Raw genomic sequence first — 72089 nt, forward strand, 5'->3', positions numbered from 1 at the left:
CTCGCCACAAGGTGACTGGGAGGATATGCCTTGAAGACACTGAAGTTTCTTTCTTGATGTGCTGATTTTCTTTGTGCCTAACATTCTTGTGTCCTTTCACCCACTAACCCCATTTACCGTTACGTATTTATTTCCTCTGAATTTTAATTTAGGCGAGAATTTCTTTATTTGCGGCATTTTTTTGAAAACACGCGGAACCAAAAAAAATACAAATCAACACGTATTTCACTCACAACAAAAATCACTAAGTACAACCATTATCGCTCGAAAACAATAACAAACACGATCGGAAAAACGAGTATCGATGGTAGATATCACAATCTAACATAACAGTCGCGACACTCACTGCTGTAAAAGTTGTTACCGTTCGACAGATGGAGCGACACTAGCGCTCCAAGCGGCGAGTAAGGTGAACATCAGAGGCGTCGTAAGGATAATGCCTGTTTTGCATCCACTTCCTACGTAATTTACGAAATATTTGAGTTATTTTCTTGCCTCCAAGGGTTTGTGTAGTATCAGAAGGCATATATGTGTCTAAAAATGATTCTAAAATAAGCACAAGTAGTGACAAAAACCATGAATCGAGTGGCAAGCTACAACACATTCGTGAAGAAACACTTGTGACGTTGGAGAGAATTGCAGCTTACCTCGTTGATATAAAAAGAATATAAACACACAGATTCACACGTAAGAAGCACAGACATGTACCTCTACATGCAAAAGCGATCAACAGTTCATTTATCATTCTGTAGGCCTACTGTGTTTGTCATGGTCGCCTGTTGCCACAAGTACGACCGTCATCTTTATATTATTCTAAGTGGGACAAGCAACTGCCAAATAGTGGGTGAAATATGTTGAAAACATTATGATCTGATTACATTACATTTCATGCAAAACCAAATATTTGAATAATTTTCAAAAAATCTGTTGGTGAACAAGGTCCTAACAAAAAAATGTCATCACACGAAGGAAGCAAGGAAAATAAGTGACTAACAACAGAAGTGAATGAAATACATACCAAACATTACGCTTTTGTAAGACACGAATAACTGCATTTAATAGCCACTTCATCGTCAAAGCAGGCCTGTGTTGACGATTCACATGAATCTGGCACTGATACATCGAGAGCTGAACTGGCAGCTTCTGTCATAGGACTGTTTCACAGCTTTAGATGGATTGTCGAATCTTTGTGGCAGTTTCCTCTTCGTCTGTTGAGGTGGCTTATTTGGGATGTCAAACAGTGTGGGTACTGCATTCCACACGAGTTCATTATTGTCTGCGTTCATGAACTGGTTTTGTTCGAAATGTAGCGAACAAAACCTAATATTATTATACAGTTAAACAGGGTCTTTTGTCATAAGGTCTTCTCGTCTGCTATTAACTAGCCATTTTCTGCTCCTAAAACGAAACATTAATCATTAATATACATATAGTTTGCAAGTGAATCCTGACAGTACAGTTTAGTAACATGATGTTATATACCTCTCAGGATCCTTAGGAAACCTAAAAAAACACAGCTGTGGTGTCTTCTTCCTGTTGTTGCCGCATTTCATTGCGCTACAAACACTCCCGCTTGTAAAAACCATTGTAGAAATCAAAATAAACTGCCGCTATTCGCTTTCACGATCTCGCCGAACTCACAGTTTAAGTTACTGGCCGCTTGGGGCGCTGCTGGCGCGGTAGGCAACAAAATCGAGGCGAAGTGTCGCGACTGTTATGTTAGACTGTTGTAGATATAGGGTAGGAAACATTGAAGCGATAAAACAATAAAAGCATGAAATAATATACAAAGAGTAAAAGAATGCTGTGCATTATACCTGTATGGAGCAAAAACGAGGGCGTGGCATTTAAATGCCAGATTGCAGAAAGCGTCATGAAAACCATCATATCTCACGAAAAAGTTGTCGTATTTATATAAAACAAAAACTGTTTCACGCAGGAAAGACCTGGCATTTCAAATATGCTAAAATTTAAAAATCGAATTTTTGAAGCCCACTTGCCTTCCGACTCCCCTTAATGTGACAAGAAGTTTTTCCTTTGCTTCTTTCACTTGTCCTAGCAGTTCATCAAACGAAGTTTCCGACATTCGAAAATACTGAAAAAAACTGCTTCTCATCTTGTCTCAGGTCGACATAAAGAGTAGAAAACAATCCTTTCTCCAGCAAATCACGTAGCAGTGGATGTACGTGTAATGAATGGTTGTCTTCACTCTCCTCCTCCTCCTCCTCCTCCTCCTCCTCCTCCTGCTTACAAGTATTGGCTCTGAGCACTATGCGACTTAACTTCTGAGGTCATCAGTCCCCTAGAACTTAGAACTAATTAAACCTAACCAACCTAAGGACATCACACACATCCATGCCCGAGGCACAATTCGAACCTGCGGCCGTAGCAGTCGCTCGGCTCCAGACTGTAGCGCCTAAAACCGCACGTTACAAGTGTTAACAAAAGTTCCTCCCTGCTCGAGTCCATTTCACTAACTAATCAGCTGGCAATATCTGCAGTGTCCAACACCGGTGATCCAGGAGTGTTCACCACAATTACCAGTGACCGTCACCAGTGTGTGAAACAGACCTTACTCAGCTGTTTGCCACAAAGCGCACTGGGAACAGTCAAGTCAGAACTTGCGCCTACGTGATGACACAGAGGTGCGGGGAGACAGGCTATTGTCAGTGATGGCAACTCACTCTTGCTGAACTAGTGAACTGTGAACTCATTGCGCCATACCGATCAGCCTGATTTCGTTCGCAGCTACGTTTTCCGATCGCTAATTGTCAGTAAGCTTCACTGCATATTTAGTTACAATTTCCTTACGTAATTGGTGAACAGCCCATGTTGGAGTCAGTTTATATTGAACAAGGTGATAAAACGTGTATTTAACTCAGCTATTACTGTGTCTAGTACATTTTTCAAAATAGTAACATTAAATTGTAGACTGGCAATGGCAAGGAAAGCGTTTCTGAAGAAGAGAAATTTGTTAACATCGAGTATAGATTTGTCAGGAAGTCGTTTCTGAAAGTATTTGTACAGAATGTAGCCATGTATGGAAGTGAAACATGGACGATAAATAGTTTGGACAAGAAGAGAATAGAAGCTTTCGAAATGTGGTGCTACGGAAGAAAACTGAAGATTAGATGGGTAGATCACATAATTAATGAGGAGGTATTGAATAGAATTGGGGAGAAGAGGAGTTCAGGGCACAACTTGACAAGAAGAAGGGACCGGTTGGTAGGACATGTTCTGAGGCATCAAGGGATCACAAATTTAGCATTGGAGGGCAGCGTGGAGGGTAAAAATCGTAGAGGGAGACCAAGAGATGAATACACTAAGCAGATTCAGAAGGATGTAGGTTGCAGTAAGTACTGGGAGATGAAGAAGCTTGCACAGGATAGAGTAGCACGGAGAGCTGCATCAAACCAGTCTCAGAACTGAAGACGACGACGACGACGACGACGACAACGACTGCAACAACAACAACAACAACAACAACAACATTAAATATTTCTTTCCTGTTTCGAAATGGGTGGTCGGAAGCTAGTTTATCAAAATGTTTTTTTTTTTAATTTCTCTTCCCGTTTTTGATGAAAACTGGGATCTATGTCATATGTTTTTGCAGTTTCACTGGCTTTGCACTTGAATGATTCGAAATCATTTCTATAAAACATCAATTTTTCCAAACTTCTGCTGAAGCTCTGCTTCCTTTGTCCAAATCGATATAACGATTTGTAAAATTTTTGATGCATAACTGATGTCATTCAATAGCATGAATTCGCAAAGGAATACGAACTCGAAATTTTGCATTTCTGTTTTAATACATTCTCCTTCTTTACAATCATCTTTACTGAAACTCTTCAGTACTTTTTCTGATAACGCATTTCTTTTATCAAAGGATGTTTTATTGTACATGTCATATTAACTTCACTAGACCATGTAATTGGATTAAATTTTTTTAGAGTGGCTTCTCATTCGCCAGTGAACTTCGACAGTAGATCCCAGCGCTTAATGTTATTCTCGAAAAAATTACACAAGATTCACATTGTTGCGAAAAAAATTCGTACTTCCACACAAATGCTAATGACATCATTTATCACTAAATTCAAATTATGACTGGCGCAATGTACATACTTCGCATTTGGTCTGTATCCTGGTTATTTCCTTGGTCTCAACTTCTATTTCTTGCTAGGCACTGCGAAACTGGTCCGCGCCGCATCGATTGCTTTGTTCGCAGTGCACGCACGCCAGGCCCGACTACCATGGACCCCTCTGGTCACTGGTGTTCCGACCGCTGTCCGCGCAGGACTTGGACGTCCTCTAGGGTAGTAGTTGTCATATCGGGAGTGTCAGAACAAATCTGTAGTGTCTGGTGCTCTGTCTCGTGGCTGTTTTATCGGACCCACGCCTGTTTCTTGTGAAATCTCGCTGTTTTGCATTGAGCTTTCAGAAGTTCAAGACTCAAATCCCAGGCCATGCTGAGCTGGTATCCAGTGTCACAGGCGACGAGAGTCTCCGTTATCTTGCTCTTGATGGACTCTTTTATGACATTGTCCCAATATCTAGGGGTCAGTGTGACAATCTTGGTGTCATTGTAGTTCATTGAGTGAAGAAGCTCTAGATAGTGTTCTGCTATGGTTAATTTGGTTGCCTGTCTGAGTCTGCTCTTCCTGTGGTGTTCTTTATACCTGATGTCCACAGTCCTGGTGGTCTGTCCGATGTATGACATCCCACACTCGCATGGTATGTTGTAAATGCCTGGCTTCCATTACCCCATCCTATACATCCCCCAATATTGTCCCAATCTCAGTGGGTGGACAAAATACGCTCTTGAAGTAATGTTTCATGAGAATTCTGTTGATCTTAGCAGAGATCAGTCCGGCATATGGCAAGTATGCCACCCTCATCGCATCTTCTGGTTCTTCTACTAGATTCTGTGGTTGAGTAGAAGGTCAAAGTGCCTTCTGGATGTCTCTAGATGAGAATCCATTCTTACTGAACACGAACTGTAAGTGGTCTATTTTCATCGGCAAATTGTTGGGGTCTGACAGAGTACGTGCTCTGTGGACTAGAGTTTTGAGCACTCTGTTCTTCAGTGCCGGATGGTGGCAGCTGTTGGCTTGCAGGTATAAGCCAGTGTGTGTCTGTTTGCGCTACACATTGTGCCCAAATGTGCCATCAGCCTTCCTCTTGACTAATACCTCCAGGAATGGGAGTTGTCCATCCTTCTCTAGTTCCATTGTGAATGTTATATTTGGGTGGCGTGAATTTTGATGTTCCTGAAAAGCATTTAGTTTCTCTCTGCCATGGGTCCAAATGACAAAGGTATCATCTACATTTCTAAAACAGCACGTGGGTTGATATGTTACCAATGTAAGTGCCTCCTCTTCAAATCTTTCCATGAATAGGTTGGCAATCACTGGTGATAGAGGCGGCCCATTGCCACTCCTTCCGTTTGCTAATAAAATTGACCACCATATAGGAAGTGTGTCGAGGTTAATATACGCCTGAATAAGTCGATGAGAGCTCCATTGAACTCCTCTCCAATAAGATCGAGTGAGTCATTCAGTGGTGCATGGGTGAAGTGAGACACCACATCAAAACTGACCATTATGTCAGAGTACACAATGTGTAGTTGCGTCAGAGTAGGATAGGTGGCAGCGTCGATATTGTTGACAATAGCTCGAAGAGGAACCCCATTCTTGTGAACTTTTGGGATTCCATAAAGCCTAGGTGGTACCGGCGCTTTGGAACGCAGCAGTTTGATGACTTGTTCAGGCAGGCCTGTCTACTTCTGCAGAGGCCTGGTCTTTTTGTCCACTTTGTCCATGGGCTGACTTCCTATTGGCTTGTATGTAGGATCCTCCAGAAGTTGTTGCACTTTTCTGTCATAATCTGTCTTCTTTAGCATGAGTGTGGAGTTCCCCTTGTGTGCTGTCATCACCACAATGCTGTCATCCTCACAGAGCTGCCTGAGTGACAACCTTTCATCGCTTGAGATGTTGTGGCTTGGTGTTGGTGAGCGCCCTGTACATCTCTCTACATATCTCTTCAGCCATACTGGATGGTGGTGTGTTGTTCGCTTGCCCAACTGCACTGATGAAAGCTGTGACAGGCACGTTCCTGGGTGTCACTGCAAAGTTGAGACCTTTTCTGAGTACTTTTAAGGTTGCCTCGTCGAGCTGCTTGTCACTCATGTTGATCACCATACACATGTCCTCATTCTGATGCTCCTTGTAGTTGAGGTGCTCAAACTTGGCTGGTTGGCACGCCGTTGACTTCTTCCTGATGCATTCTGCTTGAGACCAGGAGGCGCCATCAACCTGGTCCCATTCTTGTTTGGTCAGGGAAGCTGCTGTGGAAACATGGATATACAGCAACTCCCCGGGCGTCACATCTAGTCGATGGTGCGTTTCATGCACTCTCTTCCTTACCAGCGCGAGTCTAGCTCATTGTTTGATCTTGTTCGCCATTCTGGAATTGACATGGTGTTTGATCCTCGAAAATACTGGAACTAACTCTCCCTCTCGGCAACTCAGCAGAAAACTGAAAGAACTCAGTATTCTCCCTTTCCTTTGATGAAGCATGGCCAGTGTCTTGATGTTGCGGTACATCTCTTCCCCATAGAGTCTTCTGATGTAATTCTTCAAGCTTTCCCAGCGATCTGTTGACATTCTGAAAACCAGGACTTCTGCCAGATGTTCGCGTCAATCTCACACGAAATTTCCGTGGTGCAAACTACTGTCTTCTTCAGGTGCTACCCGAGAAGGGTTCTTGGGAGGATCGAGTCTGGTACTGTAAGGTGCTGGGCGCTCCCTAGTCGGTCTGCGTCGCATCGGGTGTTCGCTCCGATGTCCGCGCCCGCCAGACGCGGCTCCCATGGTCCTCTCTGGTTGCTAGTGTTCCCTCTGCCGTTCGCGCCCTCGTCCGCACTCTGGTGTCGCAGTCGTCATCTGTAGTGTCTGGTGCTCTGTATCCTGGCTATCCCCTTGGTCTCCACTTCTATTTCTTGCTGGTCTGCGACGTGTCAGTGTCCCGTTCGCGGTCCACACGAGCCAGGCCCAGCTTCCATGGTCCCATGTGGTCGCTGCTGTTCCGACTGCCATCCGCACCCGACTCGGTCGTCCTCTAGGTTCGTGGTCGTCATCTCGGGAGTGTCAGGATAAATCTGTAGTGTCTGGTGCTCTGTCTTCTGGCTGCTTTCAAGGTCCCCACTCCTGTTTCTTGTGAAATTTCAATGTGTTTTGCGTTGAGCTTTCAGAAGTTCATGAGCCAGATCCCAGGCCGTACTGAGCTGGTATCCAGCGTCATGGTTTATGAGATTCTCCATGATCTTCATCTTGATGGACTCTTTAATGTCACTGTCCCAATATCTAGGGTCTGTGTGACAATCTTGGTGCCATTGTAGTTCATCAAGTGACCAAGCTTAGACAGTGTTCTGCTATCTTTGGTTTCTTATCTGAGTCTGTGTGCCTCTGGTATTCTTTACACCTGATGTCCACAGTCCTAGTGGTCTGGCCAACGTATGACACCCCACAAAGCGCCAGTACCACCTACGTTGTATTGACTCCCGAAAGTTCACAAGAATGGGATTCCTCTTCGACCTTATGTCAACAATATCGACACTGCCACCTATCCTATTGCCAAATACTTAAAGAAGATGCTGACATCACATGTGGGGCAAATGTGTGCACCACATTCAGAATTCGGAGGACTTCCTACAATGGCTGAGGCAACTACACATTGTGGACTCTGACATAGTAGTCTGTTTCTATGTGGTGTCTCACTTCACCCATGTACCACTGAATGACACTCGATCTTATTGGAGAGAAGTTCAATGGAGCTCTCTTCGACTTATTCAGGCATATATTAACCTTGACATACTTGCTATATGGCGGTCAATTTTATGAGCAAAAGGAAGGAGTGGCAATGGGCAGCCCCTATCACCAGTGATTGCCAACCTATTCATGGAAAGATTTGAAGAGGAGGCACTTACATTGGCAACATATCAACCCACGTGCTTTTTTGATATGTGAATGATACCTTTGTCATTTGGACCCATGGCAGAGAGAAACTAAATGCTTTTCAGGAACATCAAAATTCACGCCACCCAAATATAACATTCACAATGGAACTAGAGAAGGATGGACAACTCCCATTCCTTGAGGTATTAGTCAAGAGGAAGGCTGATGGCACATTTGGGCACAATGTGTAGCGCAGACACACACACACACTGGCTTATACCTGCAAGCCAACAGTTGCCACCATCCGGCACTGAAGAACAGAGTGCTCAAAACTCTAGTCCACAGAGCACGTACTCTGTCAGACCCCAACAGTTTGGCGATGAAAATAGGTTGATGGACATATGCCACACCTCGTTGCGTCAGTGGATCAGTGCATCAGTGAATCGTTTGCTGGCAGGTATGCTTCTGATGACAGGATTCCCAGCTCGTTTTGTTTTGGTATTGGGAAGAGGTAATCCTCTTTGGTGTCGGCTGGCATCTTTGTGTTTCTGACATGTACGGTAACTTGCTGGGAGACTGCCTCCACAGAGTAGCTCCTTCTTTGGGTTGAGGATATTGGTGACTGTCATGTGGTCCTCCACACTTCACACACAAAAATGGCATAGTGCAGAGGCGGGTCACATGATTAAATCCTTGGCAGCAGAAACATTGAGCCACGCCTCTTGATTTCTGAAGCTTCTCGACAGAAACAGCCAATGCAAAGATTCTGCTAATTTTTAAAGATGTCTCGATTCTCAGGTGGGTCTGGTAAGACCACCACACGAAGTCCTGATTTTTGCTGCATGCCAGGCATTCGATGAAAAGTCCACAACAGTTGCAGCAAATCCAAGTGACTGCAGTTCACTCTTCAGGGTGTTGTTCAGTAAAGAGTCGACGACGCCTTAAATTACCACTTCAGAGATGGTGGTTGAACGATGGGAAACGTGTAACAAGGTATGTCCCCTGCTCCCATCATGTCCATAACCTTCACGTAATCGTCAGTAGCCATCACAGTTAGTTTCAGCTTATCTCCTCAAGCCTGTTTAAAGCACTGATTTAAATTTTTTGTCAGCCAATCGTATAGCTTTCGATAAGTGACTGGGTATTGCATCACTATTGGTGGAATCTTGTGCTGCTGTTGCTGCTGTTGTGCTGCTGTGGTGCCGCAGTATCCGTTTGCGCCGCCCCACCATCTTGTATGACGTCATAGCGGTTGCTGACAGGCATGACCGGTGCTTCAACCTTGGCCTGCTTCTTCGCCTACTTCTTCTTCAGCAGATGAATGAAACTTTCATCGGTGGCCGCCACATTGTGTTGTCCAGGCCCAGGGTCGCTTCGTTCCGTCGAAATTGTGCTGTTGACACAGTTGATTGGTGAGCAGCGTCGTCTTAGACCAACGCGTCTGTATAATAATCCATTGCCATGTCCGCGTCCCTTGCCGTTGTCATCAACAGATCGTTTTCCTTCCACCTTTGCCGAGTCGTCATCGGTGGAGCAACTGACAGGGCCAGCATGTTCGCACGCTGTGACATACCACACTCGAATGCGTCTGCCATGCGCAGACCGACTAGGGAACGCCCAGCACCTTACAGGCATAAATACCAGACTCGATTCAGCCAAGGACCTCAGGGAAGTAAGGGGTAAAGCGCCTAGTAGACTGTGCTTACTATATACCCCTTACTCAACCCAGCGACGACCCTGCCCCCACACTGCGGCATTACTCTGTACCTGACACTAATCAGGCAAGTGTTAGAGTACACTGCTGTGATGTGGGTCAACACGGCCGACTCGTCAATTGCAAAGCTGCAGACGGTCCATAACAAGGAGCTTAGTTTAGCGCTTCACCTGCCACGAGACTTCAGCACCGGAAAACTCCACAAAATGGCAGGAATCCCGCTGCTAAAACACCGATTCCGGCAAGCAGCGCAACGTTTTTACGCGGCCGCGTGGACGTGGGAGAACGCCCTCATCTGCGACTTGGGCAACCAACTGCACTGGCGCCAGACCACAAGATGGCCAGACCAGTTGCTGGTATAACGGAACGCCGCAACGCGAGCAAAGAAGACCTCTGAGCAGCCATGCAAATAAGATGAAGATCCCAAATGAGAGACCACATAAAACACCCCCAGGGAGAAGTACGAAGAAAGGCGTGATCCGCCCATCCTACAACGTACCAGAGCATGAAGTTTCGCGAATTTGCCATGCGAGGCCCAAGGACCATTCTCGGGTAGCACCTGAAGAAGACAGCGAGTTACACTCTCGAAATATCGCGAAAGAACGACTCGAACATCCGGCAGAAGTTCAGTTTTTCAAAATATTCTCAATCTGTTTTTGTACACAATTATAAACATCACTCTTCATACTGGCTCCATCATAACCTTGCCCACAGCCTTTTTTAAATCATTAATTTTGTCAATAAAAAATAATTTAGTCATCTGCTTGATTAAAACTGCTGCACCATGTTTGATGACTGCATTAAAACCTAGAAATAATTATTTTACATCTATATCGATTGGTTCTCCATTTTCTGATCTGGTTATTACTGCATATCTCAGAACAATGCTTAGCTGATCTACCTTCGATATATCCTGTATTATGTTCATTATGATAGCGAAAAACAGTGATGCTCTAATTTGTTCTAGCAGCTTATTTTCAAGTTTGTTTAATAAGCACACAGTCATTTCATTTTGAATTTTTGGACTCACATACCTTACAGATTCTAAAAACAAAAAGGTGTGATTTTGAAAATGTTTTCAAATGCAACAAGTCGAAAAAATAAACAAAAATCATTTTTTAAAATAATTCTTTGAAGTGAAAACGATGAACTTTGGGCATAGCCAAAATTTGCCGCAAAATGTGATCACGCCGGGAGACAAGCACTGCAACGGACAGAAAATTGCGTAGTATCCTTCCTTCTGACTTAAGTTCTCTCGATGTCATCTCAAAGCCGATGAACTTTTTGATAGAGTAAGTATGATATCGAATAACCTTGTAAGAACCATTTTCCAAAGTAACTCTTCTTTACGAATATCATTTTCTACTTTCTTGTCAACAGTGTCATTTTTTTTCCCAAACTTCGTACACAGCACATGCTTCCATATGGCCACTCAAGAACCTGTGTTCTTTAGTTCTTTCTGAAAAGTGCTTCCAGTCCCAGTTACCCATACACCGTACATTATTCCTTTTCTAAGAAAACAGCACCAAGAATTTTGAAATAACACAACAAAAACCATTAACTGATCCATACATAGAAAATGAAACATAATACGACGTTGAAAAACACCTGTTGTTCTGGTGGGGATCTTTGGGAAGTAGTCGCGAGAGCTGTAACGGCACCATATCAAGAATTAGACGTTTTTCTTTATCACTCAGTGTCTGGTTTGCGAAGTTTCCCATGTCATACGAAGTTTTATTTACCTTCTCGAAGATCGTGTAGGTTGACATTTCTTTCCCTGTTTCGTATGCCATGCAGATGTCGTAGACATGATCGGTGGCGTCGTCGTGGCCGGTGTTTCTAACTGCAGTTATTGTCGGATCGTTTTCAGTGGGCTTCTCAACAGATACCACACTGAGTTACAGTCAACACAAATGTTTGCGCCAAAAGCACTTGTAAAAGTTTGAGTAAAACATTTGTCAAGTTTTGTTTACTCACTTCTTTTTCGTGACGTTGCTTTCCCTTAAACCACCACTGAGTCGACTTTTTTTATGCATGATTTTAGTTCACTTCAACGGAAACCCTGCAAACCAAACAAACAGTCCTAATGCTTGGTTACACGTATGTGCTCGAATCGAATACTTACTGCACTGCGTTGCCTTTATACGTTATAAACCCGAAGAAAACATTGCACATGTATACTTGCGCGTTTGCTGGTACCTCAATGGCCCGTTGTTTTACCTTGAGCTTAAAGAACACGCCCGCTAGAGTACACTAAAGTAATATGATATTAAGAAAAATTGTGCTGTAATGTCACTGATAAGACCGAAATATCTCACAACCGCTCAAATACTACCAGCACATTGCACTGGCTGGCCATATCAAGAATCATTAGATCGGTTACTGCTATAAAATTGCAGGTTATCAAGATTTCTGTGAGTTTGAACGTGGTGTTAATAGTCGGCACATCAGCAATGGGACACAGCATCTCCGAGGTAGCGATAAAGTGGGTATTTTGCCGTACAACCATATCACAAGTGTACCGTAAATATCAGGAATCAGGTAAAGCATAAAATCTCCAACATCGCTGTGGCTGGAGAAAGATCCTGCAAGAATGGGACCATCAACAACTGAAAAGAATCATTCAACGTTCCAGAAGTGCAACCCTTCCGCAAATTGCTGCAGATTTCAATGCTGGGCCATCAACAAATATCAACCATTCAACAAAACATAAAATATCAGTATGGGCTTTCAGTACCAAAGATACACTAGTGTATGCTTCATGACTGTACAACACAAAGCTTTTCCCCCGAATTGACCTGTCAACACCAGCATTGGACTGTTGATGACTGGAAATGTGTTGCCTGTTCGGACGAGTCTCCTTTTAAATTGAATCGAGTGGATGGATGTGTACAGGTATGGAGGCAATGTAATGAATCTGTGGACCCAGCGTGTCAACGAAAGACTACTCAGGCTGCTGGAGGCTCTGTAATGGTTTGTGGCATGTGCAGCTGGAGTGATGTGGGACCCCTGATACCTCTAGATATGATTCTGATAGATGATATGTACATAAGCATCCTGCCTGATCACCTGCATCCATCCATGTCCATTGTGCATTCCGATTGACTTGGGCAATTCTAGCAGGGCAATGTGACATCGCAAACGCCCAGAATTGCTACAGAATGGCTCCAGGAACACTTTTCTGAGTTTAAACACTTCCAATGGCCACCAAACTCCCCAGACTTGAACATTACTGAGCATATCTGGGATACCTTGCAACATGCTGTTCAGAAGAGATCTCCATGCCTTCGTACTCTTATGGATTTATGGACAGCTCTGCAGGATTCATGGTATCAGTTCCCTCCACCACTACTTCAGACATTAGTTGAGTCCATGCCATGTCGTGTTGCAGCACTTCTACATGTTCGTGGGGGACGTACACGATATTAGGCAGGTGTACCAGTTTCTTTAGCATGTCAGCATCTATTCATAGTGGCTCATTTTTCTGCTAAATGTAATGTTTTCATATTGCTTTCATTGTTATCACTGAATGGTTTTCCTCTGCAATGTGGGCTGCAAATGTAGATTTATTCACGTTTCCAAGCCTTAAGGCATCAAGGTGCTCTTTGTACCTATGCTGCAAACTTCTGCCTGTCTGACCAATGTAGAATTTTCTGCATGAATCACATTGGAGCTTGTATATTCTTGATTTACTGTAGGAATCCTTGGAAAGATTTACAGAATGGATCACTTTTTCCAGTAATTTATTGTTAGTAGAGAAGCTAATATTAATATTCTCCTTTTTAAATAAGTTTGCAATTTGGTATGCTATTGGGTCTGTGAATAGTATAACAGTATATTTAGGTTCAGCTTCTACAGAAGGCTGATTTGTTTTTGATTGAATGCTGTGTGAACTGCTGTTCTCTGGAGCTGTGGCATTTGTTTTTATTTTGTTGTGGAGTTTGTATATTATTATGTGGTCATAGATATTATTGTGGGCAACTGTTTTAATTACACTGATTTCATTCTGTTGATCTGTGTGATTCATAGAAACTTTCTGCATTTGGATATCATGGCTCTGAAGTATGCCATTTTGTGTTGGCTGGGATGACATGAGGAGTTGCCAAAGGTGACGTCTGTGATGGTGGATTCCCTGTAGATGATAAACTGATTGATGTTTATGGTCAACATTACAGTTTTTTAGATCAAGAAAATTTATGCTCTTATTTGTTTCAAGCTCAAATGTGAATTTAATATTTTTATGCATTTTGCTGAGGTCTGTTGCCAATGTATCAGTTTCAATGTTTGTACCATCGAAAATCAGGATTGTATCATCAATATGCCTTTTGTAGTATATTATTTTGTTTGTGATTAGTTGAGAAGTATTTTTGTTCTACATGGTTGATGTAAATGTCTGCTAATATACCAGCTAAGCCAATGTGTAATATGTATTGATGAAAGCATGAAAATCCCATCTGATGATGTATTGTAAAAAATTTGAAATCATTAATGGCACTTTTGAATAAAGTAACCTGAAACCAGTATGTGGCTGGTTACTGTACACTATCAACAATTTATTTATATAATAGCCATATGACAAAATTGCACATGTTGAATGGCTTCATATTACCTTTTGTGGGGATACATTAAAAAGAATGGTATCAGATGCTGGTGATACATAAGGAATGTCAAACGTATGGTGCACATCTTGAAGTTTATTCTTTCATTTATCACAAACTGCAAATTTATAAAATAAATATTGATAATTCTACAAAGACTTAATCCCACACCTGTACATTAGGACCTTATCATATTTATATATGCTCCAAATGATGTGTTTGTGTGAGGTGTCACCTGACCCATGTGCTGCAGTGATAGTACCACCACACTGCTCTTGTTCCACTTCATGCCATACACAAGGGAGAATACTGCTAGTGGACATTAGTAAAAAAACAAGGTGGACATCTTCTTTACTGGCCCTCTGTCCTCAATGATTAAATATATCTTTTAATATTAGGTGCAGTGCCAAAAAAAGTTTATTTTATTTTAAAAAATTTGCAGTACCTGCATTTCCTATACTGTAGAGTTAACTTAGTCAGATCACACTGCAGTAACTAAAACTATTGTTACAGAAAAAAGCCATGCAAATATCATGCACACAGTGCATGCTTGAATTACTAAATGGGGGAAATGCAGTTGGCGAATTTACTCTCCATCCTCAAGCATGATACAGTATGGATAGCTTTCCAAAAGCAAGTTGTGTACCTGCTCCCACAGCAACAGCAACCACATCACATTACTTTCGCATCAACACATAGTTTTCTATGACAAAATCTTTCCATAGCAGATCACAAAGGCTCAGAATGGCATTGCTGACAGTCATGCACCTGCTTGAATTGAATATCATAGGTGCTGTGGCACTCATGTATGGTACCTTGCCAGGACTGCTGTATGACTGTCTCTCAGAGGCAAGGCAGCAGTTTGCATATGTCTAAATTCCTACACAGGAAAGACACATGACATTAACTATACATACAATTACACTATTTCACATGACTGCTTCTCTTACAATGGAGTGACCATTTTCTTCTCTTCAGGAACAGCATAGGTGAATCCACTTCCTTATACTATTCCATATGTGATGCAGATGGATTCACTCTCAAACCAAATGTGGTTGAATCCATCTAGATATAGTATTGTGGATGTGAAGTTGGTGGATTCCCATCCACAACAAATGTAAGTGAATCCAAATCTGCATGATATACTGGATGTAATATTTATGGATTCGCTTCAGAACCCTAACTCTGATGTTGGGTGTCCCCCACAGGTAAAGTAGACACATGGAATAGCATAACTGTATATATGATTATGTGCTATGTGTTTTTTGTAGTTACATACTTGGACATCTGCAGCCTTCTTCCCAGGCTCTGTCACATGTGCTCACACAGCAGCTTTGGTGGGGTACCACATGTGCCAGAGTGCCTATGATATTTATTTATAGTCAATTATAACATCACTTTTAATGTTTCAAATAGATCATCGTAGTAACATGCCCATATTATGTCATTATAATAAAGTTACCCACTGAAATTCATTTACCATAAATAAATCATACCCATAGAAACTATGCCATAAAATTATAAACATAACTACAAATGAAATTACCACAATAGATAGAACAGAGTCACTTTACTCATTCCCCAAACCCACATACAGTATTCTGTCACAAAAGCGCATAAACAAAATATGTTTATGTAGTCCTCAGTTAACTTTATGAACATTACCAATGTACTTCAAGTATAAAAGTTAAAAAAAAGGACGATCATTCCACTTGGGACCTGTGGAAGGTACATTAGCTTATTTGTTTTAGTTGTAAATATCTGTCACGTATTATTGTTTTTCTGACATGTTCTACATCCTGGAGGACCTCCTCACTATAGATCAATTGGAATGAAAGTTAATCTAATCTAATAGTGACTTAAGCTTCAAATGTCTCACAGTATTCACATAGCTTTTAATTTCCATAATTTGTTTACTCTTATGGTCTAACAAGCCTCTTTCTCTACTAGACTTTCCTCCCACCATAACACAAGGTTAGAAACAAAGTTGTAAAAATTTGCTAAAAATTTAACACCTCCATTTCCCATAGCTATCAAATTGTCTCACTAGTACTTCAGATCTTATCACAATACCCATATTTACCAGCTGTTTGCAATCACAATTAAAAAAAACAGTAAAATTTTAAATTTGACTTCACATCTTGTGAAAACCAAATTTCTTCTGAAAATTGCACAGAAGTCCTCCAACAGCAGTTAAAATTCATAACCATTTACTTTTACATGTTTCAAGATAACCTAAATATAATGTACCTCAGTTTTGTCTAAATAAACCAGACCAAATGTAAGTTTCGTTTGAAAGGAGTATAAAAATTTTCAACAAACAATGAAGTTTTCTTCACATAAACTTCATGAAATTCAAAATGCAATAAATGGTATTTCATATCGAAAAAGTTTTGAACGTAGGCAGTAACAGACAATATTTATTTCAAAACCTCAGAATTTTTTTTCCACTTCAGTCACAAATATTTTTTTTCGCTTCTGACAATTGTGAGATTAACAACACATTATCTCTGCACTTTTACTGAATCATTTCTTACCTACTAAAGAGAGGGTGGCAGACTGATAGTGCAAGATGATTTGAAAGCTTAAATAGATGAGTTGAAGAAATCATGTGCCACGGCAAAAAGAAATTTCAGAATTAATACTGATTGAGCATCGAGGCCCTGGGTTCACCATATCCAGATCACAAACAGAACTCATATCCCTCTGGGGATATCTTTATTAGTGTCCCTATCTTTGTCATTTGATTGGACCTCATGTGGTTCACACACTATCCTGGCTATATGTTTTAACACTTTCCCGTTCAGTACCTTCACCACATATTTCCAAGAAAGACATATACTTTTCTTTAACTAGACCTACTGTGAATCTGCAAATGACCACATTATTAGCAACACTGTCTTTGCACATACTTTTAAATCTTGTACTTTTTCAATTTAGTCAAATCATTATTAAAGTCAAAATTCTCACAAAAATCTACTGCAGGCAAAGTCTTATTATTGTGAGTCTCATTCCTGATAAACATACTATTATCATTTGTCCTACATACAGTTTCAATATACAGTTCTGCTTTGACTACTATTGCTTTGTAATATTTCTGTATGTGTAATCTGAAGTTTTGCTATTTTGAACAATAGATAGGTTTATGGTTGGTGAAGTTATGTCAACATAAGCACTGTTCAGTTCTAGTGTCACTTAAAAATTTAAGCTCCATTCGAACAGGCCTTGGAAATCCCAATGGTACCATTTGACCACTGTGTCATCATCAGCCAAAAGGCACCACTGATGAAGAGGGGCATGTAGTCAGCACATTGTATGCTCTGGCTGTTGTCAGTTTACATGACCAGAGCTCCTGCTCCTCAGTCAAGCAGCTCTTCCACCGGTCTCACAAGGGCTGAGTGCACGCCACTTGCCTACAGAACTTGGCAGACTGATTGGTCACCCATCCAAGTGCAAGCCAAGCCCAACAACACTTAACTTCAGTGATCTGATGGAAACCTGTGTTATCACTGCAGCAAGGCCATGTAGTGTCACACTATGGTTTATATCCTTATATTGTAGAAGAATATAATAGGTTACCTCAATTTAATGCTTTTCTTCAACAAAAAGACTATGTTCAATATCATTCACATTTATTCTAGTCTTCAAATAGGTTTTCGTTTCTGTAATGTGATTAGTGCCAATGGCCTTGACGCAGTGGTAACACCGGTTTCCATCAGATCACCGAAGTTAAGCGCTGTCGGGCTAGGCTAGCGCTTGGATGGGTGACTATCCAGTCTGCCAAGCACTTTTGGCAAGCAGGGTGCACTCAGCGCTTTTGAGGCAAATTGAGGAGCTACTTGATTGAGAACCAGCAGCTTCGGTGTCGGAAACTGACATACGGCAGGGAGAGTGGTGTGCTGACCACATGCCCCTCCATATACGAATCCGGTGACACCTATGGGGTGAAGACGACACAATGGCCAGTCTGTACCTTTGGGCCTTCATGGCCTGTGCGCGAAGAGTTTAGTTTAATGTGATTAGTATTGGCCCATATTTTACCTTTAATTATTTTCAGTTGTTTCCCATTTCCCTCTAACTGTTTTCTGATGTTATCTTTAAGTACTTGTAGGTGCTTGTTAGCATTTGACACTAATCTGGTGTCTAGTTGTTGATGGAACTCCCATTTGTTCACTTATTAGGAATGAAAATGTTTTTATCCCCAGCCCTCACTCCACCCCCACCCCCTGGTTGATTTCGTGTTTTTCCAGACTCCCCAATTTTCTTGCAAAACAGTTCAAGCAAAATTACCAAATTCTGATATTTCAATGATATTTATCATGATACTTCTTCTGAAACTCAACTTTACTGTCTTCTGTTGGTTTTTAACTTACTTTAAGTGCCAGTGATTACTCTCAATACACACTTAAACCATACTGTAATCCCCCATGTTATTTCCAAGTTACTTCCAGTCCATTCGTTCTCTGCAGCCAATTTTCACATAAATTTTAAAACATGTATATTTTTTCCTTTATTCATTTTAAAAAGAGTGTTCTACTAGCTTCTTAAGATATTTTTAACTGACCCTGACTGAGCATTCATGTATGATGTTCCACTTTCCTTCTTCTTTTACAAAATAATTGCTCTTGTAGTTATGAATCTGAAATATGAACTCTTCTAGCATCAGACAGTACATGTTAAATTATAGGAAAGGATGACATTAACTGAAGTTTATAAAAGAATTAGAACTTGAGTAATTTTTTTTACTCATCTGTATAGTAGTTTCAAATATGAGATCCATTGTCTTCTTTGTTGAGAGATAAAATAGAAATCCTGGGTTTTATACTTCACACTAAAAAAACTTTTTTACAATGACACAGCACAATGGTTTTTTGACTTTTCCGTTTCTTGTTAGAACATCAAACTTTCACAGTAAAGAGTCTTGTTATACCAAAGAGAGCTTCTCTGCAAGTGCAAATTTTGCATGATAAACATGTTTTACACAGTACACATATCAACACAATTTGCACATACATGTTGCCAACTACTGACTGAGACAAAGAACAAGTGCTTCATGGACAAGTTACATGCTAGATGTCCACTCAAAAATAACTGTAAACCAACTGACTCAATTGGCACAGATTGTATTTCTATATATTAGAACATGATCTTTTGGAAAGTTCTAGAAGCAGTAATGGTTCAGATTAATATTTGTATTGCTTTTCTGTTTTTCAATAGTGAATCATTTAATCAAAGTTACATCTTATGAAGTTTGCAAATATCTAAGGATAAAATTAGTAACATAGATTGTTTTACATAATTATGACATACATTCTTTGAAATTTTCAAGTCGGTTTTGTATGTAAGACAATAAATACTTCACTTTTTCTACCATGTGGATATATTTATGAAAACTTAGATATGATTTTGAAACATAACAGTTATTTCTGTTTATTGAATAAATAAATTTTGGGAACAATTATGTGAATAACATTCTGGCAAATGTATGAAACACATGGTGTTTTTGATAACTCATGTAAATTGAAATCTATAGGATAACTAATTTTTGTAGTGCAACATTAATACACAGAAATATGCAAAGTTATTATTATGTTGTGTGCAAATTTCTGACGGTAAACGGTTCAGAAAATGCACCAGTATATATCGTAAACGTTTGGGAAGCAAGAACCTCATAATCTGTACCTGAAAATCAGGTAACTGTTACTGGAAAGGTGTTGCAGTGAATCTTGGTTCATTGTAACAGAGAGATGATAGATGAGGAGATGGACAGATAGAGGGAGTGGGAAGAGGAGATGGATACAAAGAGGGTGGCATGTGGAGGAGATGGACATAAATATAGGGGGCAGGAGGAGATGTAAATGGCAGGAGGCCATTGACAGAGAGAGAGAGGAGAGAAGGCAAAGATGCACATAGAGAGAGGGAAGAGGAGGAGATGCACATAAAGAGATGGGGAGGAAGAAATGAACATAGAAAGACAGATAGGAGGAGGACATGGACAGAGGGAGAGGGGAAAGAAGAGAGGGGGAGAAGGAACAGATAAACAGGAGATGGACAGTGAAAGGGAGGGAAGGAATGGGAGATGGACAGAGAGTATAATAAATTTCCTTGAGAGGTGGAAGCTTCTGTCCACAAATCAGCATGGTTTTAGAAAGCATCACTTGCGTGACACTCAGCTTGTGCTTTTCTTACATGATATCCTGCAAACTATGGATGGAGGGCTAACAGGTAGATTTCATATTTCTAGATTTCTAAACAGTGTTTCAAACAGTATTCTACTGCAGACTGTTAACAAAGTATAAGCCTATGGAATAGTTTTCCAGATGTGTGAGTGGCTCAATGACTTCTTAAGTAACAGGACCCAGTATGTTGTCCTCAATGGCAAGCGTTGATCACAGACAAGGTCATTGTCAAGAATGATCAGGAGAATTGTGTCCCCCAGTATTGTGATTGGCTAGAAGACTTGTTAACTAACAGGACACAGTATTTTGTCCATAACAGCTGGTGTTCATCAGAGACAAGGGTATTGTCAGGAATACCCCAGGGAGGTGTGATAGGACTGCTGTTATTCTTCAATTTAGGAAAATGATCTGGCAGAAAGGGTCAGTGGCAATCTGTGGCTGTTTGCTGATGATGTTGTGGTGTATGGGAAGTTGTCATTATTGAGTGACTGTAGAAGGATACAAGATGACTTAGACAAAATTTCTAGTTAGTGTGTTGAATGGTAGTGAGCTATAAATGTAGGAAAACGTAAGTTCATGCAGATGAGTAGGAAAAACCAAGGACCTTGCTGTCGGTGAGTGGCTTGCATGCTTCAGTGATACAGATAGCTGTACCACAGGTGCAACCATAGCAGAGGGGTATCTGCTGGGAGGCCAGACAAATGTGTGTTCCTGAAGAGGGGCAGCAGCTTTTCCAGTTGTTGCAGGGGCAACAGTCTGGATGATTGACTGATCTGGCCTCTTAACATAACCAAAATGGCCTTGCTGTGCTGGTACTGTGAACAGCTGAAAGCAAGGGAAAACTACAGTCATAATTATTCCTGAGGGTGTGCAGCTCTTCTGTATGCTTAAATGATGATGGTGTCCTCTCGGGTAAAATATTCAAGAGGTAAAATAGTCCCCCATTTGGATCTCCAAGTGGAGCGTTCTCAGGACGATGTCATTATCAAGAGAAACAAAACTGGTGTTTCACAGATTGGATCATGATGTTAGATCCCTTAGTTGGGCAGGTTGGTTAGAAAATTTAAAAATGGAAGTGGATAAGTTGTAGTTAGATATAGTGGGAACTAGTGAAGGTCGGTGTCAGGAGAAACAGTTCATCTGCTCAGGTGAATACCGGATTATAATACAAAATCAAATAGGGGTGATGCAGGAGTGGGTTTGATAATGAATGAGGAAGCCCACGGCAGTACAAGTTTATATGCCAATTATCTCCATAGATGATCAAGACTTTGAAGAAATGTATAATGAGATACATGAAATCATTCAGATTGTTAAGGGAGATGAAAATTTCATTGTGGTGGGGTACTCAAATTCAAAAATAGGAAAAGAAAGACAAGGAAAAATAGTGAGTGGGTATGGACTCAGGGAAGGGGATGAAAGAGGAAGCTGCCTGGTAGAATTTTGCACTGATCATAATTTAATCATTGCTAACACTTGGTTTATGAATCATAAAAGAAAATTGTGTGTATGGAAGAGACCTGAAGACACTGGAAGGTTTCAAATTGATTACATATTGGTAAGGCAGAGATTTAGGAACCAGATTTTGAATTATAAGACATTTCCAGGGGCAGATGTGGACTCTGACCACAACATATGGGTTATGAACTGTAGATTAAAACTGAAAAAATTGAGAAACGGTAGGAGACCTGGATGAATTGAAAGAACCAGAGGTTGCTGAGGGTTCGAGAGGGAGCATTAGGCAATGGTTAACTAGGACACTGGGAAAGGAATACGGTAGACGATGAATGGGTAGCTTTAAGAGATAAAATAGTGAAGGTAGCAGAGGATCAAATAGAGAAAAAGACAAGGCCTAGTAGAAATCTTTGGATAACAAAAGAGATATTCAATTTATTTTATGAAAGAAGAAAATATAAAAATGCAGTAAACAAAGTACGCAATAAGAAATACAAGCGTTTAAAATACGTGATGACAGGAAGTGCAAAATGGCTAGGCAATAATGGCTAGAAGACAAATATAATGATTTAGAAGCATATTTCACTAGGGGAAAGATAGATATGAACTACATGAAAATTAAAGAGGTGTTTCAGAAAAGAGAATCAGTTGCATGAATATCAAGAACGTAGATGGAGAATGAGTTCAAAGCAAGTAAGGGGAAGTTAAAGTTGGAAGGAGTATGTAAAAGATCTACACAAGAGAGATGGACTTGAAGGCAGTATTATAGAAAGGGAACTGGATGTAATGAAGATGAGTAGCAGATATGATACTGTCAGAAGAATCTGACAGAGCTCTGGAATATGTGAGTTGAAACAAGACACTGAGAGTAGTCAATATTTTCTCAGAAGCACTGATAGCCTTGGAAGAGCCACCCATGACAAAACTCTTTCATCTGATGTGCAAGATGTATGAGACAGGCAAAATACCTCAGACTTAAAGAAGAACATAATAATTCCAATTCCAAAGAAATCAGTTGCTGACAAGTGTGAAAATGACCAAACTATCAGTTTAATAAGTCAAGCTTGCAAAATACTAACAGAAATTCTTTACAGAAGAATGGAAAAAGTAGTAGAAGCCAACCTCAGGATCAATCAGCTTGGATTCCAGAAAAATGTAGGAATACACAAGGTACTGCAGAGCTTATGACTTATCTTAGAAGATAGGTTAAGGAAAGGGAAACCTAAGTTTGTAGCATTTGTGGACTTGCAGAAAGCTTTTGATAATGTTGACTGGAATATTCTCATTGAAATTATGAAGGTAGAAGGATAAAATACAGGGAACAGAAGGCTATTTACAACTTGTACAGAAACCAGGGGCATGAAAGAGAAGCAGGGTTGAGAAGGGAGTGAAACAGGATTGTAGCCTTTTCCCAAAGTCACTGAATCTGTACACTGAACAAGCAGTATAGGAAACCAAATAAATATTTGGAGTGGGAATTATAGTACAAGGAGAAGACATAAAAAATTTGAAGTTTGTGCCAAAAACAGCAAAGGACCTGGAAGGGCAGTTGAATGCAATGGACAGCGTCTTGAAAGGATATAAGATGAATATCAATAAAAGCAAAACAAGGAAAATGGCATGTAGTTGAGTTAAACCAATTGATCTTAATAGAATTAGATTAGGAACTGAGACACTGAAAGTAGAAGATGACTTTTGCAGTTTGGGCTGCAAAATAACTGATGATGACCAATGTAGAGAGGATGTAAAATGTAGACTGGCAACAGCAAGAAAAGCCTTTCTGAATGAGGGAAACTTTTTAACACTGAATATAGATTTAAGTGTAACAAAATCTTTTCTGAAGATATTTGCCTCGAGCATGGAAATGAAACATGGATGACAAACAGTTTAGACAAAAATGTAATAGAAACTTTTGAAATGTGGCACTACAGAAGTGTGTTGGAGATGAGACGGGTAGATAATGTAAGTAATAAGTAAGTAATCAATAGAATTGGGAGACAAGAAATCTGTGGCTCAATTTGACTAAAATAAGGATTCAATTGATAGGATACATCCTGATACTTCAGGGGCTCACCAGTTTAGTGTGGGGAGTAAAAATCAGAGGAACACCAAGAGATGAATACAGCAAGTAGATGCATAAGGATGTGGGTTGAAGTAGTTATTCACAGATGAAGAGGCTCACACAGGATAGAGTAGCAGGGAAAACTGCATCAAATCAGTCTTCAGACTAAAGACATCAACACCAACATCATCATCAACAACAACAACCACAACAGTGTATGAATACAGCATTAATTGTGTGTTATTTGACACAGTCAGGTTGATTTATCTCTAGGCATTATGTTGCAAAGGGATATGACATGGAATGAACATGTAAGAATTGAAGAGTGAATGCAAATGGTCAACTTCAGTTTACTGGGAGAGTTTTAAGAAATTGTTGTTCATTTGTAAAGGAGACCTCACATGGCACACCAGTGCGCACCATTCTTGAATACTGCTCAAGTGTTTGGGATCCCCACCAGGTTGAATTAAAGGAGAACATCAAAACAATTCAGTGTCAGGCTCCTAGATATGTTACCAATAGGTTCAACTAACACATAAGTATTACAGAGATGCTTTGAAAACTCAAATAGGAATCCCTGGAGGGAAGGTGATGTTCTTTTCAAGAAATGCTATTGATAAAATATAGAGAACTGGTATTTGAAGTTAACTGCAGAATGGTCCTACTGCACTAATGTACATTTTTCATAAAGACCACAGACACGAAATAAGAGAAATTAGGCCTCATATAGAGCTACACAGGCAGTAGTTTTTTCATTGCTCTGTTTGCGAGTGGAACAGGAAGGGAAATGACTAGTAGTGGTGCAACATACCCTCCACCACACACTTGAGAAGTATGTATGTACATATAGATGTAGACGTGAGAGACAGAGAAAAGCAGAGGAGAAGAAGGACACAGGAAGAGGGTGGACAGAATGAGCAACCAGTGTATTCTAAAAAACATAATTATTTTAATGTGATTTATATGATCTTATGTTGTCACTCAGGTAAATATTATGGATTTTTCCATTCACACATCATTAGTGATGAAGTTAGTTGCACCAGAAAAGGTAGATTTTTTTGTTTTGTTTAAAAAACATTATAGTAGACGTTAATTTCTTCTTACTGAAGTTACTTCTAAAGATACTCCAGGGCAGGATTTAGTGAGCCTGACAACCACATCCCATCAATGCATCACATAAAATGCCTGTTAAGGCCTTCATCTCATCACACACAGGTTTTATCTGTGAATCATTTCCTGTCAATGCTACCTACTCTTTTACATATCTGATTTTAATAAATTTGTCCTTCACTGTATTGTAATTTGTCTTTATTTAGTGGTCTTATGTGGTTTTCCTTCTGTCATAAGTCCTTTGCTTTGAGGTCTGGATTATGTCTTCCAGTATATTGCAGTACAACTTGTCCTGCAGAGCTATAGTATCAACCATCAGATATATTTTCCTTTTTCTGCTGAAATATATTTTTGTATCTTGTGTAATCTAATTGTTTCCATTTTTGTTCAGTCTTAACTCTATTGGTATAAGTGAAATCAGTTTTCATATAAGATGAAAGCTTCATTAAAATGTGTTGTATTTCTCAGGCAGTACATAAGCATTGTAAACATCTCAGCAGTTCATGTTTTTTAACAGTTTCCCAAAATATTCAATTTTTGTCTTATTTCTGGCTCTCTTATGTATTAATCTAAAATACAGTGAAATTTCCTCATATGTGAGACTATTAATATCTTAATGATCTATGTGAAGCATTTACAACAAAGTCCCAAAGGTTGCAGTACTCTTAAAAAGTAGTAGAGCCCACATAATACCAAATACAGAGACTTTTTCTGTAAATCCAAGTGTATAATAAAAGGGTATGCTAATGGGAAACAAAGCTAGTTTTCAGTAGACAAGGAACTTAAATTGACCAAAATAGAAACTGAAGCTCATGTTAGATTGTGTGGGCAATACTCAGTTTTAAATGTGGACATAAGCTTCTAAGTGGGTATTTTTATCCATCACCAGACTCACACCACTGATTTAACCAAAAAGTTCAGTCTGCTTGTACGAATATCCCCCCCCCCCCCCTGTCAGACTATCATTGTTGCAGGAGTCTTAAATCACGTTACAGTTATTAAAATTTTGTTAATGGTGAGCATGCTAAGACATCCTGTGAACATTCTCTAAAGCTTCAGTCAGTGAATATCAATGCAATTTCTTCAAAGCCCAGTTGTGCAGATTACCAGTCTCAAAATATGCATGCAGATGAACACTGTTGCATCAGAGACTGTTGAGTACATGCAATTATGAATTGTTAGGTGTGCCTGAGTTCTGAAAGTCACAAGTAACATTTTCTGGGTATGGTGAACATGACGTTCCTGTGCTAGATATTTTCAGCATACATATCACTGTTTGTATTATTACCAAGACAGTTTTGTTCATGATTTTATGCTCATATGAAAATAGCTGAACTGTGTGAGGAACTTACAAGGAGACTTATCCAAGCATCAATAAATGATCTTCACAAAAGTTGGTGGGTGTGTAGAAGGTGCAAAATAGTGCAATAAATGTTTTTTTATTGAGCCTAGTGTAATATATTAGGAGTAAAACACACCCCAAAAGACAGTTTGGCGTTTTAGGTTCAGAGGGAATATCTTCAAATGATGATATATAAAAAATGTTTTTCGTACAAAAGTTGATATGTAATTATATAAAAAATGTTTTTCGGACAAAAGTTGATATGTAATTAATGTTCTTGGAAAATGCATAATCACAATTTTTGCAAAATATCCCACCTTCATTTGTAGGTTTAGAAAAATGAGAACTTTTGTTGCAACATAAATAAAAGAAGCTTTCAAGCCATGTACATCCCTGTGTAATGAAACTGGTTCCTGAAATACTGTTTTTGGAAAATAAGCTGTTCACAATGTGTTGCTGGATTATTTTCAACGAAGCTAATTAAAATGCCTAAACATTCATTGCTGTTATTTATTCTGGAATTTCACATATGTGTATTTTGTTAACTGAAAGTAATAAGTAACTCATTATTATGAAGGTAAGTAATCACAATAATCATAATCTGTAAGGAAACGCTTAAAATGTAACGTTTTTTTATGCCATGCACTTAAAATGAATGAAATTTCTTCATGTAATATACATGATGTGGAAGACAATGTAAAACAAAATTTGTCAAGATTTTAAACTGTCACAGGTGACCTTCTAAATATCCTAACTTGTATCAGGCTTATTTCAGTATGTTTGTAAGCCTTGGCAAACAGAACTGATTATGTTGCTTCTCAAGTGGAGATTGACATCATAGCCATTCAAAAGAAGTAGATCTGAAAGTCTTCACACAAAGTTCTTCCCTCATTGAAAGCAGTATACATCCAATGACTGTACCTGTGCTATTGAGCCCTTTGGGATAACCAGATGAACAAGTTCCTCATCCTCAGGTGCAATGCTCTCAATAGTTTTTTTCACATTGACCACCACAAGAATTTAACAATAACAGATATTTCTTTCACTGGGAGAGAAAACATTTTTCAAATATCTTTTGACCTGTTCAATTACTTGTTTATTAGATTTCAAGAATCACTTTGAAAAGAGATTCTTGAATTCTCAGTCCAAACTCACCAATAGTTTCTTTCAAAATTATGAAAATGAAGGGGGTCAATGTGAAAAAAAAAAAAGGTTCTGAGCAACATAGCCAAGGACAAGAAATACCTGGTCATCCCAAAGGGCTCAGTGGCACAGGTATAGCCATGGAACACATATGGCTTTCAATGTTGGAAGAACTTTCTGAGAAGATTTTTAGCTGTAACCCTGTTGAATGATTATGATTTCAGTCCTCACTTGAGAAACAATACAACCTAGCTGCAGTCACTCACACATAAACAATTCTCTTTTCCAAGGCTTACCAATGTACTAAAATTTGCTTGATACACATCAGTATATTTAGAGAGTGACCCATGACATCATATTGTCTCCTCTGTTGTGTATATTACACAAATAATTGTCATTCATTTCATATATATATATATATATATTCACTTATGAAACTTGTTATTAACAATCGGAACAAATTCAAAAGTAATAGCAGTGTACATGGGTACAACACTAGGAGAAAGGATGATCTTCACTACTCAAGGTTAAATCTAACTTTGGCTCAGAAGGAGGTAAATTATGCTGCCACAAAAATCATTGGTCACTTATCTAATAGCATCAAAAGTCTGACACATAGCCATATAGTATTTAAAAGGAAATCAAAAGAATTTCTTAATGGCAACTCCTTCTACTCGTTAAATGAACTTGGGATATAGTAAGTGAGTAATTTCCCAATTCCAAAAAAAAAAAAATATTGAGTGTCATGTAATATTTTGTCTAATGTAATATCTTGTATAGACACCTTTTATTAACCTGACACATTCCACATCATTACGAAGTGTCGTATTCATGATCTATGGAACAAGTACTAATCTAATCTAATCTCTAAACTAAAAAAACACAAAAGCCATGAATGTAAAATGTAAAATAAGAATTTAAAATGTAAAACAAATGTGAGTAAAATAAAGAATTATTATGTTTTTGAATTTTACATATTTTAATTAGGTATGTTGAAAATACTCTGACAGCACATTGTGTATTGCTTATTTTCCAGAACAGTATTTCAGAAACCAGTTGTATTACACAAGGATGTATGTGGTTGAAAGCATCTTTAATTTATGTTGTAACAAAAGTTTCTATTTTTCAAAATTAATTAATGGTGGTGGGATATTTTTTGTAAATTTTCAAATTATTACAAAAAGTTGATTATACAATTTTCAAGAACGTTAGTTACATATCAACTGTTATTTGAAAAAAAAAAAAAAAAAAACATTTTTCGTGTATCACCATTTTGTAGATATTCCTTCTAAATCTAAAATTCCAAATTGCATTTCATGGTGTGTTTTATCCCTTAAAAGTGAAACTGAGCACAGACAAAAAAATGTTTTGTAATATTTTGCCCCTCTATACACCCCCCCCCCCCCAACTTTCATCAAGATTGTTTATTGACACCTGGGAATGTTCCCTTGTTAGTGACTTTTCCAAGATGGCCTAGGCAAAGCTTACAATTTTGAGGCTCACTTTGACACACAAGACAATGCAGAACAATGGAATTACCAAGCATGACCTGTCCTTCACACTATCAGAGATCAGGTGGCACAGGAATCATTATCTTGGCTGGACAATAGTGTGACTCCCCCCTAGTAGCTAGTCAGTGGGCATAACCTTTAGTAATTATACAGAAATCTTCAGGAAAGTTATGCTTTAGTACAGATTTTAAGGTAGCAGTAAATTCACAGGCTGTGATTGACTCCTTTCCCTTGTCACAGCCTGAGGAAAACTGGGAACAGGTCATTTCTTTTCCGAAGCTGATCTCCGCAATACTTATTAGCATATTTCCTTTGATGAGCAGTCATGACAAGTTTTTTTAATGAACACCAACATGGTGTTATTTAAGTATTTGAGGTTACAGTTCCTTATTGTTCGAATTATTTGGATGACATAGTCATTTTGGGTCATACTCCCAACCAACATCTTTCCAATTTCAGGAAATTATTTGAAGTGCTCTCAGATGCCGCATCAAAGTGTAATGAAGACAAGTGCTCCTACTTGTAGACTGAGATGAAGTATTTAGGACATGTTATTAACAGTCATGGTCATTTAGTTCATTCCAAATGCTGTGCAGATTGCAGCTCCATTGTATCATCTTCAATGAGAGAATGTTCCATTTGTGTGGACTAGAGACTACAAGTCATATTTCAGAAAATAAAAAATGTTTTACTGAGCATCATTTTGATCATGGTAAGCCTGTTGTGCTGGCAGCTGACATATCAACTTATAGGAATGGCACTGTTCACTCACACATAGCTGGATCATTGGAGAGGCCAATTACCTTTGCATCTGAACTCCTCAACAAAACACAGTGCTACTATTTGCAGATTGAGAAGGAAGTTCTTGCTATTGTATATGGAGTGGCCAGATTCCATCAATACTTTTGTGGCAGAAAATATTCCAATTAGTAATGGATCCCAAGCCTCTCACCTCATTGTTCGCCTCTTCAAAGCACAGTCCCTCCAAGCACAGTGCAAATGTTGTGGTGTTGGACTCTGCTCCTTTCAAATTATCGGTACAAAATCATGCACAGGCCAACAGCTAAGTGTTCAAATATGGACACTCTTTCTCACCTATCAGTCAGCACAGACTCAGGGTTCGATGCCTCAGAGGATTCTTACTTCTACATTAATATTCAGGACACTGAAACACCTGATGGTTTTCCCATTGACCACCAACAGACAGTTCAGGCAATGGTTGTGGATACCAGTCTCAAAATTCTGTTGTAGTCCTCTGCATCAGTTGGCCACATTCAATTATGCAGCCTTGTGATCCAGTGGGATGCTACTATTTTGCACGTCCGTACATATTATTTGCTCAACAGGGTGTTATCCTGTTACATACAGAAAAATACCAATCACTTGTGGTTGTGCCACATTTGCTTCAGAAGGGAATTCTTCACCTTCTCCATCAGGAGTGTTGGGGCATTGTATTTACTAAGCAGTTCACCTGACACCATTGCTCATCAATCAGCAGGACACACAAATAGAAAATTTGACTGCGCAATGTCTGGCAAGTGCAGCACTCCCAGCTGCTCCACAACAGAAGTTTTATGATTGGCCCAAGCCCAGTGTCCTTTGGAAATGTCTGCATATTGACTTTTTGGGTCATTACTGGAATTCTCATTGGCTTATTGTGTTAGATGCCTTTAGCAATTTTCTGTTTGTGGTGCTTGTCCAATCCACCACAACAGCTATTCCTGTTAAGACTCTGATTTCTATTTTTTGTGTTGAGGGTCTACGAGAAGTGTTGGTTTTGGAAAATGGGCTGCAGTTCACATCAACAGTATTTCAGCAGTCTTGTAATGTCAATGGCATCAGCCATGTGATGACAGAATCTTTCCACACTCAATCTAGTGTTAAAGCAGAAAGTTTTGTCAGAACATCTTTCAAGCAACATATCAACAATTTATAACCCCCCCCCCCCCTGTTCCACATTAATGGGATAGGCTTTAGTGCTCTTCTTCTCATCCTACAATTCCCAGCCAAGCAACGGCAAATCATCAGTGGAACTTTTGCATGGACACTGACATTGGAAACCGCATAAGTTGCTGCATCCTTTGCAGTCATTGGCCAATCCTCCACAGTGTTCTAAGCTTAAGGTGAATGATTTAGTCTTTTTCAGAGTTATCGGGAGAGGCACTGGGAATGAAGTGGTATTACAGAAATCTTGGGCCACTTTTTGTATGTCTTACAGGGTACCACCAGACTGCAGAAGTGTCATCAGTATCAGCTTCTTTTGTATGGGCTGTGTGATCATGCTGTTGGTTTTTAATTTGCAGATTTGGGGCCCAGAAGGACACAGCAGCTTCAGCTGCCTTCACCTCCCTTAGCTCCCATGCCGCCAGCACAGGACGGGGAGCTGATGGGCACCGACGCAGAGCCATTGCCATCGTCACAGTGCCAGCAGCCCTAACCACAAGTGGTGCTGCCTTCCAGTGGGCCACTGTGGACCCTACACTCACTTGTGCACCTCCACCAATGGAAGAAAATGTTCCAACCCTAGGTGTAGGTGTGCACCCTGTGGATGGTTTTATGGACGATTTTTCTGGCCATTTGCAAGATGACTGCCAGGGTGCAGGAGAAAACTTGTCACTGGCTGCAGTTTCAGCTTCTGCCTCCTCAGGGGCACCTTCACCCAGACTCCTCTAGCACTCTCAACTCAGGCAGTAAAGGTACATGACAATGGCAAGGGGTTTTTTGGTGGTGGGGAATGTGATGTCATACACTATTACACTGTCAAAACCATGCCAAGTAGCCCACACCTAGAAGTTACTAGTAACTAATGTGACAGCCTCACTAATCTGCGGCTGGCCCCAAGGCACACCCTCTGCAGCATGCACAGCTAGCACCACCACAGAGCCAACTTATGAAACTGCAGCACTAACACCAGCCTAGTCAGTTCACGAAGTTCTGTCTGTGCATTTGAACCCTTAGTAGTTAGCCTCTGTTTTTATTGTATACGATGAATTTGCCTGTCTCACAGAACTGATGGAATATAATTGGACTTACTGAACCAAAGTTAAGTAAACCAGAGTTACATATGTATTACATGTGCTTCTCATTATTCCTGCTCTCTGTCTCAGCACCCACCTACTCCTTGGTATACAACCTAGGCCAGCCCAACAATACCAAGTGTTTATTATATGTTACTGATATGCAATTTGAATTACCTTTATATGATTTGAATTAATCACACAATAGAAACATAACACAGACATGCATTCTCTCATTTATAAAAGATTTGATAGACTATCATATTTTTATAATGTGGTGAAGAATAGGTGGGATTATTCAAGTGTGAGAATGACATTCTAATGAAAGTTGTTTTAATTTCAGCCAATTAGTATACCACTAAAATTATTGCAAAGTATTTTTTATGAAAATCAAAGCAATGAACCCTGAGATGGATGTTTATATTGACCTCACTGTGTGCTGTCTGATGCAACACCAAGCGAGGTGGCGCAGTGGTTAGCACACTGGACTCGCATTCGGGAGGACAACAGTTCAAACCCATGTCCGGCCATCCTGATTTAGGTTTTCCGTGATTTCCCTAAATTGCTCCAGGCAAATGCCACAATGGTCCCTTTGAAAGGGCACGGCCAACTTCTTTCTCCATCCTTCCTTAATCCGATGAGACCGATGACCTCGCTGTTTGGTCTCTTCCCTCAAACAACCCAACCACCCTCTGCTGTAAAAACACAATTGGTGGACTGGAATGATGATGCAACAGTGAGTGGGGCTACAGATAAGTACAATTTTAACATTTTATTCTGATTACGGGCAGTAACTTTAGGACTCATGAAATATTTTTTTATTATTGAACTAAAAAAATCACATCAAAATGATTAAAGAAGGACTAATTTCAAAGAATGTGGTGAGGGACAATTCAGGGTTCTAATACTGTTTCACAAGTTCCCAGAGGAAATGTGATGCTCGAATAGATTATGAAAATGTTATACACTACAATAGGTGAACTGAGCAAAAGAAAAATCAAAACTTGAATAAAGGGATGAACTAAGTAACAGTGTTCAGCAGGTACTGAAACCAAAAGTCAAGTGAAAAAAGGATTATGTAACCAAATACCACAATCAATTAGTGAACTGATCATTAAAATTGCTGAGTCCAACAGTGAACTGAACTGTAAGGCAGCAGAAATAAATCAATAACAAAATTCAGCAAGTGACTACTAATGAATTAAAAAACTGAGCTGCAAAATAACGGTGCTCAGGTCATGGAATTAAAAGAGAAACTTAACAAATTAAAATTATGCTGTAGAGTTGTGGTAAGAATGCCTTAATGCTCAAGTGAATGTAGTTGAGTGTAAAATTGTTAATGTGAGATCAAATATTTTGTATGAAATTGTAAAAACCGAAAAGAATTTTGAAATAGTTCACACTGCCATGAAACTGTAAAATCAAATTTTTAAATCAGAATTAACTTTTATTCAACAGAATCTTGAAGAGAAAATTGACACTTTAGAGTTTAAAACAAATAGTCTGATTTACATAATCAGTATTAAAGTTGTAGACCTAGAGAGAATAGTTACTAGTGATGTAGATGCATTAAAAATTGTGGGAGATGATGGTACGAAGCTTTGTTTCGTTGCGAGAAAATACTTCTGTAAATAGTTTTGTCAGTAACCCTGATGGCAAGTGGGCTAGTATACCTATAAATAGCTTTCCTGGAGAATATAAACTGCACCCAGTTGATTTTATAAAATTCTAATGTGGCAATTTTGATTCTGAAATTACTTATAAAATTAAAGTTGTAAAAATGTTTATGGATGATAAGGGACTTCCATGGGCAAATCAGAATACCCATACAGATACATCCTACAGTGAATTTTAAAAATGTTATAAACAAATTGTGGTCAAAATCAGAACAAGCTAGAATCAAAAGTGAGTTTTGGGGTGGCCAAAGCTGTAGGGAGCAAAATGGTAGTATGAAGGAATTTTTGTGAGAGGTAGGAACTTTGATGAGCTAACCAAAATTAATTCTTTAATGGAGATTATTTGAGAAAATTTGGTGGGTTAAGTTCACAGAGCAGGTGACTCAACTGAACAGTTTTAAAATATGTTGACATATTGGATTGAGCCTTAGAGAAAAAAAAGAGACAGAATTTTAATCATGGAGGGGTAATTAGTTATCAGCATAGGGGTGGACTCAAAAATGTAATAGAGAAAATTATGAGAGTAGGGATGTAGGAAACTATACAGGAACGAAACTAACAGAGTTGGAAAAAGAAGGTCTTTTCTTTGGAGTGAGACAATAGAAATGGGACCAGTGAATTTGAAATCAAAGGCAGGTCATAATAGATTGTAGGATACAAGAAGACAAGATAACGGGGGAAAATTTCAGGGAAACTGATGGTCATCCGTTGGTAGCCTGTCTGATTGGAGAAAAATTTATGACCAAAATCAGGCTAATAATTACAGGAAAACGTTTCAGAGGAGGAGAAATTCTAGATCTTAAGGGCAGAACAACCAAGGAGCATACAAGATGAACTGATTATAATTTGACACAGAATTTTGAAAAGCACTGAATATTAATCTGTCTGATGGCAAAATGCACAACAGAACATATTATGGGGAGTTAGAGATGAATGCAGAGGTGCTGATAAATTTATATATTCAGTCAGGAAATGATATTTATGAATTGGAGGAAGTGACAGACACTAGTTTTGATGAGTGTGGTATAAATAAGATACTGAGTAACAAGGGAGTAAACTGATCTCACTGATCATTATGTTCTCAGGTGGGTTTAGTGATCATGTACTGCAGGGATGAAGGGACTTTACCATATAATTTTAATGTGACTGATGTTGAAGTTGTTGATAAAACTAATGGTGATGATAGTGGTGAGATTAACTATGATGAAGAAATTGATGGATGATGGGATGGTTTATGTTGACGTCAAAGAAAAAGCGGTGAATATAGTGATTTAGATAATAATGAAGGTAGCTGGGGAAATGAGGTTACTGATCAAGGGATCCATGAGAATTAGATTTTGCCAGTCTGTATTAGCGCATCATTAATCATCAGTGAGTGTAAGGGAGAATATGAGAAGAATGTAAGACTTGCAGATTTGAGGGTGGTTTGGAATAATTATCATGACAACAACAATAAAATTTGACCTTGTTTAATAGAAGTTTGTGATAAGATACATCGAGACTGGTGGATTGAAATGAATACTAGTTTGAATAATTTGAGAAAGCACAAATGCATTATCAATAAGTATAGTTACAATAAAAGGGAATCTGATATGCCTGTGAATGAACTACACGCAACAAATGAAGCACTCATAGAAACTTGGGGCGTAAGATAAGGGTTTTAGTAAAACAAGATGATCTGTTTCACAAAGAGGGCTATAAAAATGAATTCAGGATGCAGGGAAGTGCCTACATTTACATTCAAACAGGTACATAAGAATATAACTCTTAGTGGATACTGACAGTCCATCAGTGAGTTTTCTGAAAAATCAAGACACAAAATTAAAGTTGTTCCAGAATTCATTAACATGAATACAATAGACATTGAAACAAGGGGAACTACTGGGACACATTGTAAACATGTGAAAAATCAGGTGCTCCTTTCATTTAAAATGGGGAAAATAAAATTTATATAGGCATGAGTTGTAATACTGGGTTTGAGAGAAAGTATCTTTATTGATATTGACTGGATTGTAAATGGTAGAGTGGGATTTGGTTTGTTGAACAAAGAATTAGTATTTACCAGCCCCAAAAGCAAAATTTCATTAAAGGCCAAATTGATTGCTCTGAATTGTGCTCACAATAATAACCAAATCAGCAGAGTGACTTATGCAAAGAAGAGCAGATATTTTGAAGATGAAGGTGATTATACCGAAGAGGGCTTAGTCATTAAATAATAGCACAATAAGGTAGAGACAAAATTGGAGGCAGAAAAGCTAAATCTTGAACAGAAAGAAAAATTTGTAACTATTGTGGGAATATTATGACATTTACAATGCAAAATTTGGAAAACTAAGAAATTACTTGTTTAAATTATAATTGAAACAACATAAACAAGTTTTCAATAAGCCAGTGCTGTATTATTCAAAAAATTGGGAACCCATAGACAAGGATTTACATAAAATTGAAACTTGTGATATAATTGATACAGGTAGTATTGAGTGAGACACTCCTCTTATTGTTGTGGAGACACATTTATGACAGGAGAAGATGTGGATGGGAAAATGGAACACAAATCCGTAGTTTTTTCCACTAGAACTTCAAAAAAATATTAGAATTTATGGAGTTACAAAAAAAGAACTATGCTTTGGGAATTCAGCAAATTTCAGAATTACTTAGTTCATCATAAAATTACATTCCATTTTCACCACAAAGCTTTGAGTTATTCTCAAGAGGGCAAACAAATTAGGCAGGTGAGTATTATTTCTTCGGCAATTTTATTATACCATTAAATAAATGAGAGGAATGTGGAACTTAATATGCCAGTGCTCTGTCAGGACTAGGAGTGGAAATTGATTCTGAACTTATTAGTGTGTAGTGTGAAAAGGAATTTAAGGTAATGTGTTTTAAAGGAATCAGAGAGGAAAAGGTGGTGCAAAGATAAGAAGGAACCAAAATCATTATCAAACTTGAAGGCTTTGTCTGGATTCCAATTGATTGTATTGCACAGATTTGTAAATCTTAGAAATGACATATTGCATTATCAAATAAATTGGCAAAGAATTATTATTATGACTAGTATTATCTTCTAAAATTGTCTCTCTTAGGAGAGACACCCTGTATGTATTCCATTCAAACTGTTGGATCGAAATTAAATTTGGATCTTTAACATAATGCAAAAAATATCTAACTCTTCCATTACATCCTATCTTCAAGATTATCTGCTACATACTTTTGATCCTCTAAATGTGAAGCAAATTTGGATAGATTGCTTTTGTTGGTATTGCTATAATACGTAATTCAGTGAAAGATAAATATATGGATGTAACAAAAGAGAAAGAAATTTTTTCACACTATGCTCAACATCCAAATTTCAATTTGGAAGAACAATTTCACCTGGAAAAAAATATATTGACAATTTTTGTGATTAAAAAGATAATACTAGTGATAATGGCAGTGTTTCACCATTTTATTTTACATATTCTTTGGATAATTGTGTAACTGACATTCCATGCATCTACCTTTGCACAACAAAAAATATTATTGATAAATATATATTTTGTCATTTGTTTTATATACATACAGAGGTGACAAAAGTTATGGGATACCTCCTAATATCATGTCAGACCCCCTTTGGCCTGGTGTAGTCCAGTAACTCTAAATGGCATGGACTCAACGAGTCATTGGGAGTGCTGTGCAGAAATATTGATACATGCTGCCTCCATGGCTGTCCATAATCATCAAACTATTGCCTGTGCAGGATTTCGTGCAAGAACTGTCCTCTTCATTATGTCCCATAAATGTTCAAAGGGATTCATGATGGGCAATATGGGTGGTCAAATCACTCACTCAAATTGTCCAGAATGCTCTTCAAGACAGTCACAAACAGTTGTAGGCTGGTGACATGGCACATTGTTATCCATACAAATTTCATTATTCTTTGGGAACATGAAGTCCACAAATGGCTGAAAATGGTCTCCAAGTAGCAGAACATGACTATTCCCAGTCAATAGTCAGTTCAGTTGGACCAGAGGACCCAGTCCATTCAATGCAAATACTGCCCACCCACTACGGAGCCACCACCATCTTGCACAGTGCCTTGTTGAAAACTTGGATCCATAGCTTTATGGGGTCTGTGATACACTTGAAACCTACCATCACCTCTTGCTGACTGACACTGGGGTTCATTTGACCAGTTACAGTTTTCCAGTTATCTAGGGTCCATTCAATATGGTCAAAGCCCAGGAGAGACACTGCAGGCAATGTTGTGCTGTGAGCAAAGGCACTCGCATCGGTCATTTGCAACCCAAGGCCCATTAAAGTCAAGTTTCACTGCACTGTCTTAACACATATGTTTGTCATATGTCCCACATTGATTTCTGTGGTTATTCACACAGTGCTGCTTGTCTGTTAGCACTGACAACCTTACACAAATTCCACTACCCTTGTATGTTATGTGAAGGCAATCGGCCATTGCATTGTCTGTGGTAAGAGGTAATGCCTGAAATTTGTGTTTCCCGGCACCCTCTTGTCACTTTTGATCACAGAATATTGAATTTCTTAATGATTTACAAAATGGAATGTCCCTTGTGTCTAGCTCCAACTACCATTCCAAGCTACAGGTCTGTTAACATTTCCACATGAATCGCTTGAGTGCAAATGACAGCTCTGCCAATTTCGAAACATCCTCTTTGCATGAAAATTGTCATGTGTCCATAATGTATCACAACAGGTACTGGAAAATTATTTTTGACCAAAACTGGTCACACAACTAAAAATAAATATGCAGCTGCTTCACGTGTTAAAATATGTCATTTCTGCACTTTTTAAAGAGTTGTTTATGTAATAAGGGAGACAAAATGTTGAACAATAAGGGCCTACTGTTAAGAAGAAATAGGCCTGACACTAACAATTGGAATTATGACTGACATAGCAATTTATTGATGTATTAATAAAATATGTATTAATAAAAAATGTCTGGTACCACGCGCCATGGAATTGCTATCCCTGTCAGATGTCATAGACGTTGAAGACCCCTAGAGGTCTCTGCACCATCGCACCGTAAGTTGTGGCGGCGCCTGCCTCCTGGCCTGCTTTTAGTGTGACGGTGCCACAGTGGAACATGTGGTTCCAGCGGCCAATAACGGGGCCCTGATAGAGTATTTAAGTGCCTGCCTCTCACTCAGCCAGCTAGTCTAACCTTGCGTACGTCTCTGGACACATCGCCTCATCTTAGACAGCTTATTTATCTTCTTGTTCTGTGTACGAGTGGACGTGGTTGTTAGGTTTTCTTGTGACTCCGTTGTTTCGATCTTGTTGTTGTTCATCCTGTCCTTCATTGGTCGTGTCCATCCTCTCCTATTGTGTTGTTGTTCACGGGCCGCTCTGCGGGTCCCACCGCACTTTCCGTCACTTCAACCCTGCGACCCTTCCAGTCGCCATTACAACAAAATGTTTCAGTCATCGTAGGGGTCAAAACTACATTTGGAAAAGTCAGGAAAATAAATATTTCTACAATCGTAATGGAAGAGTTAGAAAGAAACTAGCAATGTGTGACAGATGCCATAGAGCGAAAGTCAGCAAAGATGTAGGGGGCGTATGCAGAACATGATATCTAAGAAACAGATGGACCTAGTGGGTGTACAAGTTATTGGACTGTTACCAAAAGCAAAAATGGATGTCTGTTATATTTTTGTTGTGGTAGATCTATTCTCAAAATTTACAACATTATATCCACTTATAAAAGAAATCAGTAAAAATGTAATTTGAAGAATTATTTTCTGAATGTGGATACTCCCAAAAGAATTCTTTCTGACAATAGGGTGTGATTCACTTCAATAACTTGGAAAAAATTTCAAGAGGGGAAAGAGGAAAATCATATATTAATTTTGGTACATCACCCTTGAAGCAGTCCTGCCAGATATATATGAGGAAAATTGGGAGGGTATGCAGAACATATTGGAACAAAAACTATTCAGACAGGATGGAGTGTGTTAACAGTTTTAAAGATGTTTGAAATTGTTTACAACAAATCTCCGTTGGTTTCTCACATCATGAAATTTTATGTGACAAGTAATCTGACAACCATATAATCAAATTAATAGAGTATCCTGCTTGCAAAAGGCCCACAGCACAGAAGAGCGAAGAAATTGTTAGCAAGCTATGGAGAAGCGTGGAGAAAAGAGAAAGCAGAGGCACTATAAGAAATTAAAAGTAACACTATTTGTAGTGGATGATTTGGTTTTAGTGAAGACTAATGAAAAATCAAAATATATCTGTGGTTAGCTTAAGAAAGTTTTGGCATTTACCCTGGGAATTTTGAGGAGCTCAAGAATCCACATACAAATGCTTATAGGACAGCTCTCAACACATGAAGCACTCTCTCCTTCAGCATGGTAATGTCTTACACACACAAGTGCTGTGACATCTACAATAGTCTAATACCTTGTTTCTCTGTCATAGATCATTCTCCATGCATTCCCAATTTGACCCTATCTGATTTCCATATGTTTCCAAAACTTAAAGAACACCTTCAAGAATGTCACTTTGATAGTGATTAAGGAGAGCAAGCAGAGGCATGGTTGTAATGCCATCAAAAAAATCAAGTATTCTATGATGATGGTATCAACAAACTGGTCTCTCCTTGGAGAAATGGGTTCATCACCAGAGTGACTATGTGGGGAAATAAATATGTAAACACGACGATTAAAGATATAAATTGTCAATAAATTTTATTTCATTTAAATAACTTTTAGAGTTTTCACATAAAAATTTGGAGGCATTACTTTTCAGCATGTGCCCATAGATTGATACACACAAATTGAGACTAACTTGTAGGTTTGAGAAGTGTAGCTAAACTAACAACATTTTGCATCCAGGTGACTGACCTGGTTAAGTAATATGTGTATACATTTCATGGTAATCTCAAGTCAAAATTCTATTCTGTGATTTGTTTTCTAGCATGAAACTCTCGTATTTGACTTTGAAATAGCTAAATAAGCATTTAACGAGCAGTGACTTAATTATTAGAAGTTGCTTACTTAGCTATGTTCCTTTCTTTACAGTCAGGGTGACTGCTAAAACTTGCTTCACTGCCGTTCTGATAAGATTGATTCTATATGCATGTAGGACATTGGATACACACTCTAATGAAAATAATGTACTCTGAGTTTTGATCAATTTCCACTCGTTCCCATAACTTTTCACCAATACACCAGTTCTGATAAACAAACTTGTATTGCATGCTGCCGTAACAGTTAGCTGAACTGATTTGAACCAACAGCCATAATAAGCTTCAGTAACTCAATCCCACTCAGGCACCCTGTTGTTTGTAACAGGTGACAATGACAGTTTTGTATGGCAATATTGACGTGATTGATAACAAATTTACAGTTAACTTTTGCAACTATATAATAATCAAGATATAGCATTTTGTTCTTTATAACATACTATCATATTTCATGTGAACCAAATTTTGACAGATGCACATTTGTAACATGAAGTTCAATAAAATACCTATTTGAAACCATCAGCATAGAAAAGTTGTGATTTCTGTTTCAATTACAATACAATTCTTTATGCTATCATATTCATGGACTCATATTTTGGTAACAGACATTATATAACTGTTGTTACTGAAATAAACATTTTGGAAGTCCTATAAAAGGAACTACTATTAATCCAGTTTTCTTAGATATTTCAACAAATTAGTTTTATTTAAAATATTGATGATTTGATACCCAGCAGTCAGCCTTTTTTAAGTGTAATGACAACAGTAAGCTAACATACTGGTGAAATTAAGACTGTCAATGTTAACGGTAATTTGTAAGACATATATTGTATTCACAACTTGTGTATCTGGTTGTGCTTCAGTTTTGCCATCAATCACTTCACTATAGTGTTTCCCGGGCTGCCTCATTATAATGGCATATGTTAATATGGCCTTACATTAGTTAAAAGATTTTGCAAGCATTATGTCACACACTCTACTGTCATCTACTGAGTGAATCAGGAGGAAATGTACATGTTGTGAGGGATGATAGTATTAGCGACTGTGAACAAAAACCATCATATGAACATATGTCCTGTTCTTAATAGTTTCTGAGGAAACTAATGAAAACAGGGGGAAACAGGCTAAATGTGTGTGATAGTAAATGAATGATTGTGCTCTAATGTTCTGTTTAATTTTGTACATTTTCTCACAAAAATGTTCAGTAAATATACCATGAACTGCAATGCACCCGGCAGCCTTGCAGACAGCTGTTGTGTTGCTGATCTGAACTCATCTGTATGGTCCTTAACTTGAGCACAAGCATGTAAAATAAGAGTGAGAAGATCATTTCACAATAAGGCATTTTTGCTACAATACCACATACAGTTTTGACTGTACATGTAACAACACTGTATTACACTGGCGCAACCAGTGTTGTACACTTGCGGGACTCATCACCTCACTATGCACATATGAAGTGCATAGTAAGTGGTTGGTAAAGATGATACTATGTAGCCTAATGTTGCTTCGGTTGCATTCCCATGTTAGTGCTAGTGATAAAGGACATGCAGCTGATGCCTATGTTTTCAAACAGCTGTACATCAGATAGAAGGAGGCATATGATCTTTTGAAGTTTTTTATTCAGAATCACCAGTACTGTCACCCCTCAAATTATGTAGCTTTCACTCACCCTGTGTAATGCCCTATCAGTCATTTTTCATGTAATATGAAACTACTTGGTACCTTTGTTGACATTATTCCTGGTATGTGTCTATATTACATTTTGCAGATCATCGAGTTGTCGAATAGGACATAATATGTTACACTACTGGTGATAGAATTTATAGTATTCTGTGAATATTAATGAACTGACTAAAGATTATTCAATGATATATTACTAATTTTTACCTAAACTATTTAGTTATTTGCCTTTTTTGCAAAATGATTGATGTTACATTATGATTACTTAATTCTTTTCCCTTACTTATTACCTATACTGAAAAATATGTAGGATCTTATGTTGTGTGATAGTTTCAAGAAATGTGATGATTATGATGAACTGATAATGATTTCTGCAATGTAATGATTAATACTAGGTAATGTAAACTGGCATGTTATGGCAATTTTAATAATCATCAAAACTGTCACTAACACAAGTACAAGTAAAGACTATAAAGAAAGTAATATGCATGTGATACACTGTTTAAAGAATGATGGCTGCCATGTAACAGTTGACATTCATGAAGAATCAGCTCTGAATACACTGCACTTCATGACCATAATGGAATCATAGCAGGGTGGTGGATATTAGGAAGGATCTTGAAGCTCAAGCCCAAATATGTTACAGATATCTGCAAAGGCCTGGTCTCTGTTCAAGTATCTGCAAGAATGAGTACCTTGAAAGGATTTCATGGACTGACTAATGATTATTCAATGATTTATTGCTATTCCATATCCCAGAACTATAAAAATCAATGAAGCTCCTGTCACCAAGGTAGATACATTCAGTGCCTATGTTTTTGACTACAGAGTGTTAGCTACATGAATGAAGATGTGAGAGTAAGAATCAGAGCAACCTGGATGCAGTTCAGTGACTTCCTTGGTGTTCTTTGTGATAAGTAGATGCCAGTCCTCCTAAAATCAAAGATATACTGTACAATGATGAGGCCAGTGGTATTATATAGTACAGAGTGTTGGCCTGCACCTATAAGTGCTGAGCAGGTCATGGATATGACAATGAGATCATTAGGCATTTCTCTGTGTGACCATACCAACAGTTTAACATTTCAACAACTAGCAGGAGAGACTACAATCAATGGAAGAGGGAAGAATGTAAACTTCATTGATATGGATACTTCATGAGGGAGCTGCCCCATTCAGTCATCAACTCAGCCCTTTACTTCACTGTCAAAGACCAGGGACAGTGTAGAAGACAAACTGGTGAACAATGTAAACGCAGATCTCTGATCAAGAAACCTAAATCCACAGAAAGCATTAGATTGTAAGAAATGGCTTGTGTTGACCAAAAAACCAGACCCTGTTCTGATGGAAAGGTGCCAGTAAGAAGAAAAAGGCATTGGAGGAAGACAGTTAATATGAATATGCCTCTGTGATGATTCTAAGGAAATACATACATAATTTAGTGTGCATAAGGAACAAAGTAGGTTTGTGTAAATTAAAGACAGGCAATGTAGGAGCATAAATTTTTTTAGAGCTGTTTAAGAAACAGAGTGGGAAAGAGTGTTACCTTTTGTGATGTTTTGATGTAATGAATGTTTATACTACTATCAAATTATAACAATAAAGTGAGAAGTAATAATGATATACTGCAGTGAAACATTCATTTGAAATGAAGGTTTTTGTGAAATGAGGTAATGATGAAGCTGAGTTATGGTTTTTAGTGAGTAGCATTGATTATAATGATACTATTTATTTATTTATTTATTTAGCCATCCATGGACATTTTAAAATGTATGATGATGATGATGTATTAGAGATTATTTGTGAGAAGTGATGATGTAATATGAAAAGTAGGATAATGAAGTTATAGTTATAGCTATGTTACCTTAAAATGTAGTAAAGCACATCATGAAATTGTAACAGAGTATTAAAATATGGAAAAAATGTATTGCCTGTATAATGAAGACGCAATTAAGTTTGAAGTACTGTATCATCTTGGTTTCAAGCAAAGGCAGACCACATAACAAATAATTGTGTGCTAAGTTAACTAGTCTGATTATGGGACTGTGATAATTTTAAACATAAGTAGTAAGAAAGAAAGTGAAATATGTATAAACATGTCATTATAATTAATAATTACTTGGAAATTGCATATAAGAATGTACAAAAGAAATTGAAAACTGGTGCTATAAGAAAAGTGGAGAATCCTGTTTGGAATCAAGCTAATGCAAGTAATTTTGTAACCACTTCCCATTTAAAATAGCCTGCAGATGTTTATATCAGATTGTATATGATAGCATCAAGTTACTTAATATTAAGAACAAAGGATATATGCTCTTGATTATGTATTATCTATTTAATTCCTTTCAGTTCTGTGGTCGTTAGTGTAGTGCTGAAATCCTTATTAATTTACTGTTTTGTAAATATCTAAAGAAATTTTTTGTCCTTTTTCTATTTATATGTATAGTGTTGACACATTATTTCATATTTGTTTCTTTCTAGTATCTATGCACCTACATTACCACATACTTTTGCACAAATTCTGCGCAGTGGTTAGCACACTGGACTCCCATTCGGGAGGACAATGGTTCAATCCCACGTCTGGCCATCCTGATTTAGGTTTTCCGTGATTTCCCTAAATCGCTCCAGGCAACTGCCGGGATGGTTCCTTTGAAAGGGTACGGCCAACTTCCTTCCTTGTCCTTTCCTAATCCGATGAGACTGATGACCTCACTGTTTGGCCTCTTCCCCCAAACAACCCGACCCACAAATACTGTATATTTTATGTGCTTAGGAATATATGTGACGGGCTTATGTTCTAATAGCAGTACATGATGAAAAGTTGTTTAGTGTTAAATGATAATTTTAGTTTCCTTTAGACAAGTTTTTGTACTTATAGCCTGCTTGAGCCTTGACTTGCTGCTTACACAGTTTTTGCCCTATCAATTAACTTGAAAATTTATTGAGAATTTCTTTTATGAGAAACTTCAGAAAAGCATAAATACATTTTACAGTTTTTTATGTAAACATTAGTGATGTTTCAATTGATTGTTAGGTGAATCATTATTATGCTGTAATTTCACTATTTGTAGTCTTCTATTTTTGTAACAACAAGAATGTTGTGGTAAAAATATGATTACAAATTGTCAGTACAAGAGACTACTTTACATAATGGTGCCCCGATATTTAATATGTTGTGTAATATTTTGCAGAATATATTTTGCTCTGATGAAGTCAAAAACTACACTCCTGGAAATTGAAATAAGAACACCCTGAATTCATTGTCCCAGGAAGGGGAAACTTTATTGACACATTCCTGGGGTCAGATACATCACATGATCACACTGACAGAACCACAGGCACATATACACAGGCAACAGAGCATGCACAATGTCGGCACTAGTACAGTGTATATCCACCTTTCGCAGCAATGCAGGCTGCTATTCTCCCATGGAGACGATCGTAGAGATGCTGGATGTAGTCCTGTGGAACGGCTTGTCATGCCATTTCCACCTGGCGCCTCAGTTGGACCAGCGTTCGTGCTGGAGGTGCAGACCGCGTGAGACGACACTTCATCCAGTCCCATACATGCTCAATGGGGGACAGATCCGGAGATCTTGCTGGCCAGGGTAGTTGACTTACACCTTCTAGAGCACGTTGGGTGGCACGGGATACATGCGGACGTGCATTGTCCTGTTGGAACAGCAAGTTCCCTTGCCGGTCTAGGAATGGTAGAACGATGGGTTCGATGACTGTTTGGATGTACCGTGCACTATTCAGTGTCCCCTCGACGATCACCAGTGATGTACGGCCAGTGTAGGAGATCGCTCCCCACACCATGATACCGTTTGGCCGTGTGCCTCGGTCGTATGCAGTCCTGATTGTGGCGCTCACCTGCACGGCGCCAAACACGCATACGACCATCATTGGCACTAAGGCAGAAGCGACTCTCATCACTGAAGACGACACGTCTCCATTCGTCCCTCCATTCACGCCTGTCGCGACACCACTGGAGGCGGGCTGCACGATGTTGGGGCGTGAGCGGAAGACGGCCTAACGGTGTGCGGGACCATAGCCCAGCTTCATGGAGACTGTTGCGAATGGTCCTCGCCGATACCCCAGGAGCAACAGTGTCCCTAATTTGCTGGGAAGTGGCGGTGCAGTCCCCTACGGCACTGCGTAGGATCCTACATTCTTGGCGTGCATCCGTGCATCGCTGCGGTCCGGTCCCAGGTCGACGGACACGTGCACCTTCCGCCGACCACTGGCGACAACATCGATGTACTGTGGAGACCTCACGCCCTACGTGTTGAGCAATTCGGCGGTACGTCCACCCGGCCTCCCGCATGCCCACTATACGCCCTTGCTCGAAGTCCGTCAACTGCAAATACGGTTCACGTCCACGCTGTCGCGGCATGCTACCAGTGTTAAAGACTGCGATGGAGCTCCGTATGCCATGGCAAACCAGCTGACACTGACGGCGGCGGTGCACAAATGCTGCGCAGCTAGCGCCATTCGACGGCCAACACCGCGGTTCCTGGTGTGTTCGCTGTGCCGTGCGTGTGATCATTGCTTGTACAGCCCTCTCGCAGTGTCTGGAGCAAGTATGGTGGGTCTGACACACCCGTGTCAATGTGTTCTTTTTTCCATTCCCGAGTGTATTTTAATGGTTAACTAATAATTTTCTTCTGTATTATAGCAAGGTCATTTAGTAACTTTTCCATTGTGTAATAAGTTTTAATTCTTGCCGTCAGTCATTAATCCCTTTTCATTAAGTGCTGCATGGAATGGGAATCACTCTTGTCGCAAAATACAAACAACAAAAGGAAGGAAAGATTAGGGTTTAATGTTCTGTTGACATTGAGGTCATTACAGAAGAAGCACAATCTCAGCTTGTTTCAGGGATGAGGAAGGAAATTAGTAATGATCTTTCAAAGGAGCATGGAATGGTTTAGGGAAATAATAGCAAACCTAAATCTGGAGAGTCAGATGCAGATTTGAACCATCATCCTCCTGAACGCAAGATCATTTCCATTTTCATTTTATTATCTTCCTGTAAATCATTTACATGATCAGTGTGCTAAACACTTCGTCACCTCTCTTGGTACAAACAAGAGTCCTTGCTATGAAATACTTGGAAGAAATTGTTTCTATGGTTTTTTTTTTAAATTGTTACACTTTGTGCCTTTTCCCCATTCATGCTCAAGGATAATTCTTATGCAAGATTTTTTATGGGGCAAGGAGGGGGGATGAGAGTTGGGGGACTGCAATGTGGCAGACCCAGGCACATTATACTGAAGTGACTGATGCCACATATAGCATACACTCTAATCCAAATTTTTGTCTCATTGCACAAGTGTTAAATTCTTAGATATGCTTGTGCATACACCTTATTTACTTGTACGTTTTCCAGAAATTTATGCCATATAACAATTTTTTTTATTTGATTTACAAGAATTAATGTTGCCAGTCATGTAAATAATATTTTTCCATCCACACAATCTGTGATGAAGCTAGTTACATTATCAGAGCTCACATAATTATATAATACACAGAAGTCTTACCATTTTTGATCATAAATTAACTCATTAATCAAAACCTAACAACCACACATTGTTAGTACTGTCTATTCTACACATTTCAGATATAATTCTTAAATGTTTTCATGTCTATAGTAGTCCACCTGTTCTCATATTTTGTGCAACTGGATAGATAAAAAAATCTACTCACCAAGTAGTGGTAGGAGAATTCATACATATAAAGGTCAATGTAACTTGAAAGCTTTTGGAGGCAGAGGTTCCTTCTTGCAGAAGAGGTGAAATGGAAGGAAAAAAATATGAAGATAAAGAATTAGCAAGACTTAGGAAACGTGGACATTTTGGAAACGTTGCCCAGAACCATGGATCAGGGAATATTGCCGGATGGAATGAGAAGGAAAGACTGATTGTTGGGGGATTGCATCAGACAACATTTGAAAACCAGAGACGTTGGAGTTGGAAGATAAGGTAATAAGCACAACAGAGATTACAGACAAAACATCATGCAAGAGTTAATAAGAGCAGATAGTTAAGTGCATTGTACATTGCAGAGGTGGGGTTGTGGGAGAAATAGACTGGTGAGAAAATAAAAGATGTAGAAAACTAAAAGGGACTGAAGAAATGAATCGTTAATGGGAAGAAATGCTGGCATAAAAGACAATAACAAATTAAGGGCAAGGGGGTGACAAGAACCAAGGACATATTGTAATGCCATTTCTCACTTGGAGAACTCCAAAACTCGAGTGCCGAACTGAGTTCATAAATGTTATATTGCAGAGCATGCTCTGCAACAGGATATTGTGTATTACCAGTTTACACCCTCTGTTCATGTCCATTCACCTGACTGATAAGTTGTTGGTAGTTGTACGAATGTAAAAGGCTGAACATTGTTTACCTAACAGCTGGTACATAAGATTTCATTTTACAGGTGGCCCTCCCTCTGAGTGTATATTCTGCCAGTTACAGGGGTGGTATAGATAGAGGTACGAGGGTGCATAGGGCAAGTCTTTCAGAGAGGATGGTCACACAGGTAGAAGTCATAGCTCAGGGAAATTACAGCAAAAGTTTAGGGTCTGACCAGTATATGACAGATTGGAGGCAGGAGGGCGTGGCGAGGAGACAATGAAAAATTATTCTAGGTTTGGTGCGCAAAATATTGGGCATCATGGCCCTCATTTCAGGGCATTATTTTAATAAATTGAGGAAGTCATAGCCATGTCAAAGTAGCTGATTAATTCACTCAAGATGCAAATTTTAATTGTTATGATGTATGTTGTGGCATTGGTTCAAGCAGGCCACAAGTTCACAAGCTGGCAGCTAGTTACAAAAATCCAGTGGCAGGCACTAGAATACTGCTTCTTCAGCATCCTGCACTCCATAGCCTGCCTTACAACAGGCCACTAGCTTGCTCCACATACAACGTCTCAGGTAGCACTTGTCAGGTGGGCATGACAAGTGGCTATATATATATATCACAGGTGACTAACAGGTGGCACTTAAGCATCCTGTCGCGGGGACCCTACACAATTTTAGGCAGGTGTTCCAGTTTCTCAGGTTGGTTGGTCTAGGGAAGGGGACCACCAGTGAGGTCACCGGTCCCATCGGATTGCGAAAGGGTGCCGGCCGTGCCCTTCCAAAGGAACCATCTCGGCACTTGCCTGAAGCGAATTAGGGAAATCACAAGAAACCTGAAATGGGATGATGGCCAGGGCGCAGGTTTGAACCGACGTCCTCCCGAATGCGAGTCTAGTGTACTAACCACTGCACCACCTCACTATGGTTTTTCTCTGGCTTTTCCTTGTATATGGGCTGTGTAGCCTACGTATCATTTCTGTTCTACAAGTTATCCCCCCCGTCATACTTAAACAGCATTTAAAGCAAAATTGAAACTGCCACCATTTATGCGGGTTTCATTTGAAACTCGTTTTGTACCTTGACAGAGGAATGTTTTAATAAAGAAAGATTCATCATCTAACGCTATAATGCGCAATTTCCTAAAAGTCAACGTTTATAAAAACGCAAGACAACGTATCAAACATCGCTTCAATAAATCGTCAACTTTCCACGAGACTAGTTTGTTATTCATAAATTAGTTTCGTACTTAACAGGAAACTCTTGCCTTTGACGTGATTAACCTATTGGGACATAACAATGGCAATATAGATTTTATATGTTGGTGCATATAAACTGTACTTGCATCAAAAGTAATTGCAGTGGTTATATAAAAACAAGTTAAGCGATCGACTAATTTTTATTAGTTCTAAAATTCAGTTTACAGTTTGTAAGGGTACGGAACAGACTACACAATGAACTAACAGATATGCAGTTCTAATTACGTGCAAAAACAAAGGGAAGTCGTCGGCTCGGTTTCTCTCACACTTTCCATTAGTTATTTTCTACCAGTCCTGTCAATACCGACGGCAAGCGTACCATTTCCTACCTTATCTATTTACTGTACCAGAAAGACCCGACTGTAGTTTTGGTAGAGCGCCACTAAGTTTAGCCCACGACGCGAGAATACCCATAATTTCGTCATCAAGTATTTGAGAATGGCAACACTTGGATACTTGCATCAAACTGTACACATGATTTCCAACTTCTAAGCTTATCCCTTATTACATTTATCCAGCCCATGGATTAAGACTGCCACATGAAGCATGATTTAATGTATTACCCCTTTGCTAGTAACTACGCGCAACATTTCGTAGAAGTACCCACGTATAATGCTGACTACTTAGAAACCTGTATCATTTTAAGGTACATAGCTCAGGAGACATGACACCACTGACAGATGCATGAGAAACTGACGCATTACGTTTGAACTTTTTTACTAACTGTATTCATAATAGATTTTGCGGACAGTCACATATACCACTGGATGTACATGCAATAATATGTCATTGTACTGAACATGTTTCAGGACATGCGACGTAATAAACATTACGATGCAGGGGAAAAAAGAAGCTACAGGTGAAATATATGTACAAACAGTCGTAAAATACAATTAAATATCTTTGAAATATATTTTACACGTGCATATGCTGGAAAAGCCACGGGTAGAAAGCTCATCATAAACGGCTGTAAGCATTTCAGTCAAATTGGTACATATATTAATTACAATAGGGAAAGAAATACTGTAGGAGTAAGAATCAAGCCTTCTATTGGGGTATTACTACGTGGTGAGCGAAGGGAGGACCAGGGGAAAGGAGGAGATAGGCAACGGTAAGAGGAGCAGGACGGACAGAGATACAGGAGGGGAAGGTAGAGAGGGGAGAGAAGTAGACATAGGAAAAAGGAGGGGGGCACAGACAAGGGGAGGAAGAGGCACGTGGAGAGATGGGGGGGGGGAAGAGAACATGACAAGCAGGAGGATGAAAAACAGGGAAGAATGGACAGAGACAAGGGCGAGGAGGAGATGGACTAAAATTGAATGGGGGGAAGATGAACAGGGAGAGGGAGGAAATGGGTAAAGAATGGGGAGTTGAGGTGGCAAGAGAGGAGGCTGTAGAGATGGAAAGAGGTTGAAGGAGGCGATGGACTAGAAGACTGGAATACATACATACCCAGGCAATGCTGTGTACTCTGCTAGTTGTGAATAAACCTGGTAGCACTGCAAAATTATTCCAAGTGCAAGTATTCACAGTCCCATTATACCGGTATTATCAGTTCTAACTGGCTCTACTCGTGAGAGTAAGACCACCACTCGACGAAATTAAGTTTCGATGGAAGCCACTTTTCTGAGACAGTTACACACACACACACACACACACACACACACACACACACACACACACACACACACCGTTTATGACTGGTCGACCTAACCTGGAATTTCCACGAATTACGTCATTCAGCAAGTGAGAGGTTACAGCAGTGTGAAATTAAACTTGCTTTATGCGTGCTATCTTAGAACTAGAAGTTTCAGAGGTCGCGCGCGAAACCATCTAAATTTTCATCGCAACTTGAGTAAATTACTGGCATCCCTAAAAATTTTACGTACTCATTACTGGAAAGTAGACTTGCACGTTCCTGCAACAGTTTCACGACGATGCCTGATCTGCAAGAAGGGCTCAGCCTTACGATGCGAGCTAACAGAACTTTGTTCCTGTGGGCCTGACGGCTCCACGTCCACCTTCAGGACTCACGTGAAATGTTACAATCAGCCCCACCCCCACGTCTGCACGTAAATAGGCTTGTGTGTTCACTGTGATTATTCATTATAAACATTGAAGGGAACTACTTACCTGCAAATAGCTAAATTGCAGTTGGATGAGTGGCGGGTAGACCTAGAGACCTTTCACAACTTTCGATGGCAAGTAAGTGGAACGTGCTGCTCTGAGAAATTTGTAGAGGGTTTCTTTCTGTTTAAAGTTCATGAACAGTACAGTAAACGAGCTTCGTCCAAAGAAATCTATTAACTTGTCACCTGTTGATTTCAGTCATCCTGGGTTGAACAGCCTAGATTGTCTCAATACAGTAGCCGCCAAACCAGCAAGTGGACAGCAGATCGCAGGTAACAGGTTACTGGACAATTTTCCAAGAACGACCTAATGTGTTCCACTGCCTCTTGTTGAGCAGGTACCGAAATTTAAGTTTACTTACACTTAACGATGATTACAACGCAACAAGTAAGCAAGATACAATACAACCAACACTATCCCATACTTTGTTATTACAGGACTCAGGGCTTTTAAGTACGACGCACAATATACTCTACCGTTGTGCAGTTAAACATAGCGTAACTGGGCTGGCGACCGCTAAATAATTTGTTAGATTGCTGAATAGGCACTATGTGAAATCCGTCTCAGTCACATGTGAATGGTAATCGTGACAGACGACCCAGGTTCAGATCCCGGCACTGCCAGTAACTTTTCCCCTTGGTGGGAGGGCTAGAACGGTGTCCACTCAGCCTCGTGATGCCAGTTGAGGTGCCACTTTCGAAGCAGTGGCGCCATGCTCTGCAAAGACGGCCACGGCCGACAGCAGTGTGGTAGCGCCACGCGCCTTTACAATACATCGAAATAACGCCACTGGCTAATGCCAGAATTGGCCAGTACGGTCCAGCCTGGCCAAGTTTACCTTACTGTGTGTGTCGTACTATCACTTAACTTGAGCGTTCCGTTGAATATTTTCACGATCGATTTAAGTGGATTTGCGTGTGGCACTTCACGAAATTGTGTCGTTAATTCGAATTATTTGGGAATGAACAAGGCTAGGGCATTTCACACATTGCCACGTACGTGGGTGTGTACTGCGCACAGTGGACCTCACTCCATTGATGCGTCACGTCATTGCAGGAATTATTGCTGAGGCGACACCTATATTGAGAGCTGTTGCCGGAGATGTATACATGTGTATGCATGTAGTGTGTGTGTGTGTGTGTGTGTGTGTGTGTGTGTGTGTGTGTGTGTGTGTGTGTGTGTGTGTGTGTGTGTGTGTGTGCGCGCGCGCGCGCTTCCAATATCAACGACTCATCGAGCGTTGTTAGTAGATCAAATTTGACTAACGAGTCATACGTTTATGTCTTTCAGTATTTAGGATTCATTTCTTATTTGAATGGTTGTGGAGTGAACTGAATTTAAATGCCCTAACTGGATCTTTTAGAGCCAGTGACCGCCTGCCTGCTTGCCTTATCAAGTCGGCAGCCAGGACGTCTTGAGATTGGCACCTACGACAAGCTAACTTAATGAAGTAACTGAAGTGAAAATGTTATGTCAACCTATAGTAGCAAGGGCGGAGAACCACGGGAATTATTGAACTAGTGATACGCCAATGATTTAAATTTGTCTTATTCCAAGCACGCAGGAAATTTCTTTTACTGAAGCAGCGCCCTCTGGAAAAGAATTGTGAAACAGCCCAGCTGAAGAACGGTATGTACCTGAAACTTAACTGCACGTTAAGAATATTCACTTATGTTACATGAACATAAAAAGGGGGGGGGGGTGTTGTGCCCAAGTACTGTGATTTCGAAGGGTCGGGTGAGACTTTCTTGTGCCTATCCTAGCTTTAGGAGTATCTAATTCCACTAGTCAGCAGATACTAGCTTTCGACATGCTGAATTTATTGAACGTGGACAACATTTAAAAATACACTGGAGCATAAAATCTCAGTACATTGTAAATGTTTCACATTACTAAAATTTTACATCCATTATATGTCCTTGCCACGCCTAGCGAAATAGGCGAGTTCTAGTATGCTTTTCTTAACATCAGGCTTAATTAGGTTTACACACTCGTCCACAAAGTTCAGGCAGAAATTGGACAATGCCATGTTGTCAAGAGCATTACATTTTTGTTCCGTGCTTATACATTCCGTTCCGCTACCCCTGAGGCCATGCCAGAAGCTTGGCCTGGAGAAGCCCTACTCTCTGATGCATCCACAGGCTCTTCTCGTCTGAAGTATTGGTAGACGATACCCGCAGCAACACCGCCTACGCACGGTCCCACCCAGTACACCTGCAAAAGACGGCCGAACCAATACTAAGCGAAGCTTTGACAACAACTCACTCTCATAATGCATTTCACACTTTTCATTTGATACATACCCAATGGTTTGTCCAAGATTCAGTAACGAAAGCAGGTCCGAAAGAACGAGCCGGATTCATACCAGCACCAGTATACTGCATCTGCGAAAAATGAAGGTCATTTAGTCTTGCACGATACCTCAGATATTTCCGCGTTACATTTGAATCCATCTGAATAGTGATTTACAGCTTATTGAATTTTAGGCGGTCCTTTGTCATTTACAGGTGCGTCCTGTGGCTGCTTTTTCAGCTACCATCAGGGTTTGCTCTACTGACCTACGAAGTGAATTTTCTATCGTTGTCAATTTCTGGGTAGCGTTCTACGAAACCCTAAATTCAACTGATACATCGTAAAGTAGTTTTATCTTCCCGAAACCTAAGTTACGAAGGTGGGCACACATCTTAACTCCGTGTTATTGCGTTTGGGACGATACCTTCACGTTTAGTTGGGCATATACTTGACCTAAATGATCCACTTTCATTGTAGCAGTGCTGCTGGTGTGTGAAGATCTCTTACCACTCACTGATGACAGTCACCTTATGTCTGGACAAGGTCGAGCCATAAGCTTTCTATAGGGCGTTAGTTCACATTCCATATTTAAATCCATTTACACAGTTTAAATACTTAGATCACCGATTACTTTTATACGAGGGTAGACCAAGAAGTAGTGCCCTGTATCAAGTTTAGTGATTGAGAGAACAGCGGAATTAGTAGATTATAGCTTTAACTGTCCTCTACACCTCCCTTTTTGCACTGTCGCCGATGCATTCGTGCCTACCTGCGACATTACTGAACCAAGCCTTGCTTTTTCTTATATTTCAGCTGTTACGTTCACGCAAGTCATTTGATCTTTAACAGCGTATGTTGCTTTCTTAAGACCTAACAGTCAAATGGGCTGTAGTGTGCAAGATTCACCACTGAGCAGTTCCATTTTACGATCGCTTGATGCGAAGAACGACGTTTGGGGGCGTGCGTTATTGGCTCCCTAAGGCTCTTAACTCTGGTTACAGAAGCGTCGCTGTTTATCGTGAACTAAAGCGTATTTCTTGTTTATCATTACCAGTATGTCTTCGATCCTAATCTAATCAATGTCTGCCGGCAGCTATGCGGAATTTCCGAAGTTTTTCACCCAACGCCACACATTGTCCATACGCATTACAGCGTACCCACACACTAACATCTTTGAATTCCTGTCAGGAAGAAGGACCCGTGTTATTTCAAGCTTGTTCTGATACCTAGGATTAATTGGACAAAGTTTGTACAAATGTATGGTGAGTTTTTAACGGTCGTGTTGGGTGGTGAACAGTTCAGTTCAGGCTGTGGTATGCATGAACTTCGCTGCTGTATTTTTATTGAAATTTTTTGAACACAGGAGGAGTTATTGTTTGTCCAACACTGAATTCAGATCTGAAGGGCTCCTTCAGCAATATGATTAAAATGCGTTCCCGCGTCGCATTACAGATTTCCAGGTAAGAAACCTGGCTCAGGAAAAACTTGTCGAGGCCAGAGAAAAGAACGGGTTTTGTAGACTAGCCAGAAACTGCCGGAAGTCTCTTCGGTCCGCTCCCACTCCTTTGAACGACCCTGATTCTCCACTTAGCTTGCCTTCGCTGTTGGGTAGCTACTATCAGGCTTGAGTATTCACTTCGAAGATCTTTAATGTAGCGTGCAAAGAAGGAAGTGTCGTATATTTATGTTTACCGGATGGGAGTATACCGAAATGACCACGTTCTAACCCCCCGTGAGAACTACTCATCACAGAAGTTCTGTTTACCGTCCGCATACCCAACAGGCACTTCACATGCTTAAGAATAACCATATCTACAGCTTTAGTTATGGGCAGTTCTTGCCTAAAACCGAAAGGTAGATTATTCTGACTTTCTCGAACTAGCTGCGAAGCTGTGTCATTATGCAATTCGAAATTTGAAGGTGGTAAGCGAAGATCCAGTTTCAAAACGCTGAAAAAGTAACTACTCATGACGTCATATTGGGACGGATTATTATCGAAGGTGGGGTGGGGGCACTATGGTACTTCACTACATGGCGCTATAAGACGCAGAATTTGTTAAACAGCTGTCAGACTCTCGGTATGACTATCCATGCGGGATGGCGCGCTGGTGGTGAAAGTGTCTTGCAAGATCGGTGACTCAGATCTACTGAAGTTCCTGAAGCTTAAGGATAGGAAAAAAAATTGGGCGCTGGCCCATTGTGAAGGGTCTGGAGGAAAGTATAATTTCGTTAAGACAGGTTTTTTGAAGGAAGAGAGCAATTGGTCCGACTTCAGCACATGTTGCTACAGCATTACAGGAGGGAGTGCCAATATGCAGTGGACGGCGATTTAAGTGAACCTTAGAGTTGTGAGGACTGCAGAAAGTTCTGCGGAAACTTCCAGCATTGCTCTCCAAAATTAATCATGTTCAAGAGTTGCTTCATGTTGACCTTCCAGCAAGGCAAACTTTCGGCTAGCATTTCTTGGCAGCATCGAACATACGAAGCCTATTTTTCCATCTTCGAAGACACGCCACTACGCAGAATTGCGGAATGTGCCATTCAAATTCTGCTCTTACATCAACCGGTGCTGTGGTGGATCGGCCTACCTGACAGTGCCTTAACTATTTAATGCCGAACTCGAGCAATCACATTGCCGTTGGTTTCTATGCGCAACTCACACGGTGGCCGCGGTATTACCCACCCTGCTATCATACCCTGTGTAACCACAGATCGTAGTTATGAGGGACCGTTAACACTGTTGGCGCTGTCTGTGTCGCTTATGAAACTATCATAATTCTTCCTTAAAACCCAACTGATGCAATACGTTGTTAATTTCCTGAACTAGATGCGTTGGTAAAAACGGGAGTTTTGAATATTTAGGGACGTATCAATGTATTTACCAAGTTAATAATGAAATTGGTGTGCCGACTTGTACGCTGCCGATTCTGCACCTAGGTCGCTTAAATCAGGCACCTCCACAACCATGTCTGCGGCTGTATTAGCCTAGGTCTCAACGTCCGCACAGCAGCTACAGACTTATCAGTCATTGAAATTAAACCTCAGAGCACCCATGATCAGGGACCTTGGGCCCCTGGGAAACATACCGCGAACAAGTGGCAGGCTGTTATAGACATGCCGACAGTGAAGGGTCCTGCTGCCGCCGCCGCCGCCCCCCCTGTGGCAGCGCTGTACACGGCCATCACGAGCACGAATGATATGACCATCTCCACGAAGCAGCCCTGCGTCGGCGTCACGTGCCGATTCAAGGCATTAACGCCTAGTGTTGCGACCGTCTCGTTGGGTGTCAGGGCCTGCAACAACCACAACATAAAGCTGCCAAGGTACCTTCCATCTCACTGGTACTTCATTTACATTTAAAACCATTTTGTGGAAAGAGCGAACAAATTTACTACAATTAACACAGCTGGACGAAGTTTACAGTCCCTCTTCACTAATATGGCTGTTTTTCAGTTCTTCGACTACGAAGATTTGAAAGCCTTAGTCGCTGCTCTCTGACATACAGTTGCTATACAACTCTGTGTTCTGTACTATTTGCTGCTTTAAGGCGTCATTCTTTGGCAATTAGTTGCCATGTACAGTTACTGTCAGATTATAACTCGTCAAAATTCCAGACTACTGAACAGTCTACCGCGTAGGTTTGAAACCATGTCCTTTTTTACCATTTAACAATTGTTAGAACGAAATAACCACTTCAACAGGCCAGCTACGAGTACCTGGAGCACGAATGAGCCAGCGGTGGCGCCCACGCACTGCGCCGTCACGTACAGCAGAGCCTTCAGCGGGCCCAGGAAGCCGCCCACCACCAGGCCCACAGTCACTGCCGGGTTCACGTGAGCGCCACTTACGTAGCCCAGCGTCTGAAAGCAAACATTTTGGTCAATCACATTATCTACTTCCACATACAAATATTTCGGTGCAACTACCCCGAGTTTAAGTTGAGTGGAAATGGATACGCTCTAGTTCGTCATATTCTTGCAATGCCTCTTCACTCTCGTTTATTGGATATCCCAGGTGCCAAACCATACAGAAATTTTCGAAAATTGCCTCAGGAAGACGTGCATCGTCTTCGTACCAAGACGTACTTACCTCTGGTGTTAAGAATTTGAATCGTGTGAAGTCGTTTTCGTTGGCTGCTTTTCTACCAGTGAAGAACCTAATCCTTTCTCTACCAGCTTTATCACAAATGAAATCGTGCCTCAGTATTAATGGTACTTCCGCCAAAAACTGTTCCGCTGTTTTGCCGCAAATGGATATTGCGACTGCTCATCTGTTTAGTAATTTTAGTTTGCTAACAACGAATTTCATATAAATTTAAGCAACCGATTGTTGACTATGTTTGAAACCTGTCATCGCGCTATTTGTGCGAATAGCGTTTTAGTAGCCAATTGCCGCGTGCTCTTTAGGAGAACTTGTAGCATTGGCACGTTGAACCTCTTTGTTCGAGTGGCACTGACCATTACTTCTACCCTCCTCTTTTATTCAGACAATGGCACCTTTCTAGCCATTCCTGCTGCGGATGTGTGACATGCTTGCATTACAGCAAGGGGAATGAGTTACAAACCAGCCATTAAGCTATTCTGACATAGAACTGCATTAAGAAAGGTCAATACGAGTGAGCCTGATGAGTTAAGATGCTGACATTTAATTATCTCGTCAAATTTTCGTTTCCTAGGGACCGAACAGTTCAATACTGTGCACAGGCGAGCACCTCTAGTTACTACCGCCATACACAACCATCACATTTAAGCAATGAGATTCATTAGGGGTTTATTTTCACATTCTAATTGTTAAGTCACTGCGAATCCTATCTTGTCCCGTATCTTATAACCAGTTTAAGACCATTGTCAATGCCGTGAACATCATGCGCATAATACGGATCACAACGTCTCTGCCGCGAACTTAGTAATACTGACAATTATAGCTGAAGTGTCTGGCCTTAACCCTAATATGGAGCGAATGTTCTACTGCCCACAGCCGTTACATGGCCTGCGAGCTTCCACATCTTGTCTGACGTTTTCCACGAACGAGACACTAAGAAAGCACAGACAGCCAGCACACACCGTTTTACAACTGCACTTTGCGCCCCTACTATCTATGTACGCCGCTGAAAGAGCGGCCCCAACACGCCATGACCAGGTACTTTCTAGTCAGTAGCAGTTTAATCTACCTCAATTCCATTTGCGATACGCAGCTCACTACACTTTTACTATTATTTCCCCCGTTACTAGCAAGCTTAACGAGTGACCATTTCTTGCTCTCTAGAATGCGACCAATATTGCGATACCTACCTGCACGATGCATGCGACAGTAAGTCCAAATGTCAGGGCCACCTGAACAGTCGTCGGCTGGTAGCCTTCCGACCACGCCGTTGTAGTCGAGCCACACCCGACGACTACCAGCAGGAACGTGCCGAGGAGCTCAGCAGCCAGCTGTACCACCACTGTTTTCCAGGGCTTCATCTCGTCTAACCTTATCAGGTCCAGGACGCCTAGAACATAAGCACAGTGTCACTTCCGAGACATGGCATTGCAAGTTTCAAGAATCGAGGTGAATTTGCAATGGTCTTGTGGAAACACTAGGTAAACCATACTGTCCGCCGCTTCAACGGCTGTCGTGCTGAGGCACCCTCCATCCTCAACCATGCCGTTTCTTCTAGCTGAACTGCCACCTGTTTTCATACTGCAACTGTCGCAGCACTATACTATGTCTCCTATCTACAAATTAAGACGGCTCCCCTATTCAAACGCAAGGAGTATTTACAGGATTTATCACAGTAATAAATTTTAGTTCCTCTTAGGCTAGAGTTCCTCTATCTACATTATCCTTTCATACACCTTTTACTTAATCTCGTTTCGTATCTTTTCCCCTTGTGTCAAAGAAGCACAGTATGTGCAATCATTTTGTATTTCGTTTCAAAATGTCATTTGTGCCTCGTCCGCGGCATATACATGCTGTTTATGCTGAACTAGCGAGTGACTTCGTTTCCTGTGCGGTCAGTAAGCTGTTTACACACTAACTGTGAGGAACTAGCTTCTCACCCCTCTGAAGAAATGTTAGCCAACATGGGAAAGAAATCTTGAAATTAGAACAGTCATTTCAGACGCAGAAAGTCAAGAACTATCCTTTACGCTCTAAGGATAAGGGTCCGAACCCTTTCATAAGGTTTATTAATGCAACCTTATGCAGGGTGGCGCAGGAGGCATGAATGACATTACGATCATTTGAATCAAAAACCTGGGAAACAAGCTGCATAATTCACACCTTAAGGGCTGTTAATACCTGTTCAGTAGAAGCCATGTGTGCCAGTAGCTATGATCTACTACCTCTGAGGTTTTATTTCAACTCCAATTTCTTCAAATCACGAAGTGATTTGAATATTGACCCTTTCTCCTAGGACACATTGTCTACCAGACCTGTGTGACAGGCTTCTTCAAAGTACCGATTAATGGAAAACCTCAGCTGCGTTTTTACACATCTGTTACTACCAGTTTCGTTTCTTTGATTATCTACAGGTCGCCAAGCTGTGCTGACGTCAGGAACTAGATGGTCTGGTATGTAATGTTGCAGATCCAATCATCACTTCAGCCCAATTTGGCAACCTGGATTTACTCTAAGAAATTAAACTTGTATTATCGAATGAGGATTAATACAGCCGAGGTTGGTTTTAGTCACTAGCAGTGAGCTCAACATGATAAACATTAAGCTCTGCTTTGTTCTCACATTGGGGCTTGTTTCTCATGACGTACGAAGCTGTACAATGAAGATTTATGCCGCGAAGCCTCGTTAATTCTACCTAAATTGGAAGACGGCTGGAATGTTTTACCAATATGTGGCGTGACGGAATCGCTCATTCCAACAATAGTGGATATGTAGAAAATAATAAAAAGCGGAGGGTTGGTGGTGACGATCATGTCTCATCGTGTTTCCTATAACGAGAAAATTTAACTCCAATCTTTCAGAGAGTGCTTGGAGGTATTCTTAAATTGTAATGTTATTGCGCATTTTAGCAGAGATGGGACGGCGGTCAGCAGCTTTTTCCATGGGGTTTTACGGGTTACTTGTGGCCGCAAAAGCGAGAAGTTGTACATGTGACAGACGGACGCACCCTTACATTGCCAAACTGACCTGGCATATTTTGATAAATTTAAGCCCTGATACTGTACTCTAGCGTTCATTTCTTTGCCCTAGCCTTTATTCCAAAGTACAGGATTTCTGAGGACAATCTGAATTTCCCTCAAAGCAGACGGTCAAGTATTTTCAATTTTTAACTATTCGTAAAGGAAAAACTTCCATCACAACTTGATATTTGCTCTTCGAAGACAGGCACGTTTTGATTTTCTATTTCAGATAATTTTCGTCGTTAAATTTCTGAAAGGAAAACATGATAACTGCCGATTACGTATCAAAATTTAATAACGAGGTAACCTGTCGTTATAAATTTATAGAAACGTACGCGGTGAAGACACGTAATTAACTGTGGGACTATACGTTTATGAAGTTTCGTATGAAGGATCTTTTAGTGCAGGCAGATAAAGGTAAGAGCCTTCTGAGACGCTAAATCCGAAGACGAAGTTCAGAAATCACATGCTGAAACACCTCTAGTACATGTTTTAAACTGTTCCATCTGACAACGCGCTTATCTAATTATTTTAATTTATTCCCCATGTTTCCTAGAGTACAGAGCGTGGAAATTAACGATTAGTGTTATGACCGTAACCACGTTCACGTTGACTTACTTGGTCGGAGCCCACGGAAGTTTCCGCTGTGGGATTTAACGAGTGAAGTAGGAAGAGGTTGATTCCCACTACTATTTTGAAACAGTGGTAGCGTAAGGTCTTCGTTGCGTTTCCGAAATAGCCACATTTAGTGGCTATTTCCCACCCCCATCACAGTTCTGACAAAGCCGCTATCTGGTCAACCGCTTACAGACAAGAATATGAAGCCAGCAACATGGAGCTTTTTTATCGAAGCAGCTGCCGCACGATGTTGCTTGACTTGGCATGCAACCAACGTGTCTACGCTATACGCTCTCCGTAATCCCATGTAGATTTACCATTCCTAGCTGATTGTGGCACCCGCCGCACAGTTTTAAGCTGTGAAGAAGCTTCACTGTCAAAAATGCTCATCACGGACCTGCAGGACGGGAAGGTAATCGATTAATGAGCAACAGCCGTCTGAGACATTACGAAGCACTGAGGTGGCAGTCTGGACTCGTTTGTAACATTCGTGAACAGCCATTCGTTTCTAGCGTTTAGCCTGACGGCCACTTACTGTCTCGGGTGCAGCACCAAGGAATAAATTTATGGAAAGAGCTCGCTCTTTCCAAACTGCCGTAATACATGCTACAGTTAACATGCTGATTTTCTCCTGCTTACCCCTTGCAAGCAACATTAGTACGTTTACGGCAGCAATGACATCGACAGTTTACGAACCAAGTAATTCGGAACTTATTAGAACGTAACATTTCCACTAGCTGCATAGGGCGTCTTAACCCATACCGATAGTACTGGGAAATTGTGACAAATTTCTTATAGCTATGCTAGTAGCTAAGCCGGAAAACAGAATACGTGGTTCGCGTGCAATATGTAACAGAACGAGCGGAAAGGGGTGGTGGGCATTCTTAAGTAAATTACGTGTTTGATACGCCCAGCTTACTTCGTTTTTAATGTGTAAGGTGTTGACATAGCTACAAGTGTTTATCACAAAATTTTGTTGCTTTGGGAGGATGGAAATGCTATTGAAAGTTTTCTGCATTTTTTTACTCTCGCGTGAGAAATTTTTCAGCCAGTTTGGGTCAGAAGCCTACAGCAGCCATGGAAAATTTCAGTTCCTCCACACGTTAATTAATACATTGGTTCCCAAAGTATTTCCCGAAAATACTGCGAAGTTCAAAATTAGATTAGAGCTTACATGGAGGCTTACTAGAAATTGTTCTCCCGTGAACCAATTTGTCTCTAACAAGGGAAGAGACAAACGGCAGTGATACACAAGGTGGCCACCACCTAACTGACGAAGCGTGTTATATTGAATGGTCACCCATCTCTGAACTACGCTGGGAGGTTCTAGCACCCAACTCATACCGAAGTTTAAAATAGATTACCAAATTTGTACCAAACAGAAAGCGACCCAATAAACGTCCACTCATAGTATGGAATTATTTACGCAAATGAAGAACTCAAACCGACGTAGCCATTATGTTAAAAATGGTATGAGACTTTATTTAGAAAGTTCTAGCTTCAATTGATAAAGTTTCTGAAGTAAATCTATTGGACAGCTACAGAATAGTGCACTACAGTCTGCAACATGGCGAGTGCGTTCAGTTACTACTTACTTAGCCTTAGCTCCCTGCTTCCCTATACAGCATTGACCGGACACCTCAATCCGTTGCAACGAAAGTTCGCGAACAGTGATGACGAAATCGTCATGAATAAAGCAGAATGACGTAACTAAGACATAAAAATTTGATCGGTATGCGTTCCTCTATCTACCACGAAATCTTACCTTTTATAAGGCAACTAGTTTAATTACTACTGGATCTTGAAGCATCCAGCATCAAAAACTAGAAATTACGTGGAAGATACACAAACACATCGACGTTCACAAATTCAGACAATTGAAAACAAGCCTAAACTGTATTAGACCTTAAAGCTATCGGTATTATACACATGCAATAGCTCTTCCAACTTACATTGCGGAGTAAATGGATGCTTCAGTGCAAACAGACACATGGCTGTGAGGCTCCACAATATCAACAAGACCGGCGCTGTTGGCAGACTCGCACTACAAATGGGCAGGGTGGCTAGTCTCACATAAACCTCTAGTAGACCAAACACTGTCGCAGCAAAGACGGCACACTTCAAGACAGCAGTCACCGAAGAACATGCTACACTACAGTCTCTGTCCAATCTATGTATTACAATTTCTTTATTTTTTGACATAACGTCACGTCTACAGTACTTAAGACATTACGATAATCTTACAGAGATACTGTAACACTTCATGGAATTTAGTTTTAAAGTCATGCTTTATTAGTTTACTTTTCCGTGTACCAATGAGATGTGTAGCCTTCGAATTTCAACATTTCAATTAACAGTAGAATCTGCGAGCAACTCCTCGTCCAGCGATAGCGTACAAAATTCTAGAACAATAACATTATATGATTTAACAAACTGAATTTAACGTTGATGGCATCTAGGCAGTAACATCAAGACACAACGTGTTAACTGTTCTTTCGCCACTGCTTGTGGTTCTGTGTGTAACATCTGATAGAGGAGAAAGAGTGGACGGCAATTTTTTGGAATTTTATGGTAACGTCGGACACCGTACTGACTACATTTGTCTGTACTCAGTTTGCTTTTGCAAAGCGTGGAAAATTTTAGCAACTACCACGAACGTTGCATAGTTCTCTACACCCTCGTCTTTACAGCTTCTTCCTTAACTGTGAATCAAGAAGTTTAATCCAAAGCGTCCTTAGCTGATGCCAATGAAACTGTTTGTTCTGCAGATGTTACTGACGGCAGAAATGATTTATATTCCTGGCAGGAGTCTAACGCCTAGGATTGTTTTACTCTATACCTCAGCACGTACACCCAAAGTAACATTGATATGTAACACAGATATGTCACTTCACTTCTTATCAGTTGTCCATCCGCACATTTCGTTCCATTACAACTCTATTACTCATATCTTCACTTGGCCACTCAGCCATGGGAAAAGCAGATAAATCGCACGGGAAAATTAAATTCACTTTTGGAGAAAAGAAAAGAAGCTACACGAATATCAAGAGTGCAGATGGGAAACCAGTAGTAAGCAAAGAAGGGAAAGCTGAGAAGCGGAACGAGTATATAGAAGGACAGTGCAAGGAAAAATTACTTGAAGGCAATATAAAAAGAAAAGATAACCTAGGTGAAGATGTGAAAGGATGTAAGATACTGCGAGAAGAATATGGCAGGCCACTGAAAGACGTAAGTTGAAAAAAGGCCCTGGGGTAGACGACATTCACTCAGAAATACATATATTCTTGGTTGAGCCAGCCATAACAGAACTAATCCACCTCGTGTACAAGGTGTAGGAGACAAGCGAAATATCCTTAGGCTTTAAGAAGAATGTAATAATTCCATTTCCAAAGAAAGCAGCTGTAGATAGATGTGAATATTACGGCACTACCAGTTCAATACGTCATGGTTGCAAAATATTGACACAAATTGTTTACAGAAGAATGGAAAAACTGGTAGAAGCAGACATCAGGAAGATCAGTTTGGATTCCAGAGAAATGTAGTAACACGCGAGGTTATACTGACCCTACGACTTCGGTTAGAAGATAGATTAAGGAAAGGCAAACGTAATTTATAGCTTTTGTAGATTTGGATAAATGTTTCCACAATGTCGACTGCAATACGCTCTCCTAAATTGTGAGGGTAGCAAGCGTAAAATACAGGGAGCGAAAGAATATATACGAGTTGTACAGAAACCAGAACGCAGTTAATGTGTCGAGGTGCAAGAAAGAAAGCAGTGGCTGGGAATGGAGTGACAAGGTTGTAGCCTGGGTGATTCAATCTGTACACTGAGCAAGCAGCAAATGAAACAAAAGAAAAATTTGGAGAAGGATCTAAGGTTCAGGGAGCAAAAATAAAAAATGTGGACTATCATTGGCAAGAAAAGCGTTTCTGAAGAGGAGGAAGTTGTTAACATAGGCTACAGATTAAGTGTTAGGAATCCCTTTGTGAAGGTATTTGTATGGAGTGCAGCCTTGTACGGAAGTGAAACGTGGACGATAAACATTTCAGTCAAGAATAAAACAGGAGCTTTTGGAATGTGGTGCTACAGAAGAACCCTGCCGATTAGACTGGTGTATTACGTAACCAATGTTGCAGTGCTAAATAGAACTGGGCAGAAAAGTAATTACTGACGTACCTTGAGCAAAGGCAGGGATCGGTTGTAGGATTCTGAAACTTAAAACATACTGTGATCACCAATTTAGTGTTGGAGTAAGGCGTGGAGGGTGAAAATCGTAGAGGGAGACCAATAGATGAATAAAGCAAGCGAGTTGAAAAGGATGTTGGCTGTAGGCTTGAACAGGATCGAGTAGCGTGGAAAGATGCATAAAGCGAGTCTTCGGACTGAAGACCACAATAACAAACAACCTTTATAATCCCAATCTATCCTTTGCGCCTGCGATTCCTTCATGTTAGTGCTGTGAAGTGAAATCGTTCTTTCTTGTCTTAATGACTACCAACGATATTTGTGTTTGAAAATACACCTAATGGTTTGTAGCACCTTAAATGTACAAATGTACATTTTAACTGGTAAAGAAGAAGCATAGATATTCTAAAATTGTTTTCGTATATTTTCGTAAATGCTCTCTGCTGATAAACCGCAATTGTATCGCTGCCGTTCCACTCCCGTTCTTACGGGTATGGGAATTAAATTACAGTGAAGAAAAAAAAATCTGTAGTCAGTGTACTAATTACGGGAAATAAAAAGAATTCATGCTTTCTGGGCTATAGGTGATGGTACTCTGAGGAATGTCACAGATTCAGATACGTTCCTCATTGCCTGTCCCAACACACAATAGCTCCCTCAATATGGTCGATAATCGGAAGAAATGTTTTCATATTACTGTCGAAAATGGAAATTCAGCGTAAACGTTTCCCTTTTTTATGCCAAACTGAAGATTAATTTTTAACCCCATAATACCGAATGTCGCGAATTTCCATCATACCAATGCTGTGCTAATAATTGGAAGGGTAATTGTTTTAGAGTGCCATTGCCTGTAGGTGTTGATTCAGCATGAAGCTACCAACGCATGTGACAAGTGCGACATTCTTCTAAGTGATTCGGGACCTCTAAAGCACCACGATTTTTGTATTTCGTCTAGAAATTTATTCCATTTTTAAGTGATTAATTTTCCTTTTGACAACGAGGTCCTTAGGACGAAGCACACACCTGGAATTGGAAGGGATCTGACTATGTCTTTTCCAAATGAACCGTTCTCACATTTGCCTCGAGTGATTCGAGCTAGCTGCTGGCCGGATGGGGATCTGAACAGCCACCCTTTCGAATTCGTGTCTAGTGTCTTACCTCTTATGCGTCCTCGCTTGGTCCAAACTAAAGACAAATAAAAATGTTCGATAACTTATAAAACCTAACATTTGCTTTATAGAATACCGTTCCCAAAACGGGGTCGTATAGGTTATCGAGTTTTGCAACGAATTTTACATTCTAGTGTAATCAGAATTGAAGTATTTATTGCTTAAAGATTAAAATAGTGGGCTTTACCAACTCAGTTAATCGACTTCGTCCACAAAAGGCGACGATCTTCGTTAGCATATAACTTTAATTCGACAGTTATATTCACTATCTGAAATCGTCATCATCATCATTATTATTATCATCTACATCATGTTTTAGGTCCTTGGACCAGTTACAGTGATACAGCTCATTACCCAGAATTTACACAGATCAGAAGTCACAAAAATGTTTTGAATAGTTTCCTGAGAAATGATCTGATTCGTTCATAACTTCTGGGTAGTGTAACGTGACCCAACCTCCATAATTTGTAAGTATGGAACTAACGCTTTTATCTTCTACTCAACGAATGAATGAGCCATTATTTTTTCTCAAATATTCTCCCTATAAATAAGCAGTACTTTTACCTTATATTCGCATTTGGTATAATCGAATCGTCACTTAAAAGGGAAAATGCAGAAAATATTAAGGATTTCAAACTTTTTGTCAGATACTTGCGAGATGACGAAGAGATATTATGAACTGCCTTGAAGCTTGCTACATTTTCTTTCATAGGGAATAGTTTGACACAATATTTATTGCATTACACACATTCGTTCAACATATTGCACATTTTCCGTGTTTGTTCTAAAAACCACTTCCATGAATGGTCGATTCCATTCTGCTTCATTTATCAGTTTGCTTTATAGCCCATTTATTATCTCTCCGATGTTCAGGGAACGCTAATACCCACTAGGAAAACGATATGTTAATCCTACTTCGTTTGTGAGGTCTCAGGCTGAACTTCATATCTCTGTATTTATTATAAATATTTCTACGTTAAATGTCTAAAAGCAGCAGCGGGGCACCGTGATTATATTTTTGAATACGTTATTGAGATGTTTTACTACATGATATCAAATGTCTATGAAATTTGTGACCCGACGCTCTCTTGTACTCTACCGTTAGTAGTGTTTCTCCTATTTCTTGCTTTATTCATCATTGTTCTCAAAATTATATCACTATTATGTAATTGCCGCTGTCAGGAAATAGGAAAGTCAGGATTTTATGTCCGGTCGATGAGGATGAAGAAGCAAACCGATCGCGTCCCTTTCGAAGGAGGTATCCGAGCCTTAGATGTAAGTGATGTTGGGTAAACTATACAAAAGTTAATTTTGTATTTCTTATTGACATTTTAACCCTATTCTTCACGAATATGAGCCATTTTCTGTCAAGAAGTGATACATGAACGTAAATTGTGAGCTATTTCACACTGATGATCTCGACAATGGTCCACCACTCCGTTCTTCAATTGCCCAAAAGTTACATACGGTTGAAGGAAACCATTCTGGGAAAGCACAGCCACAAGTACGAGGCCTAAACGTGTAGACTCACTGTGTTGTTTCGGGAGCGTTAAAAAAGCTAGTTTAACCCATAATTAAAAGCTGTGTCGAAAATATATATTTTCATTTGATAAAGCAATTCTCCAGATGATTAGTACGATTTCTCGTGTAAGATACGTGATCTATTGGTTATTAGCATGTACTGCTGGCAGAATCATTAGGAAGAATAGGGTAAATGTATCGAACAGTGTGCAGTCCCAAAGAGAGCGCAGCTCCTGACAGTTGACTAAAGCGATCAGCTCGCAACTGACGTAGCTGTGTTCAGAGTGGTATCAGAAAAGCCTCGCAGAAGCTGTGTGAAGAAATCCTATCTTTCCGAGGTAAAACAGGTAAGAATCACTCTTGAGCATTCTTGATGTAATTCTGGTACTCTATTGCATAATTATACACAGAATACACGAGCAATAGTTTTTAATTCCTAATTATATTTTGAAACTCTTGCTTTATATCTACCATACTGTGTCCAGATGTCTTGTAAATGTGACGTGTGCTGTCATCTGTTGACTTCCCTTGGAATCATTGTTTCAGTACGAAAGAGCGCGCATATAACGCCCCCAAAGAGTGCGTGCGTTCTCTTTAGGGTTGGTTGGTTGGTTGGTTGATTTTGGGATAGGTGAACAAACAGCAAGGTCATCGGTCCGATCGGATTAGGGAAGAATGGAGAAGGAAGTTGGCCATGCCCTTTCAAAGGAGCCATCTCGGCATTTGCCTGAAGCGATTTAGGGAAATCATGGGAAACCTAAATCAGGATGGCCGACACGGGTTTGAATCTTCGTCTTCTCGAATGAGAGTCCAGTGTCCTAACCACTGCACCGCCTCGCTCGGTCTCTGTTTAGGGCACAACTGCAAATTTGTACCTCTTGAGTGCGTTGTGGAGTCCAAAGGATAGGTTTGGTTTCTGAATGACTTCAAATTAAGTGCGAAAATCGGACATGAAGCTCATCTAAACTGAAGAGCTGTTCCATGAAGCCAGACAACGAATTGAAAATGGAGACAGTAAACAAAGGTTGCCGCTGCTCTTGGTATGAAGGAGTCTGCTTTAAGGAAAAGACTGAAAGCGGTTAGTAGGGAACATAGATTCTGGCGTTTCCAGAAGACTGTATCCAGTGGATTAAGTGAAGGAGATGGTGCCACGAGCAGTGCTCTTCATTTGAGGGTGATAATGCGTTCATTTGTGACATTTGCTAAATACGCAGTCTTTGGGGCATGTTTTGCTTACTCTTAAGCGTAGGTGAACGAAAGAGTGCGCATTCCCTTTTTTTGTATTTTTGAAAAGTTCTCTGCTGTTGTAGTTTTCTGAACATGTAGATTTTTATTCATTAATATAAACCTAAAATATTTTGTTTTCCTATTGATAATAACCCAGATATTTAAGGTTATACCTCAACTGCGCACTCTGAAGTATGGTTCCCCTATGTTTGAGTCAATATTATTCACAGTCTGTAGTTTATTTACTGTGTGCTACTCACTAAAGCTTACAACCGCTGCAGCCAAAAACTTACTCACTTGCAAATGTATTGGGTGAGATATATAAATTATTGTGTAAAAGACTTCAAGACCTTTGTAAGCTGAAAAACACGAGTCCCTGTCAATTCTGATTTATTAAAGAGCTATCACAGATGAAGGTATCTCTGTAATCTGCATGTAATGATAGTTATTGCTGTCGCATACGGTAACAGATGGTGACTAGATGTGCTCCTTAATATTTTAACTATTCTGGGTAGGCGTGTATGACCCTAGTTGTTTTTGCGCTCTAAAACAAAACAAAACAAAACAAAAAAAAACTATACTGGTCACAGTTTGTAGAAATTTCGTGACTACCTTGCCATTACACTTTGTGTTTCTTATAGTTTTCGTAGAGTTCTTTCCAATAAACCAGAATAGACAGGGACTCATGCCTTTCAGCTTGCAGTGATCATTAAATATACACTGAAGGCCCAAGAAACTGGTACACCTGCCTAATATCGTGTAGGGCCCCCGCGAGCAAGCATAAGTGCCGCAACACAACGTGGCATAGACTCGACTAATGTCTGAAGTAGTGCTGGAGGAAACTGACACCATGAATCCTACGGGGATGGAGATCTCTTCTGAACAGAACGTTGCAAGGCATACCAGATATGTTCAGTGATGTTCATGTCTGGGGAGTTTGGCGGCCAGCGGAAATGTTTAAACTCAGAAGAGTGTTCCTGAAGCCACTCTGTAGCCACTCTGGACGTGTGAGGTGTCGCATTGTCCGCAGAATGCACAATGGTCATGAATGGACGCAGGTGATCAGACAGGATGCTTACATACGTGTCATCTGTCAGAGTCGTATCTAGACGTCTCAGGGGTCCGATACCACTCCAACTGCACACGCCCCACAGCATTACAGAACCTCCACCAACTTGAACAGTCCCCTGCTGACATGCAGGATCCATGGAATCATGAGGTTTTCTACATACCCGTACACGTCCATCTGCTCCATACAATTTGAAACAAGACTCGTCCGACCAGGCAACATGTTTCCAGTCATCAACAGTCCAATGTCGTTGTTGGCGGGCCCAGGTGAGGCGTAAAGCTTTGTGTCGTGCAGTCATCATGGGTACACGAGTGGGCCTTTGGCTCCAAAAGCCCATATTGATTATGTTTTGTTGAATGGTTCACACGCTGACTCTTCACTGAAATATGCAGCAATTTGCGGAAGGGCTGCACTTCTGTCACGTTGAAAGATTCTCTACAGTCACCGTTGGTCCCGTTCTTGCAGGATCATTTTCCGGCCGCAGCGATGACGGGGATTTGATGTTTTACCGGATTCCTGATATTTACGGTACACTCGTGAAATGGTCGTACAGGAAAATCTCCACTTCATCGCTACCTGGAAGATGCTGTCTCCCATAGCTCGTGCGCCGACTATAACACGTTCAAACTCACTCAAATCTTGTTAACCTGCCATTGTAGCAGCAGTAACCGATCTAACAGCTGCGCCAGACACATGTCT

General features: G+C 40.0%; 1 protein-coding gene across 1 annotated transcript; it reads right to left on the reverse strand.

The window, feature by feature from the left end:
• Window positions 1-5975: 5975 nt before the first annotated feature.
• On the reverse strand, window positions 5976-59484 carry LOC124722450 (aquaporin NIP1-4-like). The gene is made up of 4 exons (XM_047247611.1): window positions 59464-59484; window positions 58196-58339; window positions 57598-57772; window positions 5976-6340 (listed from the first exon to the last, which is right to left on the reverse strand). Exons 1-4 carry the CDS (start codon window positions 59482-59484, stop codon window positions 5976-5978), a joined length of 705 nt encoding a protein of 234 aa, XP_047103567.1.
• Window positions 59485-72089: the final 12605 nt, after the last annotated feature.

This window comes from Schistocerca piceifrons, chromosome X (genome assembly GCF_021461385.2).
Source record: "Schistocerca piceifrons isolate TAMUIC-IGC-003096 chromosome X, iqSchPice1.1, whole genome shotgun sequence".
Lineage (NCBI taxonomy): Eukaryota > Metazoa > Arthropoda > Insecta > Orthoptera > Acrididae > Schistocerca > Schistocerca piceifrons.

Bases quoted from the DNA above. Each gene is read 5' to 3' on its own strand.
- LOC124722450 (XM_047247611.1), bottom strand. From the start codon at position 59,484: ATGTGGAAGCTCGCAGGCCAT. The intron at 58,340-59,463 runs GTAACGGCTGTG...GTTTGCTTTCAG, and splicing joins TGTGGAAGCTCGCAGGCCAT to ACGCTGGGCTACGTAAGTGG. The intron at 57,773-58,195 runs GTACTCGTAGCT...TGGTTGTTGCAG, and splicing joins CTGGCTCATTCGTGCTCCAG to GCCCTGACACCCAACGAGAC.